We start from the raw sequence: 72,089 nt of genomic DNA, 5'->3' as shown, positions 1-72,089 counted from the left end.
GAGAACACTAATACTTTTGAATGCTATGCCGTTTGATGTTGATCAAGTTCAACTCGGTTGACAGGGCTGAGAAGACTGTGGGGAGCACAGGGACCGTACTAGAGAACCTACTCAGACAGGTGAAAGAGGAGAGGGACAATACCACTCAGACACACTCACGTACGCAGGCAGTCACACATACAAACACACACCAAACCACACATACACACACATGCCAAGGACCAGTTCACAGAGTTATTTAAACATTTTACCTTTAAATGAAGGAGCACTTTGCTTGTATGCTCAAAGGTATTTTATTCAAATTTTAAACCCACTTTTTTGATAATTAGCTGGGCGAAATTCTTAAGAAAGACACATTAAATGATACACTGCCCTACCAATTTGTGTCTATAGACATTCATGACATGCCACTGTTCCTCCATTGCTCGGGGCATGGGTCATTTTGAAAGTGTCACCATTTAACCGGGGGGAGGGTTGGGTCTCCATACCTCCAGCATTAGCCCATGTGGGCAGAGTTCGGGTGTGTGGAGAGCGTGGCCTCATTATGAAGGAGATAAAGACCATTAAGGCTGTTTGGTCTTGGGCCGGCTCCAGCCCCTATGGTGAAACACACCTGCTCCCCTCTTTAAAAAGCCCTGCTCCAGTTTAGCTCTTGGCCACGGACGAGTAATGACCTATCCAGGGGGCCGTAACGCCCGCTTCGTTTAGCCTGTCGTTAAGACCCAGAGTCAGCAGCATACTGCGGCACAGTACCGTGCCAAAACTCAGTACAGGGTGTCCTTGCCAAAGATCTAACATCAAGCCTACTCTGTTAGAATATGGATAACTAACTAGCTAACCACATTAATGAAATGGCAGAATAAATTTGGCAGCATTTCTCTCCACTTGAAGAATTTCTTTTAGACATATTGTCAGTTGGGTTTGATACTTTGATAATTCAACTGAATCACCAACATGAATATAAATCAAAAAATAAGCCCTTGTATCTCAGCCAATAGGAGCACACTCAAGAATACAGTATCCACTTAGTAATTAGAGAACATAAAGTTGCAGCTTGACACTGCTTGGTTTCCCATTGTTGTCCTGTCTTTGTTGTTACACACACACAAGCGTTCACTGACATGCACAGACACACTCGGTACAGACGCATGAACGTAACATGCATGTGCGCACACAAACACACGTGAAGGCACACGCACGCGCATTCACACACACAAATGTGCTCACACACATATAAAGATTTCCCAGTTTCCCAGTTATGTTTTCATCAAAGCTTTTCTTTGGCACTACAGAGCAGCGTCAGTATGGTAATGTGTTGTGCTGCCTGGAAAGCTGTCAAAAAGCTCCCACCTTGGATGAGAGACCACGGTAATTCAACTGGGCTCCTGTCTTCTGTGTGTTCAGGTCTCCTCATTATTCCGCTTTGCAGGGTAATGGCGTCTTGCGCTGTTTTATCTGTCAGCTCACAGCAAACTATAGTTTTTTAGCCCTGTATATTAGATGCTAACATCAAAGGCAGCTGTCTTGACACAGGAGAGAAAGAAAAAAATTTTGTTGCGTAAAAAAATGGAAACACTCCCGGTAGGCGAAAATTGAATCTCTTTACGTCTGGGGTGATGTGTGTATTGAGAATAGATTTGCTGGTTGGCATCTATGTGTTTGTTCTCGAGTAAACAGCAAGGCTTGTTTGGGTGTAACTGTCAGGTATATGCGTGTGCCCCGTGTGAAAATGGGTTTGTTCGCAAAGTGGGAGTTAGAAAAAAAACAGCAACACAAATTCACTCTAGCTGTCTGATCAATGGGGATTTAAGTTACCAGTGACAACTGCATAGCAGATGTCAGGAGACATAGACCCCTCACATACCGTAGCAATGCTAGCCGCATATTCTATCAGCAGGTTTTGTGACTTGTCTCTTTTTACCCAGCTGAACGCCTCTGAGAAGTGATTTGTACATGCACCAGTTAGATCATTTGAGCATTTGTTTGGAGTTTTATTCAAGTTTCAAGAAAAGTGTGCTTCCACAGCTGAAGTTTGGCACCATCCTGTTCCCCCCTCCCCCCTCCCCCCTCCCTGCACTCACCTCTATTTGGGCATGTGGGGCTTTTGCCCCCTTGGGTGGTGGCAGATTTGTATACAGTGTGTGTGTGTGTGTGTGTTTATTGCAAGTATGGTGAGGTAAGATCTGTGTTTATAGGAGTAGATGAATGTGTATGTGTGTGTGCACGTTGGGGGGAGGTAGGGTTCTTCAGAAGACGCGGGTAGAGCAAATTAAAACTCACCGCAGGAAATGAGCGCCCTTGGCACTCCTCTTCCCAAGCAGCTGCACACACCCCAACCATCATCTGCCATTTTGACACATCCACGGGGCGTAGCAGGCAGCGACAAGGGGGGAGCGAGGGGTGCCAACGCGACACCCACGGCTGCGAGCATCGCCGGGCCGCAGCCTCCAGCCAAACAGGTGTGTGACATCATGCCGCTGGTTCCTCTTCGGGGGCCCGGGGAGCAGGCTGGGGGACCCGAGCAGAGAGGGGGGTGGAGGAGGAAACAAAGGGAGGTTAGGTCTCTACCTGACAAGCTCATTGATAACGTTTGGGACACGAGCCCTGAAGTCGATGGCAAATTGCCTCTAATGTCTCCCGGAGATCACGGGCCAAAGTCAGGTGCTGGGCGCTAAATGGGCTCATTAGTTATGATTTTTTTCTTTCCTTTTTTGGACTTTGCAAGGAGTTTTCCACACACACAAACACACACATGCACACACACACCATGTCAGAGATAGTTGAAGCCAGAGGGCTTTTGCAAACTTGGGACGTCATCATAACTCAAGACAGGGTTATAGTTGAGCCCAAGTGTTGAGACCTTTTCCTCTCAGCTCTTGTAGCACATACAAAACAGGACATCTTTGGTTTAGAGTTTGACTATTTCAACAACCGAGACATTCAGAGTTATCTAGGGAATACACAAGTCAAATCGAGATGATCTGAAATCAATCCCACGCAGGCGACAAACACTGTAAAAATTTTTATTTTTTTTCATCAAATTCTGTAACCAGAACAAAACTTAACAGGGAGACAACAAATGAAATCAGCACGTACATATTTAGAATTCTCGGCACGTCTCCCACATACACCCCTCTTCACACTTCAGTCGAATCCCCCAGCGACAGATCCTGTAACAGAGGAGAGGGAGGCTGTGAGTAGCCTGGGGGGTTCCTAAAGGCACCCGTCTGGGACCTGCTTCATAATCAGTGGACAGAGAGGATAGTGGTGGTACGGCTTCCCAGAGCCACTCTCTCCCCCTGGCTGCCCGAACTCTGGTAAGCACCCCAGGGCTACCTGTTAAGGTGTTCCCCCCGGTCCAGTCTCTCTTCCTGGGCAAAAAACTCACATGCAGTCTGCTGTCTCCACAGCGAACAAGATCTGGCTGCTGATTGGAAGGAGGGGACAAGGTTTGCGTATGGTTTACGTGTATTTGTACACAAATTGGTGTTGATGTACACATGCTTATGCATGTGTGGGCACATTATGCATGTGCGAGCACAGCCACATGTGTGCATACTGTACCTGCTAATGCATGCACATGTTCATGAACAAATGTTGCGCATGATGTCTTGTGTTGGTAAGAGGAGGTATATTATTGTTAGTTGTCAAGGAGACATTGCAAGGGAGCTGGAATTACTCACCCACATGGACATAACTGGATGCCAAGTAACAGCCTGGACAATACAACTCTCTCTGCAGACCTTTTTGGCCCTTATCAACAATAATGCTTGTTAATAATGTGAAATGCCTCTAATTAGTCTGCAGTGAAATTAACTGCTGTAGCCTAATAAGAAATGATCTCCCTGATAATAAAAATTTAAAAAGACAGCAGCATAGAGATAACGGACACTAAAGTTGAAACATGGCTGCTGATGTGTGTTGTTGGATTTTCTTTATAGAAAAACACATTATGACATGTTGTCTTGGATCTGTTTTATCTGTCTGAGTTTTTATTGTAGTTACTGTAGGTATATGTAACATTGGCTGTGTTTCTGTTTCCATAGTCAGGAACAATATTCCCTTGACTGTGCCTCGGGGTATATCTCCTCCTTTCCGCTGTTCTACAGCAGACCTCGACATCACCACTGCTGTTGTAGATGCAGAAAACACTCTGGTAGTAAGCAACCAAGGAGGCAGGTCTGGGGCTGCAGTCGTGGACTTTCTAATTCAGGCCCTGGCCAAGGGATCTGGGAGACATAGTAGATTTTAACAAACACACTGGCCATTTCCAAATCTGCCGTGTGTGCTCAGCCGTCCATGGTTCTCCAAGATATCTGGAGGAGAGGGAGGGTGGGCGGGAGGCTTTGGGGAGGTGGGGTGTACAAGGCAGAGAGAGCCAGGACTGTGCCGTCTCTCCAGTTTGGTTTGGTCCGAGCACAGAGCCAGCTGGCCTCATTAGGACTTGATGGGAGGCGGGCTGGCATGAGACGTGCACATGCATGCACACATCAACAAATGTAGTGTGAAGCGTGGCCTGATGCCCGTGAAAGACCCACACGAAAGTTTTTTTTTTTTCATTTTTTCTCTTTTTTTTTTTATTGAGTGCACTGTGGCTTATGGGCAGAGGGAGGGTATGATGTGGGAAAACATGATCATTAGTTTATGTCTCTCTTTAAGGTGCTGTCTTTACCTGGCTTACCTGAGCTACTCCAGTGCGCTTGAGTGCTTGTGTGAGGGAAGAGCGAACCATGAACAGGGGCAATGAGGGTTGGGGTTGGATGGAGTGGAGTGGGTATAAAGGGACGAGAGAATATGATTCATGGTAGGGTGGGTTCATCACGAGAGACGGCCGCTGACCTACAGTCTGAGGGCCATTGGACCGGAACCAAGGCCTTGTTCCGACAGAGCGAGTGTAGCGTGAGCTGTGACGGATGGCGCCGGTCTGTTTGAGAGCCCCTGAGCAGGTGTGTGTCTCGCTCACATCTGCAGGCAAGCACAGTGAACCGAGACCAAATGGCAGACGCACGGGGCCCATCGGGTACCTGTGCACTGAGACACACTAATGATTATGGATGCAGGCCTATTAACGGTCACATCTGTAAGGGAGAACAACAACCAGCGCGCTGGGAGTGAGTCAGCAGTTTTAACTCCCCTCTGGAACATAGACATGCTGGTGTCAATGTTGGGATTAAAAACTCAAGTCAAAACGCAGCCTTCGCCTCAGCTCAGGTCCGGCTACGGACCTCGGCTCTGCTCAGGCTCCTTCGAAAATGATGCGCTAGCCTCCTTGAGGGAAGACTTTAGGAAGTTTACTTGTTGAACTTGAAAACTGACACATACTTGTTCTGGATTTCAGGACAGAAACTGAAGGACATTTGGAGATTGGAAAAAAAAACCTGCAGTTGCAGCTCAGCACTAAATTATCTAATGAATTCATCAACTTAAAAACAGCGTTAAATATTCATTCTAAGAGTATAGGTAATAAATTAAATATAACTCATTGACTTATTATTTAAAAATGCATAATATGATTTGCATAGTTTTATCCTGATAGGAAATAATAATGGGTAGTTGTCTTGTAGCGTCTTTCATGACGGATGAAGCTTGCGTCTTTTTGTTCCCTCATCATCCCTCTCTCCTACTTGCTTCTCATTAAAGTTTTAACAGAGGCTGTTTTAATTGTCAATCCTTTGACAGGTTGATAAAAGCAACTTGACAATTAAGTTCATTGGCTCTGCTATGCATATTAATTAGGTCTTATTTGGGTTTCTATTGTTATTGGAAGGAGCACTCATGGTGTAGCAAAATGTCATCCATTAACTTCCCTCTTCTCAGAACTTAATGTAATTAAGCTTGCTATTGTATGACTACGAGAGGAGACTCAAGAGAGGGGAACTTTTAGTATTCATTGTATAAATGAGTAATGCCATTCCTGTGACACTGCAACAACGCTATTTCTCCAAAATCAGCCATTCACAACTTTATTATCTGTAACAAGTGCTGCCTGCTCTTGTTTGCTTAACAGACAAAGGGATCTCGCTTTCATGTCATTGTGTGTGTACACATGTGCATGTGCTGCATGTGTGTGCGGGTTTGTTTATGTATGTGTGAAGCAGAGATGAAGCGAGAGAGAGAGAGAGAGGGTGTCAGAGGGGAAAACGAAGCAGGACATAAAAGGTGCAGAGAGGCTCGGCATTGAGAGGGAGGGGAAGGAAAAACGAAGGAGTGGCGGGGTTGGAGGTGGGGTGGGGGGCGTTCTAGCAGATTACCCAGTGCACCTTGCTCAACTCTGCAGGCCCACACACTCACATCAAAGTGGTACCCCCTATCTGCCCGAGGCTTAGTCGGCCCCTGTCCACCCCCCATGTCACTCCATACATCCTCCCGTTCATGTTGAATAATTGACAGTTCTGTTTTACATGCTCAGCATTTGCCAGGACATGGAAGTGTGACTCCAAACAGGGCATGACTCCGAGAGGTGCTGTGCGTTGGGTTGACTTCATTATTGTGCCCGGCTAATGCTCCGTGCACACCCTGAGCTGAATACCATCAAGCATAATCCATGGAGGAATCATCTGTTGAAACAGAGGTGGTTGTGGTAATAAAGATGTTTTTTTTTGTTTTTTTTGCTGCAGTTTTATCAACACTTAATTGTCCACATAGCTTTAAGAGTTTTGCCTTCCCACATGTGAGTTGACAGCAGGTTTCATTTCCTATCCAGGTTTATGAAGGGAGCAACAGCTCCCTTCATTACAATGAGACTGCTTCAGTTCCTTCTTTGAAGACACTATGTACTGTCTGGTGTGCACTTACATTGTGAATCTGCTGAACTTGTTGGATGTCACTCAAGACCGCCAGAATGGCCGTACATAGCAAAGGACAATGGCTGCCATGGGTATGTGAAGGGGCTAGAGTGTTTGTGCCAGGGCGATCTCTGAAGTCAAATAAGCCATTATCAGTCTGTCAAGCCAGGTCTCATTTGAGGTCTCTTAATAACAGTTAGGCAGTTTGGTGAAGTCTCTATCAATGCCCCGGTAATAGCTTTTTACAACTACTGTAGAGAAATTAGACAAAGAACTGAAGTGATAAAGTGAGCTTGCAACAGGGTGCTAAGTTTCTCTCATTATAATACCCTGTTGTATATGAAACAAGAAAAATATAAAAATACGTCTGTCTTTGCATCATATATGGAGATTTTATCCTTACTGTGGTGGTGTAGTATGGTATAGTCCTCAAAGCAAGGAAAGGAAAGGCCTGGCTGTTCATTTGATAGTTTACCTTGACCCCTGAAGTGTGTCGCTCGCACCCTGAGGGCTTGGGCTGGCAAAACCTTTCTCAGTCCCCCCTGGGAATGATAATCTCAACGTGGGCGTTTACTATGGACACCAGACACAACACCATTAGCCACAGCTCCGCTGCTGCTCATTAGGACCCCCGATCGATATAGGCGGCCACAGAAATCGCCAGTGCTGCGGAACCAGCTATCACTCTTCAGAGTTATTATCGTAAACAGCACTGGCCAAGATTTAGGGCAGCACCCCACTTTTGCAGTTTCTGTTTGAAATAGAGGGCTGGGAGGGCAATAACTGACTGACTGACTTCTAAGGACATTATATTGTATCACTTGTTCTGAAACTTTGTGCTGTGTGGAGTCGTTGCCTTGCAATAAAATTAGAAGCAGTCAGGAAGCATTACTGCGTATGCTGCTCTGATCTCTAGGGTTTGGTATTATGACATGGTCGGAGCAGAAAAACACTGACACAGAGGAAGTTCACTCATTACTGCAAAGATATTTGAGCGCTGATGTCTCCCTTATTGAGTGTCAAAAACAAATGAGTAGGTTTAAGCACATCTACAACATTTGCTGAGTTTGCAAAGCAACTCTGCACACGACATAAAATGTGCCATGGAGAGAAAAAAAAAAAGAAATCTACGGGGTTAAATTGAGAGCAACTAAATGCAGAATGACCACAGTGTTTTTAAAACGTTTCAGAGCACCTTGGGACCTCAGCTTGATATCACCGTGACAAGATAATTTAATTATTTTCCAATTCTTTCCCTCCAAAACATGAGGTGTGGAGACATAAGTCACAGGAAATTGTAGATGAAAAGACAAAAAAAAAGAGGATAGTCCATTGGTTTCTGGAAGAGGAGAGAATAATATTGAGGCAAAATTGTGAAAATAAGAAAAAGGGGAGATGTATTGATTTTTGGTGGAGCCAGGGAAAGAAAAGAGAGGGAATAAAGAAGTGCTCTTTGGCCGATGTGTCCAAATGATGTCTCAGGGGAGGTTCTTAATGGTAGGGGGAGGGGTGGAGGGGGGTTAAGGGGGTGAGGTGGGGGTGACGGGGGCAGGTGCCTACCCTGACTAAGGCATGGAACTGCCCTTAGGCTAGGGCTAATGGTATTGGCTGAGCTTACTTTAAGCAGCTCTTTCCTAATGGCCAACTATGAGTGTGCCACAGGATAGACAGGTATTGATTGGTTCAAATGCTCTTGAGTTGACAAGAACTGAAAGTCCCTCAAGCATATACAATCTCGCAGCAAATTATGTCACACGGAAAGGTGATTAAAAACAGAAGCTTGGGGCAGGCACACTCATTAAAAGTGTATATGATATTTTCTCTTGTTGTCCTTGTATTGCTCGCTCTTCTTTGTGTTTACTCCCTTTTTCTACCAAAGCCTTTGTCTCTCTGGTGTTTTTTTTTCTTGAGTGAGAAATGTCTGTTTATACATTGTGAAATTTCAGCAGCAACACAGTCTTCAAACCTTATTTTCCATGATAGAGATCCAGCGCATTGACTGTTGGACCTCCGTTGCATCAGTCAAAGTGGTGCTGTAGTTATGCGCCTCATCAGTGGTGTAGAATTGCTTTTTGAATAGAGTCAAATGGTCTGACATTAAAAAATAAATTAACTCAGGTGGTTATATTATCTTTTTTTTTTTTAAAAAAAAAAAAAAAAAAGGTGCAGCATACGGGTATAGTATACAGAGAACAATGCCATATATTTGCTTTGTTGTCATGCCCCCCTTCCTCATACACACATACAAAAAATGCTGTGTACAAGATTTTCTCTTATTCACATGGGGCGCTTTCTAGACTGCTTGAGGCATCTGCTTTGATTGCATAATTCCCAAGAGACGAACAACACAAAACAAAAATACTGACTGAATTCAGACTTATAATATACCGAACAAATAACATACCAGCTCCACTCTTCAAAACCATAGTTCTCTAAAGAAAAGGAATTGGAGAGTAAATTCAAAGTTGAAAGCTTAGCTCTTTTCGCAGTGAATGCAGGGATGAGGGTGAAAGATGAAACAAACTTTTCTCCTGGCTGAAAATGTGCAACATTACCAAAACAAATAGGCAATAGCGCACGCATTTACGTACACTTTAACTTAAGTGGCACATATCAGAGGCACTAGAAGCCATTTTTTAAGCCGTAAATGCTGTGGATATTTCAGGAGTGACTGGTGAGGAAACATTTTATTATGCAGGGGGTAATACAACAGGTCCCCCACGTCATCTGCTGCTTTGCCAAGTGTAGCATGACAGTTTCAAGCAAAGTTAACAGTGTTGAACAAATGAAAGTTAAATGAAATGACGGGTCCTTTTTTACCTCAGGAAAACAAAAAAAAAGGAAAGAAAGATTTTCTGCATCCAAATGATACGGCTGCACTCAAAGCTCACAGTTTTCTTCTCTTTCGATTAAATGCTCTTTCTCTGGCTGTTTGTGCTTTACAGTGGAGTGTGCTACATCGCTACTTTCTTCTCTACAGGGGCCCCTGGGCTCCCCAAGCAATAGGAGTAAATTAGAGTGCACCTGTTCCAGCTCCAAGATAAGCCATCTCCAGAGGATTTCCTCTGAGTAAAATGAAGTGAGTGAAGAATAAACAGAATATCACAGCATTACTCCGCCAAGGTGAAGTTGCTGCTGCTCTGGGGACACGGTTCGTTTTGCACAACACCCAGCAAAATATCCTCTATAAACCTCTGGATGTAAGACTGTAGGAATGGTCTCTGCTCACAGCGGAGAGAATAGGCGCTGCACTTTTGTGTTCCAACCAAGGCAGCGAGTCTGCTTCTCGACTGTATCTACTCACAACCTTGACTTGGAATGCTCTTATTTGTGGTCTGGGTTTTGTGGTTTGTTTCCAGCATGTTTTGACTCTGTGTCAACACATCTGCGATAGTCAAACATCAAACCACATACTTCCCCTTTTTTCCATTCCTGTACCGCTGCCAAATATTTCTGAAAGTATCTAATTAAGTCAACTAAGAAAATTGTCAGTACATTTCTCTCCCCTCTTCCCATCAGCTTAGCCACATGAGTAACTCCTTGTATGTTGCTTAGCGGAAATAAAAGATGTAACCCCAGTGTGATGCCCAAAGACCACTGACCGTAGATGTCTAGAATGCAAAATTCACTCAGTTGGTTTGCACATAAAAGGCATGGATAATTAGAGGAAAAATATAATTCATCATACGTTTGATAATCAGTCTGATTTGGTCTCCTATCTGCACCAGAGCATTCAAATAACCCCCCTACTATTAGCACCCCACTCTCCCTCACACCAGTAGTCTGTTTTACCCTCTCTTTGTTCCCCTACAACACATTATCATTATTGTAGCTAATTGCATGGTTTGCCTTGAAGTTGTGCTGGAGACTCGTGATCTGGGGTTGAAACGTGGACAGGGATCCAGTCTTCTCCACAGCTTGCTTTACACTGCTAATTGCCGTTACCACAGGATAAGGCATGCTCCTCGCTGTGGCCAGCCGGACGAGGCTGGAACAGGCATGGGGCGGGCTGGGTGGGGGGATACTATCACACAAGGGTGGTAAGATGTGGGAGGGAGAGCCAAGGGTGGCATAACTGAAGTGGGATGGGTAGACCAGATTGGGGAGGGAAAGGATAGTGGTTGGGGGTAAGCGGGGGGGATGGAACCAGCGTTAGATGTAGGTCAGCGGGAGTGGAGTACCCTAAAGATTACAGTTGGTTAGTGCGACCCCTCTCTGACAGGATCTGAGCCCTTACTCCCAACAGAGGTGGACCATGGCATTTGGGAAACCCAGCTATTAGTGAGGCTAATAAAGCCTGGGCAGAAAGTTTTGAACCTCCGGTAGTCCAGAGACATCGTCCTGCCACAGGTCCAAAGGCTGGATCTTAGTTAATATACTCCTAAATGACTGCAGAGAGCCTTTTAATGATTGTTAATAAGACAATGAAGCCGTGATGTGCTGCAAAAGACATCTATAGGCAGCAATTTTCATTTTACAGTCTCTCCTAATAATTGTGTTTTTTATGAGCACATGTTTTTTTTTTTATCTTTGTTTATTAAAGAAGAGTAATGCGAGAGATGAGTTCATCTAACTCCGAAAAATACGAGCTTTTGTGAGCTCTGATAGTTTCTTAATTCAGATGGGAACGTTAGTTTTTACACCACAGTATCAACTTCCAGCTTCAAAATGAGTCACAGCTCCCCGATGGGGTTTTAGAAAAGGAAATGGAATCACAGACATAACTAGTGACAAAGCCTCCATCACCTCATAGAAGATCTCGTTCCATCTGTGAGAACTTTGGGTCTACCCTAGAAAAATAATAAATATCCTCCTCTCATGGCTGCCGCGTGTTTTGTTCAAAAGGTGGTTTCAAGACCAAACAAAGGAAATGGTGTCATTAATGATATATATTATGAACTAGGGCCTCTTAGAACAGTTTCCTACAAATGCACGGATAAAGGGTTGATCTCTTCCCTAACAAAGGATCTCTAAAATATGAAGTGAAAAGCTACCCAAGATGAAGCTGGTAAAGAAACAAGCGAGGAAGAGCCTATTTCCACAACACAAACAGATTTCCTGGCCTTTAGCAGTCTCTTACTGGGATACTTTGAGACATATCCATCAAAACACAGCTGTATTCATTCATATTTCATACCTCCTCCTTCTCCCAGTGCTTTAACACTGTTCTTTGATCAAAGGAGAGAAGTCGGATCACAACAGGAAGGTTCCCTGCCAGCCAAGAAGGAGAAGGAAGGCCATTCCGCTACTGTACTGTACATGCTACCATATAGCTTGCTGTACTTAAACTTCAGTCACCTAAAAAAAAAAGGAATAAAATAAATTAATGCCCTGCAAATGCAAAGCTAAGAACACTTGAGAAATTCATGACTTTCCACAGATGAAATGCTTTTATATGAATTTCCACATTTTATAATGAGCTTGGTTTGAGGCCATGTACGGCTCTGCTGCAAAATCGTACAAAATACTTTTTGTCATAAACACAAACTCCATCAGTCAGCGTGCAGGAGAATTAATTTTTCTTGCAGAGTTCGAGATGATTGATTGAAGTCTTTGTTAGATTTAGAGGAATAACAGTTTCTGCAAACTTAAGTGATGGAATTGCTGAGAGACCCGGCAGCCGGGAGCAGATTCAAAACACGGCAGCTCAAGAGTGTCACCATGTGGGGACATGTGGATATGACAAAACAGTAACTGAGCAGAGAGCAAACGCTTTACCTCAGAGCTCAATAAGAGCAGTCGTATTTTTTATTTCTTCCCTGACCCTTCCTTAGTTTTTTTTTCTGACATATTTTGTCCAATTAAATTTCATGTCAACTGCTTTACATTAAGCCTTCTGCGTCCCTCTTTACCTCACCTCCACCATATCAATTCCAAGACATAGCACTTCCAAAGAGCCTTTTCAGTAAGGCTCAGGGAGAAAAAGTGTTTGAAGACCTCCCTGACATTTAGACTCTCTCTGAAGATGACTTTGCCTTCTACTATAGCCTGCGGGAACATAGTAAGACCCACACTAAACTTCAATTGATATGCAGGGCCAGATTCCTCGAGGGAAAATTATCATTCTGTTCATAATAAGAGCCACAACAAGCACCTGGAAAATGACTTTATTATACACTCCGCTTCAATAAAAGTTTCCTATGACCCATCGGAAACACACACATGGTGCACGGAGCATAATCGTGATGAAATGAAAACTATATTATGCATATGATAGAATGCTTATTTGATGGTGGGCTGTGCGAGGATGCACATCTGCTCGGGCGCGCTTGATTGGCAGGTGTGTTAATGCAGCGCTGTAGCCTTGGATGGAGGTGCTCCGAGACCCCTTTTTCCTGAAGCCATTATCCAAATATGTTCTGTTTTTCAAACAAATGAATGGCACAAAAATCAAAGTATCAAAAATGTATTGCCCTTCATAATGGAATTCCCTCTGAGCAAGGACATGTAACAATGGGCCATTCTCGCCTTCCTGTGCTTTCCCTCTCTATATGCCAATGGACGTGACCTCCACAGCTTTAACAATGGGGCATCCAGCAGCATAAGCACTTGGCTTCACGCCACAGCCACTACGTGCAGTAAGGTTGCTTTCATCCTTGTTGTTATATTTAAGGATGACATCCTAGCCTGTCGGCCTCTACTATTGTCTTCACCGTGATTATTTTCTACCGTTGTTTAGCCCCAGTTGTGGCTCTTTGATGAAAAGGTCGCCACTCAATTGGAAAACAGTCATTAAAATGCGGTGGGTACTATTCACCAGTGTGCATGGGGGAACCAACTCAACTGAGCTGGTTAATCAAAAGTTAATTATATAATTTTCATGCAGATGAGGGAAACATTCAAATGAATCCCAACTCTACAATCATTACAAAAAATAAATAAAGAAATAATTCTAAAATGCTATAAAATGTTCAGGGACCAGGAGGCTGTAAACAATATGAAGTTTAATTTGAGGTAAACAAAGTGAATATCCACCAGGGGGTCTGGGAAGGAGAAAGTGAGGTTAAATCAAATTTGGAAACATAGATACCAGCAGGTTTTGTTGTCCTGATATACGTGCAATTAGGCAGGTCCTTGATGAGGACACTGGGAGGGAGAAAGTTGGCTTTCACTGCAAATGCTTTGGGATTATTTAAAGGGAATTTATGGGATTTTATGCTTTATCTGTAAACATTCATTATTCTCACACAAGTATACCAAATTGAATTAAAACCATATTTTAGGAAATGTTATAAAAGCATAATTATCCTTTATGAGGATGCTGCAAAATTATTGAAAACTCCATAAAGATAAGAATAAATCAGTTGCAGGAAGTCTTGCAGTGACTTTCAGAAGAAAATACCCTGGACAACATTTTCTTCTGTAACTTTGTCAAAGAAGGTAAAGTAGAATATAGCACTTTTCAAAAAAAAAAAAAAAAATCTTAGGTCTTTCCTCATCAAAGAGAATGATTGTGTTATGCAAATTACAACCATGAATATTAAACCAACGATGTGAAGTATCACAAATGAACAAGCATTGTTCTGGAAGTGCAATGGAATGTGGTTTAATTTCTTTTTAATTCTATGTGCTTTTATAATGTTCACCTTTTCCCAGTTGTGCCAGCGGGTTTGGGTTCATTGGCGTGCATTACAACCACGCTCTAACAATGCAGGGCCTCCACGGTGTCAGCACAGTTCATGAATCCTAGCCCCTTATGCACCAGGCGATTAGTATGGTGCTCTGTCTGTGGGGCTTTGCCAGAAAATGAGTTCTCTTTAAAACATATGCCCCCTGCTGATTCTTTTCCTTTCCTGATATGAAATTCCAATTTTTATAATGAACACCAATTTCCTGTACAGAGGGGAGGGGGGTACAAAAAAAAAAAAGTTTTACACTCTTTCTGTTTTGGATGGCTGCGGTTATCCTTAATTAGCGGAAAGCTGTTGTGGACATCACAAGTGTCTTTCAGTTTGGGGGTGCTAATTAACATTCAGGTAGGAACACAAAAATCAGCTGGTGTAATTTTCCACATCACATATGCACATGACCGGTGTGGCAGAAAATGGAATTACCAAAACTGTAACAAATTCAATTAAGTCATTGATTTCTAATAAATTGGCTTAATCACCAGCTGTTGTCATGCTAAGATTGTTGTGTCACAAGTTTGTCATGCTTGTCGGTCGTGGCTGCTTTACAAAGGCAATTTTATGTATTTAAAGGTTTCAAAACCACATTTTTTTTATTTAAATAGCATTATTTCAATTATAATGACCAGATCTACAAAGTGAAATTACAATGTAATAATCTGACTAAACTAAAGATTCCATCATTTCATCAGATTTCAAAAACTTTATTACAATTTAAATGGATTTAAATTACAGACATGCATATAATTGACAACTGTGCGATAAATGTGATGATTTGTTGAAGTATGCACTCAGATGGTCCATCACTGGTGTTGATGATGATTTTTGTTGCTCTTCAGTTATTGGGGAACCTTCTCTTTCGCTCAAAATGACTGTAATTGTCATTAATCTGAAGGGATTTAAATTAAAAATCTCAGTTAACGGTGTGATCTGAAGCTTGAATTTTTAATCTAACAAATGTTTCAGTCTTAATTTAAATATACTTATATATAAACACAGTATGACACCAAACAAGTCTGAGCAAATTAGCATTACATCTGCCAACATTCAAAAAGATACAATTATGCATTCACATATTCACTCATGCAAAAAGGGAAAAATAAAAACAGCCATTGAGCAGTTTGTATATTGTCATTGCTGCTTTGGAACACAATGGCACACAGTGGTGTAGTGTACATTAATATTGTACAATTGAAGTAGACATTGGTGATAAATTATGTATAATAAGCACTTACTACATTGTATGGTCTAAGTCTCTCTTGGGTCTGGGCACTCGGCTCTTCAGGAAGAGACACCACTCCTCCTGTACCCATCATCTAAGTACAATAAAATAGATATTTTAGGAGATGGAACCAGGGTCTGTATGAAATCTGAACCCCAAAGAATATTTACAGTATGGAAAAAAACAAGAAACTGACCATTTTATGGAAGTCTTTTGGTTAAATTTCACTTTAAATTTCATAAAGTGGCCACATTTCCTGAAACTGTACACTCGCCCACATAAAAAATAAAATCACTCACCCTGATGGTTGCCTCCAGCTCTCCCACACTTCTCTTTCCACCTGGTAGCCATCCATAGGACCAGTGCTGGGACAGGGTGACCTGAACCACCATCGCCAACAACAACACCTGCACCATCACTCTGCTGCTCGATTCCATTAGAGCTGCAGAGGAAGCCAAATTTGTAATAAAAACAATAATGTCACGGCCTCCTCTCTCACAGCTCGCAGATCAGGGGTTATAAAGCATCGCCTAACATTAGCAAACAGCATTTTAGACAGTAATTAACAAGAGGAGCACTATTCTAACTTAATGAACATTGAGCAAACTTCATTGAGGACTGACTCACCTCTGTATTTGCCTTGTTTGCATGTGGTGCATTAGCCAGAGGGGGATTTTATAGGTGTTGCAGGAGACTGCTGTCAGGATTATAATCCCCTCTCTGCAGGTGTGACACATTTACTGACTAATGGAACACAAAATACGACTAATGGAGCTAGCTAAGTGCTCCGATATGCTGGCATCACCACCAGGGTTCATACAGCATGAAATATATATCACAAACATCATTGTGTTTGTATCGAACGCATGGGGCAGACAAAAAGACGACATTAAGGATGAAATCTGGCATTTCTCTCCATCTATAATTTATTAGAATCAGCTTTTAGCAAACAAATAGTAGTTCAAATCCGTACAGATTCAAAAAGGCAGAAACATCATTGAAACAAGATGCTTGTGCATTTATGTTACATCAGCTGCAAGGCCTCACTGTCATTGCCCAGGACTTCCTGTTCTTTCAGCATGGCAATACATTAAAATGAATGCAGTTGGTGAATTTATGTACAGGAAATAAACAAAATGATCAGTGTGTGTAATGTAAAAACCCATCTTATGATTTAGTGAAAGTACAAACACAGTAAGAAAGTATCTTTACCCAAATGTAAGACCTCAGAGCTCACTGTTCTACAAAGACGCAAGCAGAAGCCTAGCAAAAATATAAGCTTTTGATTTTAGAGCAGTGTTGGGGGTTCCTTGTTTAAATATGAAACTAAGATGAACTATCATAGTCAAAATATGTCAAAATGGCTGTGTATGCATATTCCATATTTTGGCTGGTTCATGCGTTTTAATGTTCAACTGCATTTCTTCATTAAAACACACATCTGCAGTGTTTGCCTTACACACTAATTTGCAACAACTAAAATTATGGAACAGAGAAGTGTTTGTACAAACAATGAATTGTTGATTCATACAGTTCAAAAGCAATACACTTTCAAAAATGTTTCTATTATATTAAATTAAACATAAACATCTGGCTTCTATTAAAACTGTGTCACTTGGTGACAAGATTTTCATGATCAGAACTGTCTGTCTAATCAATATGGCACTGCTTTATGCAAACATGCAAGTGTAAAGTTGGATTTTTAATGTATATAAAAATGGATGTGATGCTTGGCTGTAAAACATCGTGGTCGGTTTGGATTCATGTACAGTAATACAATATTTTCTGCCTGTTCCAATGTGGGCTAATTGCATTTTGCAGCGTCAGGCACCAATCCACTAAGTAATATTGCCACAGGCAACACAAGAAAGTTGGGTGAACTTGAATAAAATTGCAACAGGCAGCAGCTGTTAAGTTATTCACAGACAGAAGTGAGATAATTTGCAGCGTCTAACAGGAATGAAATGTAACTTGAGTTTTATGTTTTCCTTTGAGCTAAAAGTTGATCATAGATATTATTCACACATGTCAGGCAGGACATCGTTTTAGCAAAAGCGTTAATCATTTTAACCTACTTATCAAACACACAATTTATTCTCCTCGTAGCGATCAAACATGTTCAGATGGCAGCATAAAATACACATCTAATGTAAGCCACAGGCATTGTGGTCAAAATAAAGCAGAAATAAAAGAGAATGCATGTACAACACATTAGTTATGCATTTTGGGTAGTGAGCAATACATACTACAATATATATACATTATTTGTATGGATAAAGTTGGACTACAGTCTTAGAATATTTCCTTTATTGATCCTTAAAATGTTGCACTTGTGCAACTTAAAACTATTTTCTCTTATATATTCCAGAACCCACTGATAAACCACTCCCATTTCTATATTTTACAATGCCAAAGAACAAGCATTCCTGAAAGAGACCGACTCTCCTGGAGCAGTATGTTACAATATTTTTTTTAGATCTGTTATCAAGTGCAAAATGTAAAAAGAGCTCGCTTTAGAAAACAACATTCAGAGAAAAATGCATAAATTAATCGGACAGAAGTATTTGACAGGTATTATTTAAAATTGGCGTAGTCTGAGAAAATGTCAACAAAATCCTGAACCACTCTGTAGCAGAAGTCATATTGCTCCTGGAAGGAAAAAAAGAGAAGGAAAATAGTTATATATGTGCAGAAATGACTCCAAACAACACAAACGTGCACAAGCTGACAGATTCTGCACAGCGGGTTTGATTTTATCTCATTTTGCACCTACCACAGTCTGAACCATGTGTGGTCTCTGCATGCGTAAACTCTTGACTGTCTGAAAAACGTCCAGGAGGCCTTCAGCTTTCACCCGCTCAAGAATGTTACTGAGAGCAATGAAGGTACCAGTCCGACCTGCACCGGCGCTGAAACATGAAGGACATCAGCAGCCACGTCACATATTGCACACACTGGACAACCTTGGGAAATATAGAGACTTGTTGCAGAAGAACTACAAATGATTTAGAAATAAATTAAAACTTGAATTTCTAACTACCAACTACCATTTGGCAATGAAACTCTAATCTTTGCAGCACATCCTTTTTCCATTTGAATGAAAAAGTTTGCAAGAGAAAAGGTGACCTTTGTGTAATAGTGCTAATAATCATCCTCACTTAAAGAGCGGCTAATCCAAACGCTAACACTAATCAGTTTGGAAGCTCAGTGTTTGACTGAGTCAATGTTTACAATGATGGTGGGATGGAGAGAGAAAGACAGAGCAAGGGAGATGGGGAGCGAGTGCGAGAGTGATGTGCGATTCGGAAGAGAAGTGTAGAGAGACGTTGGGGATTGCAACGGGTTAGCCCCATTTCCCAGGGGCAGAGAAAAAGCTTTAAAAAGCCCTTCTTAGACAAGTGGTGATGAAGGAATAGAAGAGAGTGATGACACCATTTCCTGTCGTTAGCTCATCTTATCAGATTAATCATAGTGGGAGTCAGAGGAGATTTCACTTTGAGAGGTTTTAATTGACTGTGAATCAGTGGATTGGATCAATCCCACAGGGGCATGCTGCTTTAGAATCACTTCACCTGAAGCTGGGTTCTGATCAAAGCTTTCACAGCTAAGTCTTTATAAGGGATCACATAAGTGGTTTAGGCAGAGAACACCAGGTCTACTGAGGAAAAATGTAGAATTTATTGTAACAGACGTTTGTCAGGAAGAAAAATCCGTAAAAATAAAAATTCCTTTTAATAACACTCTGAGAGATTTAGGTTATCAGGCGATAAAAGTGCAGTTAAAATGAAATTGGTTGGATTAAAAGCATGAGCGGACAGAAACTTTTTTGGATATGGTGTGCGTGGTTTTTCTCTGAAGGTGCACATTATGCTGCAGAATTGCCAAAGTGAAGTTCCTCACCTGCAGTGCACAATTATGGGACGGTTTCCAGACTGCTGCTGCTGCCTCTGCACAGCGGCAATAATGTCAATCATGCCTCTTCCCTCGGCTGGTATTCCAATCTCAGGCCATCCGTGGAAGTGGAAGTGTCGGACGTGTTGTGACTGCTTTTCCTGGTGAGAATGAAAGCCTACTGTTATTTTCATAAAGCTAAAATGGTCAATATAATGACATTTCATGAATTTACAGCATGAAAAACTGGGAGGCAAATTGAATTTTATATTTAGAAAATTAAAATTGTTATGATAAAATATTACGCACTGGTCTGTAGGTGAGCACCATGTCTTTGAGGGTGAAGGTTTCACACTGTGTATCTCCAGTCAGCTCCACGTTATAATCTCCAAATGTTACACTGCCCTCTGATGGCCAATACTGGAAACACTTTTCCTGTTTGGAAAGGTCAGATGGAAATACAATTAGGCTTCATTTGGCTGATTTATGTCCTAGTTATGTTTTCGTACTTAAAGTGTGCACCACAAATACAATATAAATCTATTAAATACATATACAGACTGTCAAGAATAAGAAGTAAAATCAAATAAATGAAATAACGCAACAAAAAAGATTTAAGTGTGCAACTTCAGCCTGTGCTTTTGCAAGAGCACCATACTGTACCTGCTCCCTCTCTTTGAGTTCGGTGAGCATAACGATTGAATGACACCTCCACTCCCACACCATCCTCCAGAAGTCCTCCACTGTGTGAGACAGTGGGCCCTGGGTTGCGATAAAATAGTCCTTCTGCCTGTAGCCCTGGAGGGCAGATCATCCGGTAAACAACACTTGAGAGTGCAGCAAACATAATATTTTGCATTGTTTGTAAAGGAAACAATGAGCTTTATATATACTTCTATGGGAAATCTATACAGGAGGTCGTGAGGGAGTGCTTACATCAATAAAGGAGGCATTGATGTAGTCGGTGAACTCCTGTCCTCTTTTCACTGAGAGGATTACTCGGTTGAAATCATCTGCAAAAGAAAAAAGAGAAAAATGAAACTTTCCGCAAGTGATTCCTAATAAAATAAAAGTTTGAAGAGGCTCATGGAAAAAAAAGAAAAAAAAAAAAAACAGCTAAGTAAAACTTTAGCTGTGTTATTAAGGCCAAACACGCCAGAGCTTATATCAGTTTTCACTGTAAAAAGTTGTACCAGGCTTTCCTCCTCCAACTCTGAGTCAAGATACAAGCCCCATTCAAATGCCATTGATCACACAGACATGGACTGATTAGCTGGATATCTGTGTATGGCATCTATAAAATCAGCAGCAGCATGATACTTTGATGTTACTCGGATGTGATGTATTATGAAAGTGTTCGGAGTATTGGAGCAGTCCTTACACGGAATGATCTGAAGCACACGGTTCTTCTTCATGTTGGCTGGAAGGTTCCCAGTTCTCATGTTCTCCTTCATTATACGAACGTTGGTCAGCTTCTAAAAGCGATAAAACACGAGCGGATTGACATGACGGAAAAGTTTGTTTTTTTATCTGTGCTGATAAAGATGGTGAGATGCATAATATTTTAGAAAATGCAACAAGAAGCTGGACAAAAACATTACCTATTTGTAGAGAAAAAGATAAGACAAAGAAGAGGCAATGGGGAATAATTCCATTTAGTGCATAGGGAACTGTGAGGGACTCTTTGCAGCAAAAATGAGAATTTTTCACCAAGCTGTAGTAAATCCTGTGTGGCAGATCATGGCGCCTTATAAAGTTTTAGTTGATTCAAAGCATTGTTATTTATGTTACTACTGCCAAGAGTGGCACCCTGGGCAAGTTTTCCATGAAAACATATCCATGCAGGGCGCAGGGTGATGGGGACGATTCATTACTGACTGAAATGTTCAAGAGTGAGCTTCTCTCTTCCTACCCTGAACTCCTCCTCCAGGCCCAGCCTGTCGTGGGGAGCCCTGGTGTTGTGAAGCCTCTGCAGATGGCCCTCCAGAGAGCACACATCTAGCTCTGTGTCTCCATACAGATAGTACTCCAACAGAGCCTGGTAGATGAAGGAGTACTGCATCTGAGGAGGAAGACAGAGGAAGTCAAGGAGACGAAGAGGTAGAAGTAGCAGCTTTACTTTGCACAACTATTTTCCCACTATTTTCGTATATCATAGGCGAGGTTGTTTTCCATGTCTTCGCTTGTTTATGTCGAGACGAGACTAGAGCAGTGAGTTGAGCTGTCAGTCCAAGGTACAACAGGTCGGAGAGGGTCAACACTTACATCTGTCTGGATGAGCTGACAGCGCTGCTCTCGTATTCTGCTCACAGAGCCGAAGACATCCACCCTCTGTTCCATGTGCATCATGTCGATCATGCTGTCAATGACAATGAATGTCCCAGTCCTCCCCACCCCGGCACTGTGGAAACACAAACAAGAAGAAGGCACAAGGTCTCTGTAACAAAGTGTAGCAACTGACGAAATGTGTCAGGTAAGAACTTTATATGACATTGAAGCTATATAGAACAAATAAAACCGGAGCAAGAAACATAGTATTTCTCTCACTGAAAAACAGAAAATGTTCATTCTTGTTATATAGTATATTGCTATGATGCAGGACTCAACAATAAGGACTGCCTGACTTGTGCGAAGTGAGTAAAATTCCACATCAGGCGAATAAATCTTGCAGCTCACTTTACCGATCAAGACGGAACTGATTATCTAAGTATTTATCATCTCACTTCCTTTATATCTCTGTTGAGAGCTGAGCATGTGCTGTACCAACCAGGCACTCATGAGAAAACAAGGGCAGATAAAGAAAAGTTTATGAGCTGAAACACAGAAATTTCATTTATTCTTGAAACCAGGTCTGGGTGTTAGTACTTTTAATGTATCAACTAAAATAACCTAGTGCCAAGTAGTATCAAAACGTCTCCAGTGAAACGATACCTGCATTCAGACTGTTTTGACTCCACACTGCATCAGCAAACTTTCTGTTGCTGCTGACTCAGGAGCTGCTATCCTCCTGGCAATCGTCAGTTCAATGTCTTCCCAGTTAACGAGCTAACAGCAGCAGCAGCAACTTACATTCAACACTAAGCTGTTTAACGGTCGCAAAAAACTCACCCGGAGACCAAAACGACTCGATTCTGTTGTTGAACCCTTCAATAACCGTTAGATAATGTTACCCTTGTGATGGCAACAGTTAGCCCAGTTACTTTGTGTGTTTGCAAGCAGATTTGAGCTCACACTCCTGCAGCAGCAGCTACAACCTGTAATAGTCTGTGATATGGTGAAGTTGAGTGCAGTGTATTTGACAAGTTGGCCACTCAGCATGCTGAGATGCCACAAAAACGCTAAAAAATATGGGTAAAAGCCTACTACACGCCACTCCATTCACATATGGTTATCTAATGAAATACTATATTGATATCAGTATCACTTCAATGATACTGGTATTGTATAGTTTTAAATGATATTCAACCCTACTGGAAACAGAGGTTTAGTTGTGTGACATTAGAGGATGTGGACAAAGCTCTTACATAAAGACTAAACATCAAAATTAACATTGTCATTGTTGTTATTTGATAACGGCTAATAAATAAACCAATTTGTAAAGGGGCAAGAAAAAACTGACTCCAGGCAAGCAGAAAAAAACCCCCACTGATGTTTAACCCCATGCTATCCCTGTCTTCTTAACACAGACATCAATTGTAGACAGCCTCAGCATGTGTAAAAGTGCTTCACCTCTGAAGCCCAAACACACTCCTAATAGATTTACAAGGGTCATTTCAGCAACGGCACCTCAGGGAGCAGAGAGCTGGGATTCCACAGCGGGGTGTTGAAGCCTCCTCAATGGGCCCCATTCAAAAACAACAGTCTGTCTCCCCGAGCACCTGTTGCTGCAGTTGCTACAATTGGCTGCTGATTTCCTTTGGTGAGGCTTTACACTGATTGGCCAGACAATCATGTGCACATACCATATTTTTTGCTCAGATTTATTGCAAAACATTATCGTTTGAAAAGTATTTTCTCACTCTTAATAGTGAATGGAATCATCTCTGACTCTATTAAATCTTGTCTTTTGGCCTCTGTCATGCCGCTAATTTTACCTGCAGTGCACAACAATGGGTCCAGCATAAGATGGATTGACAGCCTTGACCTTCTTGAGGAATTTCAGCATGCCGATGGGTGAGAACGGCACCCCGAAGTCTGGCCAGCTGGTGAAGTGGAGCTGGGTGACCAGCCGTGGAGCTCGGGGACCGTCACTGCCCTGCTGTGAAGCAAAGACACACACAGTTTATTCCTGTGTATGAATAATGTTCACTGTGCAGACACAAATCTGCTACCTTCTGTTAGAGTAACCTCAAATTAACTGGAACATTTGTATTTTTTTGTCATTTTGCTACTTGTGACAGAATCCACTTATTAAACATGTGTACTGGTTTGCCTCCGCCTCGCTCTCCCGTCTCATGAATGTGCTCTCAGGAGAACGTAATTTCGTACTCTTGAACACTTGGTTGCTCTGTGTTCTAGGAGGTGAATGTAAAAGCGCTCAGTCTGTGAGCCTCTACTGCAGCACAGTCACAGTTTTCACAGAGTCAAGGAGGATATCTGCACTTTTCTGGCTTCAAATAAAAAAGGAACAAAGTGAATTTTGCAATCCGAAGGCTTCCCGGTACACTGCGATGGCACCCAACCCGGCAAGAAGAAAAACACAGATACTAGGCATGCATGAACCTCTAAAGATGAGACGTTTGTAGAGTGTATGCTACCTGTTAAATACACCTACATATTGACAATATCATGCTGCATCTGTTATGTATATCCTTTAATATTCTTTTATGTGTTTCCATACTGGTTTTCATTTATTTATTATATTTTGCACCCTATTATAGTTTACTAAAATTTCTCCATGGGGAGCATTACTTTTTTACACCATCTCAATGCAGCTTTGTTTCATGGTTAATTTTTAATAAGAATCTGGCTATTATGATTATAGATTTTTATAGCAATTAAGAAGTATATTAAGAACAATATTGAAAAAGGACACAATTATTTTCAGAGCATGGGTATGTCTAAATAAAAGCAATTAAAAGCAACATTTATCTTCATCTTAGGGCATTTTTTGGATAAATGTGTCCATTATTCTTCAGTATAATTATATTTTTGCTGAAGTGCTGTGAGAGACATTGAACTCAGTGCTGCCGGATGAGACACAGCTGTGTGTTTAAAAATGATATACACTTTGTAAAAAAGGATTCAACGCTGATAATGAGCCTTTAAGAACGCATCTCCTTTTAATATCATTAATATTCAGATATATAGTCAGCACATTTTACTTACATATTGAACACAAAATTTTCTAATGGTGTAGTCCACCAGTACGGTGAAGTCCTCCATTGCCACCCTGACATTTCCGTACATCCAGCAGCCTTTTTCTGGCCAGTACTGATAACATTTGTCCTGGTAAGAGAACAATAAAGACGTTATTCTTCCTGAACTAGAAGACACATGTATACCTGTAGAGAACACACAATGATGTTATCAGTGTAACTTACATATCAAACAGTTGCAGAGCAGCATGTGTTGTGTGTATTGTATGTGTACATACAGAAACGTGTATTTGATGTGTGCATTTCACAATCCAATCCAAAGGCAATCACAGGGACTTTGTGCGACTCTGTCAGTCAATAAGATCTTCACGGTGACGTTTCAACTCATTAACTAGATTCTCAGACTAATTATCATGAAGCCTCTTAGGATCTTATCAACAATTATTCCGTCATTGATCCCCAATGCCTCTATTCTGCCCTATCAAATCGGCTGTTGAGCTCTCAATTGATCATCCCTTTGAGGTTAAATTTAATGTGATGCTAAGTAATCTGCTGGGTGACACTTTGTATAGATTCTCAGTTGGAAAAGAGGTCAAATAAATTATGCCCATGACTTTGGGTCATGAGAATACAAAAGGGTTTTGCTAATGGTGCAGCGGAGGCATACAGATTGTGTAAGTTCATTCTATAACACGCCCTACTTGGTGGCAATAGATTAATCTCCCACTGCAGAGGGAGAGTTCTCTTTGACTAACCTCTTTCCTTTCTTTTAGATTCGTCAGCATTACTATAGTGGCTGTTTTCTGTTCCCAAATCATCCGCCAGAAGTCAGCCACTGTCTCGAGCTTTGGGCCTGAAGCAGAATCACGAAAAGGACGAAAGATACAGTGCAAATGGTCATAAACTTGCTTGTGTTAAATTACTTAAAAAACAAAAAGAGCTAAAATGCACATTTACCTTGAGCTGCAATGAATTTGTTCTTCTCTTTATAACCCTGTGTGAAAAAAAAATAGTATTAATGATAAAAAAAGGAGCACTATATGATATTCACAGCTTATCTATGATTCAGAGTTTGTCTGCACACGGCTCTCAACGTGGAGGTGGCTAAACCTGCGGCATAGCCTGTATACAAGTAATGGATATAGCCACTATGACTACACTCATTGTGGCCAGACCGGCTAAGATGTAGTATGACTCCATCCTCTGTTTAGGTATAGATCTCTATTTGCAACCAAGACTCACATCAATGTAAGATGCATTAATGTAGTCTGAACACGGGTGTCCATCAAGATGGCTTAAGACGACTCTTGAATGATCGTCTGTGGAAGAGAGAAAGAAAAAAAAGCCTGTGAATAAAGTTGGTTCGTGTTTTTCATTCAGCTCACATCACCTTTCCTTACGATTCAGAGATCAATAAAACTGCAAGTGTAAAGGTTACATTAATATTGCCTGCTGCAGAATATAGATCCTCACTCACATGGTAAAATGTTTGGGTATCTGTTTTTCTCTCTGTTGTGCTCTCTGCTCGCCTCCTCAAAAGACCCGTGGTGGTAGTAACACGGCAGCGACTATAAAGAAAGAACCCCCAATTCTCATGAGATAGAAATAAAGCCACGGGTACACAGCCTACTAACATAACATTTTTATTACTATTTTCTGTACTTGTTCTGTGCTTGCAGGACAAAGATCTTAGTCAGTGCATAGTCCACACCACACAAACCCATGCTTACATTGAACTCCTCTCTGAAGAGCTTGCCATCATCTGCAGAGCGTATCCGGTACTCCTCCTCCAGCGAGTCCAGAGGGATGGGGAAGTACCTCTTGGATGGCGAGGGAGATCTGGGGAGGAGGACCACTGTCTGCTCTCCTGTGTTTAAAGGAATATACAACAGTCAGACTGCTAATGTTTCCCAAAAGAGAACATTACAAGCTCTCATAGCACCTGCAAAAACAAGCCTGACGGCCATTAAGATTTCCTACTTTTGTGGGTACATGACAGAAATGATTTCTTGAGTCGTAAACATGGTACTGCTGCACAGAACTGTCTTAACTCAGAATTTGGCCTTTCCATTAATATCTTTATTTTCTACTTGAAGTGAAAGTTTATGTGGCTCCCTACGTGCTAAGAAAGCCAATAGCCTTCCAAAACCTTTCCAGCTACCTTGGACTTCAGATCATGAAATGTTCCTAGTCTATAAAGAATGTAAACCTGCACTTAAAATAAAAAAGAAATAAAAAGTAAAAGGCTGTATTATATTTTCATGCACTGATGGTTATATTGAGTGCAGCACAACAGTACCTTGTTCCTCCAAGAAGCCATTGGGAATCTTTTTATCCACCGAGGTAACGAGAGCTTTCCTGTGGTTTTTGAACCTACACAAATGACAGAGAGAGAAGCTGTCAGAGAAGAGAAAGGGCAGATTTCTGTATTGAGAAAGCAAAAATAAGCTAGCCTGATGTCTAGAGCAGAGCTGTTAAGCACATGAGCAAACAACAAATACTAAAACCAATATCAACCATCCGAGAGAGGCAAAGCTGCTCCTCCTCATCTCGTTGTCGGTAAAAGGAGGTCTGAGCTGGCCGGTCAGCGAATGAGTGTCTGTGACCTGACCTGACCTAGCTGTTTATGTTTGCTGTCTTACTTGAGGTGCAGCTGTTTACCCATAAGCCACTGCTCACCGCCTGTTTCCAAACCACCCCCACCCAGATGCCCCCGATGCCCTGACCCAACACAATCTCTCTCATGCTCACGCACATGCTGAAAGGGAGAGAAAAAAAGAGAAAGCAGACATTCACTCAAAAACAGCACGTTGTGAATGTGTGTGTGCAGGTTTGTTCACCTCAGACAGTAAATCGTCAGCAGGACAACGATGATAAGAAGCAGTGAGATGACCAGTGTTGAGGGTAACACATGAGCACCCTGATGGGTGGGGTTTTCTGGGGAGGACACACAGTTATGATAGTTTAAATCCCAAAATAAATCCAAACTAAAAGGACAGTTCACTCTGAAATAGAAAAAGACATATTCTTCCTCTCACCTGTAGTTCTATTCATAAATCTGGATTGTTTTGGTGTGAGTTTCTGAGTGTTGGAGATATTGGCCATAGAGATGTTTGCTTTCGCTCCTAATATAATAGAATTTAATAGAACTCTGCCTGCGGTCATCAAAGCGTGGAAAATTGCATTTAAAACACTCAACAGCAATGTCTCTGTCCAGAAATCATGACCCGGTTACTCAAGATAATCCACAGACCTTGTTGTGAGCAGTTTCATGTAGGAACTATTTTCTTTTTACAAAACTACATCCGCCAACTGTATCACCATGCAGAAGGATGTGAACTAGCTAACACTGTCACTGTCAATGTCCCGATGCCGTCAGAATTTTTGGGAAGACTGGACTTTGTACTGATAAAAGACTATTTAAATTGTTTACATGTGTAAGTATTAAAACCCATTCACGCTGTTTTTAAGATTATGACATTTGTTCTCAGGCAAGAATAGAATCTACGCACAAGAGTATTCTTATGTACATTTTGTACTGACATGTTTGTGTGGAATAAAGGGTTATTGTGTTTTCTTCAACTCTCCAGTGGCATATAGGATTTCTATTATTATTTTTGTTATATTAAAAACCTTCATTGCCTTTTAAAATAAACACTACACGAACACTTCAGTTCACATCAGTAATGTTAATGAGAACCATGCCATCTAATAATCAGAGATTGATCACACTTGAAAATTATTGGATGTGCAGTATTGGTGAATGAGGCCCAATTACACAGCTGCCCTGCATCAGCCTCGTTAGTCCTTCCTGCTCCTGAGTCTCTTCTCAGTTAATCAGCTCCCTGCCTGTTCTTCTGCATCATTTCCCTCACCGAAGCTTCAGTTTGCTGATTTCCTGCTCCAACCTGGAATAAAGAGTGATCTATTTGAGTTCCTGTTGCCTGCAGTATCCTGCATTTGGGTCCACATGCTGAAAACCACATAACAAACTGAGGAGGACACTATCAAAGTTTACATCTCGAGCTGTCATGAGCATGAGACTGTGGTCCATAGATGCACGCGTCCTTCTTTGTGGTGGCACAGTTGATGGGTGTAGTCAACTGTTCCTACATGAAACTGCTCACAACAAGGTCTGTGGATTATCGTGAGTAACTTTGTCATTATTTCTGGAACGAGACACTGCTGTTGAGTTTTTTTAAATGTATTCTTTGACCACCACAAACTGTGCCATCTCAATACCTTACAGCGGAGAGAAGGCAGAAATTTCTCTAATACTCCACACCAAAACAACCAAGACTGAAAAACTGCACTGTAGGTAAGTGTAAAAATATGTATTTTTGATTTTTGGGGTGGCTTAAAAGGAATAGTTTGACATTTGGGAAAATACACATATTTGTTTTATTGCAATGAAACATAAATGTCAACTTTTCTTTGAAAGCAAGATTATGTAACTTTCCCTGAATGACCACTGTAGCCAAAAGTGATGGGATAATAGGAAATGGTAAATTATAGAGTAACAACAGCACAAGTGGAGAGGAATCATGAATTCATTTGCAAAGTAATATCTGTAACATTAGCTAACATTAGCTACTGTACCATGAGGTACGGGTCATGCCAGGCCAAGTAAGGCGCTAGCAGCAAAAGTTTGTATATAGTATAGTATAATAGTAGTATAGTCTTGTACAGTATAGTTTGATTTGATGTTAATAAATGCAACTTTTCATGTGTGTGCTTTAAAAAACAAAACATTTTCTTATGTTTCAGTTGCCACACTGCTGAAAAAACAGCATATGCTGGTAGCTGGTTTTAGTTGGTTTTAGCAGGTCTTAGATGGTCCTAACCCACTTCTTGCTGGTCTTTGAATGGTTTGACATGCTGGTGTGACCTGCCTATCAGGTTGTGCACATTTATCTTTATGCATAGCACACGGCAGAGGACTTATCTTATTTATGCCCTTAGCTTTTCATACTTCCCCCTCATTACACTGTTATTTCTCTGTACTCAAGGACATTGATTTGGTTTCAGTTTCACAGGAACTTCAATTGATAAACCAGTTAGTGACCATAACAAGCTGGTATGACCAGCAAAACCAGCAAAAATGCAAGAACATATCTTAAGCTGGTCAAAAAGCTTGACCATCTTAAACTGGCCAAGCAGTCATTTAAAAAATCAATTTAAAGAATTACCTGCAGTTTGGTTCTCATGAGATGAATTATTCACAGCAATAGAGATCCCAATCAGAAACAACACCATTGTCACTGTGGATAAAAGAAACACACAACAGTCAATTAAAACATAATAAATGCTGTAATTCTCCACATATTCCACTAGAAGGCGCCAAATCAATATGAAATGCATATGTGCAGCCTGGTGATGCATGCAGAGGACAGAGAGAGGAGAGCTCGGCTTTGATGGGGCTTGAGAGTGATGTCTGTCTCTCTGCTGAGCAGTTTAAGTCCTTGTGGGAAATCTGCTCGCAGTCTTGTCCTGCCAGGCTGACTTGAAAGAGCAGCCGCATATCAAATAACCTAATATTCAGACATCAAACCTAGAGAGGAGGCTTTAACCCTCAGGTGACAGTAACCATATCCCCTGTGGACCCTGTGGATTTGACACTTGAGTTGAGCTCAACGCAGTATTTGTTAGAAGCCGTCTCATTTTGCTGTGTTGTCTTTGATGTACAGAATTGTGCAGCCTGGCAAAGCATATCGCGCGCTGACAATAAGACATGCATGCTGTTTCTCAATGTTGAAGCTGTTTTTAAATACAGTGGACATACTGGAAGTGTGATATTTTTTTATTTCCTTCCCCAGCGGCATAGTGATGTTGATAAACAGGCTTAAAGAGTGTAAAAATTAGCATATTATATTGGTGTTTTCCCTTTTACTGCAGCTTCTCCAACCTTTTTTTTCTAAACCACATTCTCACTTCTCCCTTTTACTCTATAGCTTGGAGCTATTAGTGATTTATTTGGGGCAGGGCACCGCCAGTGTCTTACCAAAAGAAAAAGGAGGATATGTCAAGTTCCTCACAACTACACCCGAGTTAAATTGATTCTGACACATTATCTTTGCGTCTTATTATCTCCAAAATGTGGCATCCAATTTCTCCAAACTCACATTCATTTTCCTCTTTTCTCTCCCGTCCTCCAAACGAGAGGGTAAGAAATCACCAAATAAATTGGGCAAACGGGGCAAATCTGCCTAAATGGCTTTGATGGAATAAATGAGAGAAGCTAGAATTGAGTGTCCTAATTTATCCTCTGTTCCGAGTCCCCTTCTCGTTATAGAGGCCACAAGACTGGATGGAATAATTCATTGTGTCAATTTAGTTCTTCTAGAAATGGGTCATCTAGGGGCCTAATTTGTGATGTTTGAGAGAATTTCTTGCACATAACCCTAGGGGGCTTCGTATAACTGTATCTCCCAAAGCTTTTGTAGAAAACGGAGCCACATAATAACGCTCTAACAATGTGCTCACATCTAAATTTATGTCGAAACTTATAAAGGATTATTGGACAACAAATTAGGGGTGCTGTGTTTTGCACATTACACAGTCTCTATCTCTGCAGTAGTTCAACAGCCAGGATGCTGACAAGCATGCACACACAGAGGGGTGCAATCAGGGTGACACCAGCTCAACAAAACTCCTTTTATTTAATGTATTTAACATTCACAGCACAGTCAGACGTCTGTTTTTTTAAGGCTAATAATCATTGGGAGCAAATAAAAAATTCCAGTTAAACCCATTTAATGTCCCAGAATCATAACTGCAAATCACACACACACTCGCTTCTCACATGCATGCATGCCTGCACATACGTCCCCCAGCCAAAGGCTATGTGTTGCATATGTGCTGTAGTCAGTCGGAGGAGCCAATTCTCTCCTCAGTGTTAACAAGCTGACAGTGTCGGCACCTGTTCCCCACTCTACCCCACTGGGCACAGTCACATCCACTCACACAGAGCCATCCTACAGCCCTATGCTGCAAGGCATGCTGTGCGTATGGGTCACTGCACGGGTCGCTGCATATCTGTCATCTCCTGGCAGCTACACTACATACAGCATATAGCCAGGAAATGAAGGAACAGAAGGGAAATGTGAAAATATGTCAAAACGCGTCTGTCACTTTAAGTGACTCGATTAAATGGAGAAATGATAACTCAGACCTAAATGAAATGATTTCCTGTGCTGCTAGAGAAAAAAAGGAAATATAACCGAAATGAGTCTTATGTGTTGATGCAGTGTGTACTGCAGTGTGGCCCTCTGGCCGACAGAGGGAATTGATAACACAACTGACAAGTATGCTAAGCAAAGGAAGAAGCACTGCATATCTAATTGCATGTTAAGGCAGTACGCTGTACTGTGACAATTACCAGTGTAGTCATGGGGATTCAATGCACTTCTTGAAAGACACTTAATAACTGTATATGGTCTATGACCTAGTGGGTGTGCACAGGAGATCCTTCACTAATGAAGAGGGAAAGTCAATGATATCTGCAAAAAAATAATAAATATATTTTTTGCTGCTGTCAGATAAAAAAGTGTAAGATTCTGGTGAAATTAGAAATCAAAGGATTCAATAGAAGCAGCTTTGTGTGATGCACTTTTTCAACCTATCACCTGGTGATAGTGAAAATGTCTTTGTGGCGATGCACAGTGTGTAGCACTGTCACAATATTGAAATTTCTAACTTCAATATAAAACCGTTAAAACTGTAGATGTTCAATATTACTTAGGTTTCTTGTCATTTTGATTATTATTTATCCTTCCAATTTTATCTTAACTATGTGCTATATGTTTTACTAGGTTTGATAAATTGTCCTTGAGTCTTGAAAGCTGCCTATAAATAAAAGGTAATATTATTATTATTATTAACAATAATAATATTATTATTATTGTCATTATTAGTGACATCCTACATACAATGCCTTAAATTCTTTGATTATAGATGCAATTATCTATTTTATTATTATTATTATTGTCATTGTTATTGTTACTATATTGAAACAGTTGCAGTGTGTTTTCTTGTTTTAAGTCAGAAATAAGCCATAATGACTCTGACAGGACATCACTCGACCTGTTGTTTTTTATTAAAATGTAATTAAAACAAATGTAGGCTAAGTCCTTGACAGCAGTCTGGGTTTCAATCTGACCTGTGGCCTTTTGTTGCATGTCATTCCCTCTCCCTCCTCCCTTTCCTGTCACTCTCCAGCTGCTCTGTCATAAAGGCAATATATATATGCAATTTCTGTGAAAATGTAGGTTATACATTTCATTTTTGGAAAAAGAATATTTTATCATTAAATCATTTATCCTCGTGAAACTTGCCATGACTCACTATGACACATATGTCTCATGGCATTTACTATAAGCTATTTATATATCTTAATTAGCATATGACATCATCTGACCCTCATATGAAACGGGATTGCTGCAGAGACCCATTTTAAACAAGGAAAAAAATGCTTCAGTATTATTGGTGTCACCATTCCCACTAGCTATTTCATCATTTATTCCAGATCCCTGCTTTTCTGTCTGTTTAATGAAACACTGACAACAAGGTGATAGCTTCAACCTCCTGCACCTGCTTGACATCAATGTTCGCAGGGAATTAAATTATACTGCATCACTTGAGTTGGGAGTGCAGAAGCAAATCATCCCATCCATGCATGACGCAATGCTAACATTCAGAATGCATCACATGCTGGTTGAACCTTGAGGGTAATATTTTGAGTACAAATATGCATTATTCAACATCGATCCGCTTTGCTTCTGTGAACAGAGACGAGATGAAGATCAGCACATGACTGTGCATTAAATGTGAGACAGCTACAGGAAGTTAAAAAACCCCTGAGTGAGAAAAGAAACCACTGATATATATACTGTACATCTCTCAAATTCCAAGAGTCACAGCAGCCTAAAATGATTCTGTTCTGCTTTACTTCAACATCTCCCTTACCTCGGCTCGCACATGAAAACCTGAAAGCAAGACTCCCAGAAAATAGACATCAGAAATAGAAACACCAACCACAGAAATGTGTCTTTTCCTTCTGCCAGACCTGCAGCTTTTCCACTCCAGTTTATCATTAATTCAAACCAAGCTGTGCAGAGGAAGGTGATCTATTATCCATTTCCACCCAGAAGCATAAAAATAGGACTAACCCAGGTGAGAGTTTTTCCCCATGCTGTTTGTAAAATGACTGTATTTACAGATTTAAGCTCAAATATGTGACCAGAAGACAGATTTCTTTTTGTTATAGCCCCCAAATCAGACTGAGATAAATGAAGTAACAACACATTTAATTTCATTCTGTGTGAAGGTGCTATTTTTTCATGATATGTGCCATGCTGTTAACTCTCTGGCCAATTAGAGAGATCCCTCAATGTTAGGAATCATCCGATTGGGCAATCTATGATTGAAATTCATTAGACTATAGTGCCACTGTACTGCTCAGCATGGTTGAGGGAGAAAAGTGTGACCAGATAAAAGTGCGAATAACAGAGAGAACTGGTCTGTTTTCTGGTAATATTTTGGATATTGGAAACGTGGCACAAGCATGGGCACTGTGCAAGTCTGAGTCGAGAACTGAGTTCACTTCATTATCTGTTTATTTATGGCAAGTAATATTTAGCAACGTTATCGCATATTCTTCTCAAATCATACAGCTTGACTATCATAGTTAAAACTTAGATGGATTTTTGTGTGTATCCTGCTCCTGAAATTGTACAACTCATGGTCTTTATACTACTCCTTTGGTGGTTTCTAATCTTCCACCGTGTTTCTGCTTCATGTTCTTTTAATATGTGCTGTCAAAGTGCACTGGTTTAATACAACACAATAAATTGCAGCCATGTATTTGTGGGCAATCTATTTTAGTTTCACAGCCAGGAATTTCAATGAGTAGCTTGCTCAGCAATCCTTCCTTACATCTTTTCCCTAAAAGCATATGGATGAAACATGGAAAACACAATGTTTACAGGTTTACTGAGGCGCTGCAGTGAGGCGCCAATGGGAACCAGCTGGCAATTACTGTGGTCATTTTTAAAGGTAGTCTTAAAATCTGCAAATTAGAGAAAAAAAAAGTAAAAACACTGCCAATCGTGCATGTTTTACATCACTACTTGGCACTATTAAATGACACCAGCACTAACCCAGTCTGTTGCTTTTATAACTAACATGTATACACTTGCTCTATTGATGTGTCATTTCATTTAAATATCTAACTCAACCTTAAATCCTTTTCTCCTTAATTCTAATTTTACGTAACAGTCTATCCATTTCCCTGCTGCTAAGGGTTATGGGTGCATGCCTATCCCAGCATGCACTGGGCAAGAGGTTAGCTGCACCCTGGACAGCTCTCAAGTCAGTTCTCTGCAAAAGCATCAGTTTATTATGTCATCTAATCACTATTAATGCATACTGTCTGTCATAAACACAGCTAAATATGATCTTCTGTGCACTTCCATTTACTACACAGTTTAACATGATGTTACGCACACTGTAATAAAACAAGTCTTCAGCCTCGCTGAGGCATCCAGGCACAGCAGTGATTTCATTTGAGCTGAATGCTAACATCAGCATGCTAACATGCTCACAGTGAATGTAATATCGTGTTGATGTTTAGCAGATATAATGCTTAGCGTGCTCCCTGTTAGTTGAGCAGCATTTGGTAATTAGCACAAAGCACAAGGCACAGCTACGGTTGATAGGACTGTTGTGGATTTTTAAAGATGGAGTGCAGGACTTTTACATATAAATTAAGGTCTGTTACATGGAGTTTTGTGTCAGGTATCTGTGAAAAAGTGATGCATTTTACCAGCCAGCCAGAGATAAAGGGGGCAGGAAGGGGGAGAGCATAATTTATTTATTTATTTAATGTTCAATAGATTTTCTTCATTTCATTTTGTTTTTGTTTTCTTTCTCTGTTTGGCATTGCGTTTCATCTGTATGTGAGTGATTCTGATGTTTTCTTTTGATAATATCTATGTTGACAGTTTGATGTTTAGATCTAAAATGAAAGGAAGGGGGGGAAACACGATAGTGAAGGAGCAGCAGGAGTATGATGGAAAATCCTACGAAGCGTCAAAGAAAAGTTTCTGAAGTGAATACTCCAGATTTTAAAAAAAAAAAAAGAAAAGAAAGTTGTTATTAGGAGCCAGACTGTATTTAGCCTGTGTTTATTTGTTTCGGCTACACATGTTTTTTTGGTGGCTTACTCTTTTGTGACTATAATTGGTACAGGGGTGTGGTTTCACATTTTTTCACCTGTTCATTAACTGTTGTTGCTGCACTTAGAAAAATAGGAGGACTTTGGCTGATATTTTCTGTTGACCGTCTTGTCACATCATGTCACATCACGTGTCATTACAACTCGTCACGATATCTTGTTACGTCTCGTCACGTCTTGTCATGTTTTGTCATGTCTTGTCGTGTCTTGTTTTGCTTTAGTTGAGTTGTCAGTCTTTTTTTTTGTTCTAATAAACTCCTTAAAATGCATATAAACTTAAAGCCTACTTAGCCTCTTAGCCACTTTTTTAATTGATTGTAGCTGGTCTTATGAGGAAGAAGTAAAGCCAAAATATCTGACTTGAAGAGAGCTTTCCTGGGGGCGGGGAGGTGCAGCAAGCTCACCTGCATGTGTCATATGCACACGTCAACAGAGTTTGCTTAATAACTCTAACTGCCAGAGGAGGGAGAATAAAGTTTCACACTCCATCTGTACTGAACTAATTAAAATGTTGATCTGATGATGGAGCTAGATAAAATGTCAGAAAATATCCCAACTACTATGAGATGTATTGCAATAAAGTTTGGTACAGGCATTTGTACCAAACTTCACTGCAATACAGTCTCGACCAAAATGTGGAATCAAGTGACAGACACAACCTCTCTAACACCTCAATAAATGATGCACCATTGCAAACCCAATCCAACATTACATGGTGATTGGTTGGTGTTTACCACAGTCCTGTAGGTTCTGGAATATGCTGCATGGTATATAATCTCACTGACCTGACCCTGCTAAAAGCTTACAGCAATTGAATGTCCATTGATTTAAAAAATGCATGATTTCTAAATTATTCAACATGTTCCATCACTGTGTGGAGGACATCGAAGGATATTTGCCCGACATAATGCTTATTGAACTGTGGTTTCTGATCTGAAACAAGTGGAGCAATAATATTGCTAAGTATGCATGACTACAAACTTCAAGTGAGATATGAAGAAGTGTTAAAAAAGTACGGCTCGTGTTTGTGCTGCAGGGTAGTAGTTTGCATTATAATAAAGGTAAAGAATGTTCTGCTCACAGGGGTATGTCAAACAATAACAAAATATATCAAATAGATAGCCGCATCCAATCATGTCTCAGTTTCTTTACAAATCAATACAGCCTCAAAGACAGATCCACATTTTGTGCTTGGCACAGAATAGATGCCATGTCTTGTACACAGAAAGATGAAAGACTTTTTTTTTGTTTCCAGGGAGAGGAGGAACAAAGGAAGAGCAAAAAAAAAAAAAAAAAGAATACCAGAAACAGCCACCACTTCCATTGTCAAGTGCCAAGGAAAGGATGGGACGAGAACACAAACACATGTCAGTAAAGTGTGGCAGCAGAGAGGAGAGGAGAGATGAGAGAGGAGATGAGACGAGGAGGAGAGGGGAGAGGAGTTGGAGCTGGAGGAGATAAATGTCTAGATTCTGGGTTCAGAGAGATAACAGCCATAATGGTAGACACCCTCAGTACACAGAGGCAGTAAAAAGGATGAAGCTGTGCAGTCTGGTAAGCTGCTGCTATATCTTCAAATGCAGCGCGCTGTATTTAATATGAGAGGGAGGCTTTGGAGGTAGACTGCTTTTGAAAATACACTGAAGAAATCTCATATACAACATACACTGACATACATGTCTACAGGTACCAGACACTTAAATGCGATGCTAGACTGTTCTCAAACTTACTTTGAACTGCTTAAAAACAGATTTTTGAACAATCATCTTTTTTTCTTATTCAAGTATTGCAGGTAAATATAAAGATAAGTAGTATATCCTGTGTGTAGTCAAACGCAGAGGTAGGTTACATGTAGGAATGTGGTTATTAGAGTGAGTTAGGTTCATCTACACTTTGCATACAGGTAAGTGCAAGTATGATGTAAAAAGACTATTGGATTTAGTGTTAGGTTTTAAACAATTTGTAAATTCAGAAATGTGGATTTTCAGGAGCTTGGCTTATTTTGACAAAAACAAATTAAGAGATGGATAAATGCAATTAGATGAAATGTATGTTGCAATGTAATAATAATAATAATAATAATAACATTACATTTTATTCATAGAGCACTTTACATGGTACTCAAAGACACTTTACATAAGAAAAAACTATCATAAAATAAAATTAAGACCTTAGAAATTCAAATTTAAGACTATTTGATGCCCTAAAACAAGACATTTTAAGGCTTTATAAGGACCTGCAAACACAAGGCATTCTACCTAACACTGGAAATGCTATTGTATCTTTATCTTGTCTTCTCAGTACTGCTTACATGTCTCAGATTACTGACTCCTGCATGGTTAAGGTCAAAAGAATCAATCTAGAAAGGAGACACTGTAATTATTAGATTATTTCCCATTAACGGATTGAATTACCATTGATTTCTTACAACATAATTGACCTGGTCTGTGGTCAGATGGATTAATAAAAGACTTACACTTCCAAGCAAAGCCAGTGTGATCTGGTATCAGTTGACCCGTCAGTCCATAGCAGCCATGTGATCCCTGTTCCTTTCTTGGTTGGACTTACTGGGTTTTTTTTTACCCTCAGTCCTTCTTTTACTCACATCCTCTTTGAGACATCGATAACAGCACTGGATGAAGGGATGACTGAGGTCAGTGGTGAAGCCTGAGGTCGTTTTTGGAGCTTTAGATTCGGATCAAGGCACAGGGGATCATGGGAACCTGGAAAATAAGCAAAAGGTGATAGTTAGGGACTGTTTGGTATTTTGGGGGGTTGGGGCAAAACAGGGGAGGCATGTCAAATATTTTTTTAAGCACTGGTGAGGGACTTTTTTATTTTGACTACAGGGAGGGACAAACAACTGTACATAGTTCTTTTTGAATTTACTTTAAGTATCCTCTTAGCCCCCAAACCCTCTGGTGGAATTTAAAAGGCATGTTTACTTTTAAAATTGCAAAAATTACACTATTTATCATTGCTGGAAATTGCTCCATTCCTACATTTGATGTATGAATATAAAACAAATATACCTAGTTATGGTGGGGAAAGAGTCATGCATTTCCCCCCAGTCTCTTAGGGAGGCTCAAGGAAGAATATTTGTAGCTTGAGGAGGGTCAAGATTTAAAAAAAAAAAAGAAGTAACACACCAGCCACCTCCTTCCTCTGATAAGTAAAGTACAGTCCCTTAGAAATGTATAAAAGTTCAGCCAAAGCTATTCAACAAATTATATTGTTAAGCAGAGGCAGATTTCCCCTGACTCACTACTGAGGCCGACTCAAAGAAAAAAGAACCTTGAAATGCATGAATACGGAGAGAAGTGGAATGAGTGGGAGTTTGCATCTGCGTCCCAGAGATATGCAACCATTTGTGCTGCACATGCCCAATGCTTGTGTACCGCTATCGCAGCAACCTCTGCCGCAATTTGTAGAACCCACTGCTACAAAGCAAAAACATTACAGTAACAATCTATTTATCTCCAGCCATGCAAAACTAATACTCTCCAAATTAGTCTTCCAGTGTTTGTGGTACACATGAGGAGTTTGCACACATTCGCCGCTTGCTTACATCAGTATAATTGTAAGAATCACCTTCAAATCTAATAACAGTAAACAGGAGGCTGGTGTTAGCAAACAGTGTAGTCCAATTAAACCACGCACAGCCGCAAATTTGTCCGTGAATGTGACTATACAAGGAAAGCTGTGCATAAAGTATGCTGGAATTAATTCTGCCCTATCTACACAAAGACTTGACTGTGATGTTATTCTATCGCCCTGCTTGAGTCTGAAAAAGAAAGCATGTCCCTCTTGCCCCCTCACTCCTACGCTCCCAGAGTCCCACTGCCCACAGGTGTGAGACACAAAGCCATATTGTTAACACTTGGCCACTTTAACGCAGCTGAGCAGAAAGCAGACGAGAGGAGGTGAATTAGTCACTAGACTCAGCTGAACGGGCCCACTCAGTCTGAGCCGGGATGAGAGGAATTAATGAACAAGGTATGGAAAACACCTCATTTTCTCACGTTCTGTAGGAGCTGTGCTCAACTTTTCCAAATGTTGCAAAGTCTTTGGCATTTGAACAGAAACATGTTTGCCATTAAGGACACCTAACCTGAAGACTGTAAACCTGATCAAAAGATCCTTCATAAATGAGGCTTTAGAAATAAGCTCTTTGACTTCCATTTAAGTGGGGGACTCGTGAGAAACATGTTACAAATTTCTTCCATTGTTAGATACAAAAACCAGGCTGTGAATGAGGTAACAGCCTGTGAAATGGTATACCATGGTATGAAAACTGACAGTTATCATACCGTGTTGCTTATCTACTTTATTTTTATTAAAATGCAACCATCTCTCACCTGCACATCCCCCACACTCTCCTTTCCTGCTCCTAACTGCCTGTCAGAGGTTTTACACATACCTCCATTGAAAATGGTTTTAATTTCAATAATAATGGTGTCAGTTCAACCAAAAAAAAACCCTTTTTTCATTCCTTGGGTTATTGTGACTGATAAAACAGATATTGTCTGTGATATTTTCTGCCATGGTTACTGTACTGTAAAAACCTCATACCATTCAAACCCTAGTTGTAAGAATAGCTGACACAAATATCAAAATGGTCCATGAGCCAGGCATAATTTTGATACCACTCTAGGTGGAAAAATCTTCTTAACAATTCTGAACAAGTGTATTTCATCACAAATCTCAGAAACCACCAGCTATTGGTCTGAAGACATTTTAGCTTCTGGGGGTAACGGACACTATTTTGGAGTTTCCAGTGAAGCCATCTGATTTCAGGATAACAGATATTCGGGCCAAGACTTCCTCTTCCAGGCACATAGTGTACAGTCCAATTAACAAAGCTAAACGCTAAGTCATCACCAGACAGTAATTGATGGGTTCAGAGAATCCATTTTGGCTAATGCATTACGTCTCATTTCTTTCCACACACTGTTTACCTGCATGCAACCAAAACTCACTCAAACCTGATCAGTCAATACTACTTGGACTACAAACAGAAACCAGAATGCTTCTTATACTATTATTTTGTCCCGTTGCCAACAGATTCTGATTTCATATGCAGAATCTGTTTAAAGAGATTTTGTCTATAGTTAATATTTTGATGTGATAATAACCAGTGGAGTGACAGCTTTGTCTCTGTAATCAGCTCGTAAATTTATCCGCCCACTGAAAAAAAACTGGACTTTAAATGCTGATGCATTTCCTCTTTTAGACTTATTTAATGATGTTTCCCTGAACTACAGTTTGTATCATTTTAGATGGTGAATTCTTAGCTTACATTAAAGTCCAGTTGTGTCAAATAATAGAGCACAACTGGTTTTAAAAAGTTTCATTTACATACTTTCCCCACAGTTATTTTCTAAATTGTGGTGTTTGAGCACTGTGAAAGCAACGCACATCATAGGCATAACATTTTCGGAAAAATCTGCATACTCACTAAACTGCCAAGAAATTTATAATTTCATACTATACAACTGTGTGAGGGTTATTATGGTCCTTACATTACAAGAACATTCTCTGGAAAACTTTAAATCTCTATTTTCATTGCCTTCAAATTGGCAGTTTAATCCTGCAGTCAGTCAGTGGTGATAAGCAACGCTAAAAAACAAAATTAACAGTCTGTTTATCCTGCCTTTGATTTACAGATCATAGAAATCCATTCACATCACACCAAGTATACAATACAGAAAAATCCAAATTGATGCAGCAGTTATCCTCACTTGTAGTCTTTAGTATGAGACAAAAAAGGCCTAAATCACTGGCTCATGCACCTACCGTAATTTAACTCAATAACATCTTTTATAGAGAGTTACTGCCTGGTTAACACCCATGTCTTTTAAACTCCACGCCCGAGCAAAGCTTACTCAAGTGATGTAATGTCAGTAATTTTCCCAGACGCTCCTCCTAAACCACCGAAGACATTATACAACTGTTTACAGAGGCAGTGTAGCTCTTCCTGTGAGTAGTAAATTGACACTGAAATGTCAAATAGTTTGTTTTCTTTAAGGTAGCATGCCTTCAACATGGTAACATGGCTCTAATTTCTCTCATTCAAACAGCAACAAATTACTCACCGCTCCATTTATTCTATATGTGGAACTTATATGTGAATGTACAGATGTTACAAGAAGGTCAAGCTAAAAAAAGGAAAAACTGTCACGACACAGCTCATGCAACCTTTGACCTGGCCCGCAAGGATAATTCTTGTTACTGAATCTGTCAGTCAAAGATGAATCAAAGAGTAACCAGGCAGAAACGGCGCTCTTCTGTGGATCTGAGCACATTTCAGGTTGAACAAATTGTTACAGAGCTGGTTTAAGAAAACTTTAGTTACCATGCAGCGGTTCAGTGATGTTAATAATAGATTAAATAGGTAATGTGCTACACTGAAGTAATAAAATGCTTCCAAGAATTAGGCTAGACTTTTTTTGCAATGGCAATATATTATCATTTATGTTAAAAAGACTGGGTTAAATGATAATAGGTATAAAAAATGTATTAAATATGCTAAGTTATTCATACTGTATTTCACTTGCGTAAAAGTAATTCAGGAGACTTTAATGAAGCCATCATCATCTTTTCACACAGAGTATTGTTCTCCTTTCAGCTGCACACATTCAGACCAAAGAAGAAGGAGACATGCTCACGGCATATGATTACTGCAGGCACAAGCGCTTCCTTTCTGTGCCACTCTGCCCATTGACTAAGAGGGGAAACATGCAGCCCATTAAAGTTTTATGGGAGTGCAGTCATCACCCAGCACTCTGTGGTTCAATCTTTAATTCATACCAAAACAGGCAACACTAAGTACTGTAGCTAAGTGTCGCAGTGAGTTATTTCTTTTGTTACATAGTAAAGAATTAAATGTCTCTATTGTTGTCTTTTTTATTATTCTAATGCTATCATGCTATGCATGATCAAAATATTTGAAATTCATACCCCCTTTTTTATAAGATTATTTTTTTTTGCTTTTATTGCGTTAAATTGACAGGACAGTGTGAGTGTAAAAGGGGGAGAGAGAGAGGGGGAGACATGCAGCAAAGGGCCGAGGCTGGATTCAAACCTGTGGCCGCTGCGACGAACACAGCCTCTGTACATGGGGCGCTGCTCTATCCACTGAGCCACCAGGCATCCCAATCCAGACCCAAATTTGATGGTTGCTATTCAGTCACCACACATATTCAGTGAATTCGGTGAATCTAGCTATTCATGCTATTCACATGCTGCCTTCCTGCGGCATAAATCCAATATTGATGGCTTCTACCCCAGAGGCGCACGTGGCTTCCTGAGATGATGAATCCACGGTTTCATATGTAATGGGGTAAACTAATGGAGGTCTTCAGAGAGCACAGATGCATGCAGTAACCTTCATTCATGATGCTCAATGTGGAGAGCAAGCGGAGACTGTCAGTGCTGGTCAAATTCAAGGAAGGATCCTTAATCGCCAGCAATTTAAGGATGCCACGTCATCAAATGTTGCCTTAGCATCCTTCACATTCTACCAAGGGCTGAGTCCTTCATTAACAGAATGTTAAAGGATCCCTGTGTGTATCCTTAGCTCTCTTAAAGCACCAACAATCCTATGCGTATGATGCATTGTCTTGCCCCGAGATTTAAAAAAAACATGGCAAATATGCTAGTAAACTCTCAGATATTTTGCCTCAGCAATCCCCCAAAATCATTTTTTACGGCCAGAAATAGGCAATCCAACTGATGTGTCTTCGCTCATATTAGATCCACAAGGACACTGATGCATTGCTGTTTTTTGGCCGTGCTTGTCCTTGGAAAATGGTGCAGAACACGAGTGAAGCAACAGCAATACTGATGGTGAAATGTGCATTTAAATGTTAGGTATATCCAGTGTTCTTGTAAATTTCTTGTTACCATTAATGTGTTCCATCAAAGTAAAGCAAAACGTGGTAATGCCAGTTTAAATTTCTATTAACAATCAGCTAGATACCTGTTGAAGTAGGCTTACTGAAGTTGTCACTGCATTGGTTAGCTGGCTTGCTGGTTCATTATGTGTCCTTTGAATGCTAAGGAGTCTTGCCTGGCCTCTGTAGGACCTGACCTGCAAGGACTTGGAAGGTCTTATCAAGGAAGCATCCTTGACTCTGAGAAGCACTGTGTGTTTTGTCAGTCAGGCTGGAACCTTTTATTTTATACTTGTGCACAAGTTCAGACTGTGATGAGTAGGTTTGTAAATTTGATTCAATCTGTGAGATTGCCTGTTGAGTACATGTGTGGACAAGACAAACTACTGCTTTTAGAAGCACGAGACAAAGACAATTCTTTTGCAAATGACATTAAGAGACACTTTTAAGTGTTCAAGTGAAAATCTGCCACGTTGAGACTTTGTATAACTCCTACTCACAAGAGTCCTGCACCTAAAGTGGCTGGTTTACTGAGCATGTCACAGCCTGAGCCTGGAACACCCACACTTTAAAATAAGTGGCTATTGCCGAGGGAAATAGCTGAGAAATATTATTTTTATGCCTTCATATCAGAGAATGAGTAGAATAATCTCCAGCTTCAAGTTTGAGGACTCTGAAAATGACACTTCTGGGGCACAGTATAGGTGAAGCTAGGGACAAGAGATAATAATCATTGCAATTACAATTTCACCACTCATCTACTCTTCTACTGCAGCTCAACCAAGTTTGTTCCTTTCACTAGAGTCCTGTGTAAGTGGATTAAACTTTAGAACTGTGAAACACAGCTACAGCAGTCCCATCATGTCTGTTACATACTTGAATATATGATCTAAAGACATTGTTGGGAATAATATTCTAAACTATTTTGCGGCTTCAGTCTGACCTTGCAGCTGCATTTTGTGAGTCTTTCGTACCTAATGGAACAGCTCTTTGTGTTTAAGTGCAGTAGCACTTTTATTAAAATGAACAGTCAGTTTCTTCCCTCTTTATTAGAGCTCCAGCTGTCAGCAGATTGACAGCACAAGCACTTCCTGTTCTCACAGTAAGTTACACCATAAGTCAGGGTTTACTTATGAAACACTGACCTGGCAGAGCGAGCAGCTGCGCTTCAAATAGATGCTGCGTATTAATGAAACATGATAAACAAGACTTGAATCAGAGGGTAAATGCAAAAAAAGAAACTTTTTAAAATTTGGGCCGTGATGATGCAGAGGGCGGTTCTTTAACAAAATGTGTATGGATGAATGTTGTGCCTGAAGACTGAAACAGAACAGAGCCTTCCTGGCCTACATCCAGTTGCATATATGAGGAACACAGTCATTTTCATTCAAGGCTGCACCATTGCAGTGTTTCACAAGGCTATGAGGTCACATATACACACAGTAAAATCCTGTGGACAAATTCATTCGATGACCATATCTCTTATTTCGATGATAATCAGTAGAAATCAGACAGGAAACGAAGAAGCCAACAGTCACAAAAGTCATCACAGTTGAGATCTGCAGATTATGAAGGATGATTACACAGGCACCTAATGAAACATTTATACCTCTAAATTAACCGCTGATTATCTGACATGACTGGATGTGCCAGCCACAATAAAAGAGTATAATTAAGACAATAAAAGGTGAAAATATAGTTCAGGTTAGATAAAGGCTTTAACACACTGTACAAATCCTCTCTGGCTTGAAGGGGACCTCTTTTTCATGTTATCATATGTATAATGATACAGTGCTGGATGTTTATTTTAAACGTAGCCAAAGTTTTAAATAATGAGGTAAACATATGTAAAAGTAATCCCAGTGAGCAAAACCCTCATGCTTTAGGCTGTTCTGTATACTCTGATATCAATGTTTTTTTTTTATTTCAAGCTGTTGTAGCTTGTGACTTATTTCTGACTATATGGTCATCTGCTTCAGGCATGGTGCCTACACTTCTACAGTAAGGGAAATGCAATCTTGGTTGCTGAAGTTATTTCTCTCTGATTTTGGACCATGTTACTGCAGAAACATGTCTGGTTGTGAAGGTTTTAGTTTCGATGATTTTATTGATGATTTTTCAAAGAAAGTACCATTTTACACAGCTTCAAGTACACTGATATACATGTAGCCACATTTTAACGACAAGAAAACACATAATCTTGGTTCAGATCATGTGTGTAGAGATGCTGAGATATGAAAGAATCTGAAACGCTAACCAATCAGGGCAGACTGGGCTTTTTTGGGGGGGAAGTCTTAAAGAGACAGGTGCTAAAACAGAGCGTTTCAGACAGAGGTTAGATAGAGGTAGACACAGTATGAGGAAAATGTTTCTGACCATTAAATCAGGTGAACATGTTCCAGTAGAAGCCAAAAGTACAAGTATGAATTTGAAAATGAGCATAATAGGTCTCCTTTAAATATTTCAGCATGAAGGATAAACTCTCAAAAACAGCTTCACCATGAGTGCACTCAAACATGATTAAAAAAGAGAAGTGTTACTCATCTTTTTAAATACAAAACTCTAGGACAGAATAATGGATTCCAATGCCTTCCTGTGGTTTTGTATTTGAAATTAAGATACTGCATTTCACAGGTCATTATTAGACTTACACCTAATTATATGTAAAATTCCTCAACTTTTATAGCGGTCACATAGACACCGATATTAGTTGTTGGTTATCTTCCACCTCCACACCCTCATCTATCCCCATCTGCTCTTTCTCCATTTTTCTTTCAGTCCAAGTGTTAACTGAATATTAATGTCATACCTGAAGCACTGAATTAAGTTTTTTATCACCTTTATCTGATAGAGCTTTATGGCAACCTCTGAATTATCCCTCAAGCAGATGGACATCATTTTAAGAGAGAGGCAGATCATGCTGACTCAACAGTGACTCATGTCTTTCTGCACAGGCTGTTGTCATATCAATGTCATGCATTCATGTGTCAAAGTTTATATAAACCTCCCATTCATACTACTCACAGCTAAGCTTTAAAACAGGCCAATGTTTCAAGCATTTCAAGCATCAGCATCACTCTCACCTTAGGATACTTAAAAGTCATCATCAAGAAATTAATCTTTAAATTAGTATGTGTCTAACTATAGTTCGTGTATTCCCAAGGTGAAAAAGATGTGGGCGATGGAGCCCAATATTCAGACCACAGACGAGGAGTTTGAGGTAATTCTAAAATTAGCATCCGCTTTTATTAGGCCATTTAATCAGGGATGGAGCTGAAGGTGAAGTTATTGTGAATGAGGTTGTGGTGAGTGAGGGGCATTTATAATTCACATTGGAACACATGGCATTTCCAACAGTTTCCCATACTGCAACAATAATGACATCTCATTGTCACATTATTAGCATATTGAGATTAGAGTCTGCACTAACCAATTAAAGCCATGGAAATGGCGGTTATTGTAATTAGTGCCATCATGGAAATGCTGCAAATGTGGGGAAACTGTAACAATGTGTGAAATGGTAAATATCTTATTTTGAAACAAAAAAATGACCTAAATATACCTTTGCATCAAAATAAAAGGAACTAACATTGTTCTTCTCTTGAGCAGGGGTGTCAATCATACGGCATACAAGCCAGAATCAGCCCGCCAAAGGGTCCAATCCTGTACTTTGGATGACTTTGCATAGTTTGAAATTTTAAATAAGTCATTAATGGTAGAGCCCCAACAATTTTATCTCCAGTAAATTAAAAAGTGAGAAAATTGTCTTAATTGTTTGATTTTTTGGGTGGCTGGAAATAAAAATTAAATGGATAATTCCTGACATTAACAGATTTTTTTTTCAGTTGAGGACATCTCTGACTATATACAGACACAAAATCAAGCATTTTAATGGTATGAATTTAGAAATATTCCTGAGTGAAAGCTCTGCATTTCTATCTTGAAATGACTTCAAATCTGATGTATTATAAAAATCTATGCTCCACAATTCCAGACAATAACCCAAATATCCGAGTTCAGCACAACGCAAACCCATACTGTAAATCAAGCATTTTTACTGTATCAAAGTTTGTCACACTGTAAAATATCTAATGGTTTTACTGGTGCGGCCCACTTGACATCAAATTGGGCTGTATGTGGCCCCTGAACTAAAAATGAGTTTGACACCCCTGCTCTGGAGTAATATCAGAAAACAGCACATGTTGTGCAAGCTCCAGCTCCCAGTATGATGAATGCACAGGCCTGCTACATGTGTACTACGTGTACTCGCCCCTTTGCATATTACTGTCTAGACCAGTGAGAATGCATCATATCCAGTGCGCCCCTTCCCCATAACATCTAATCGCATTTTCGATATGAAATCAACAATCTCCGAGATTATTCTATTATTATTATTAATATTGCTAGTGGAGAAAACCATCACATGGGACATGCTGGTGGTCGCAGGGTGTGTGGATTTGCTCCACTAACCCATATTCACTGTATTGCATGATGTCTACAGGAATGGCAGACGAAATATCACGTCCAGTCCCTGTGGCCTGCATGCTGTTTTTCTCTGGAGATGTGTTGTTGCTAAAGCATTTTCAGCTCTGAATGCAGTGTGGTCTAATAATATGAGAGATACACGGAGGCTAATACATAGACCGCCTGGGAGAGCTTTCAGAAACGAGACAGGGTGCACAAAACAGAAAACAGTTGGTGTTTACGCATAAATACGCAGATGGAAAAGTAGCCCGGCTGGTTTTCACTGCTGTTTTTTCCCCCTCTTACCTTGGTTACTCGCGATGACCTCGCCTCACACGGCGGCGCAGTGGCTGATGATGTCGGCTTGTTTTTCCCCGCACGGACGCCTGCCTCTTGTGCGCTATGTCCTTTGGAGGATCACACAAAACACATGGAGTTGTGAAATCATGTGATCGGAGATGAATTTATGTCTCTCTGTTGATCATGTTTCCTGCAGATCTCTCTGAGGATGCGCTTCCCCCCGCCAGCCTGCCTGCCTGAGCTGCGCCGTGTTATGGCAGCCAGAGTGGAGACTGGAGACCCTCCCCCGGGCGTAAAGCAGTGTATCAGGTGGACACTCAGCATCCCCTCACATTCCTGCATCACTGGACGATAAAGGGCAATCCTGTACATAAAAAAGGGCTCTTGTTTTTCCTCCCTTGTGATAGTTTTACGGCTGACATTTTAGCATGTGACATTTATTCAATACATTAGGAGATGCTTTTAGCTGTATTGTTACTGCAGTGTTCCTTTGGGGGTTTACATTATACATTCACACTGACCTTATCAAACTCTATGATATTGTACCATCACATGTCTTGTGATGGTACAAACCTACATGTCTTGTGGCATATTTTCTGACAAACAGACTTTTGTCTCTGTGTTTTTTTTAGCCTTAGTCAACTAGGAGCTCCGTAGATCATTTCATTGTAATTTATATAAATGAAAGATACACGCTGTGGTTCAGAGTGCCTTGGGTCAGGACATCACAAAATCACATGGATATTTACAGTAAAATAAAAAGAAATGGCCAATTTTCTTTTAAACACTTTTAGACTATTTATGTGAGTAGGGCCATCTACTGGCAATGATGGACCTGTCATGCTGCCTTCGTGTACTCACAAAAAGTTGGAAATAGGATGAGCAAAAGGTAAAATAAGGTCACAATTTTATACATTAAGGCCATGGTGACAATTTAAAGAAAGAATATATATGTATATATATATATATATATATATATAATATATATATATATATATATATATATATATATATATATATAATATATATATATATATATATAAGGTCTGGGTTGTAAGTTTGGCATTATTGGAGAGTATGTAAAACATTTTCTTTATAGATTTGTTGAATTTTTAAAATGTCCATGCCATTTGCATGTATGTCTTTATTCTGCTGCATTACAGCTAGTGTCTGAAATCACATTTGTAAACAGTAAATGCTTGTGCGCAAGTGGCATTTACATGTGTGACTCATGAGTCAGAAATATGACCTCCGGAGGAAAAACTTGAGTGCTTTTTTTTGTGAAAGGGCAGCTGTGTTTAAGCTCCTCAGTTCCAGGATGTGCAGCCACACAGGCAAATTTCAAATCTGCAAAGGTTGTTGAATAGCCTAAAAATACATTTCGGGGGCATTGTTTTACTAAAGTTGGAAAATGTGATAAACAAATGTGCTTCGAATGCAGTAGGCTATATTGAAAAATCCTTTGTGGTTTTTATTGACCTCACAGAGACATGCAAACAAATCATTAAGTAACTGGGCTGTTTTTGCTGACCTCTTGTGGAAGCTACATTGAGCTAATGGAGTAAATCAATTTTTTGTGTTTGTGTGTGCGTGTGACATTCAAAATTCAAACCAACATGAAAAAAATAGCTTTATTAAGAAATTGTATTAATCATCTACAATGATTTGTTGTTAAATGAATAGTGAAAATAGGTGCAACAGATTCATCCACAACCTTGATGGAAGTCATGTCATAAGGAACTTTATTTTTTCTTCTTTATTTTTTATTATTATTTTCTTGAGTTCTGATCTGTTGAAATTCCCACAGTCACTGACTGTGTCAAAATGAAGTAACTTTAGGCTTACTCAAGTACTGTACTTACATATGCCACCAATTTGAGGCTTGAGGCTTCTTGTACTTTACTTGAGTCTTGTACTTTACTTGAGTCTACTCTTTTAATGCCATTTTATACTTCTACACAACTACACAACTTTTCAGAGGGAAATAGTGTACATTTTTACTTCTTTTCATTTATCTGAAAACTTCAGTTACTTTTCTGCATATAAAACCATAAGAAGAGTTAAGAAAATAGGCTATGATGCTTCATTATAAATTTAACTAACAGATTAAACAAGTAAAGCTGAAATAATTAGCCACTTAATCAATTTATCAATTGTCAAAATTTAATTGTCTTTTTTTGATGGACATATAAGTCTTTTCTAATTCTTTTTGAATATTTTTGGATTTTTTTGTCAAATTTTCTACACTGAGTAGCTTACTTTTACTTTTGATACATTAAGTGCATGCTGTAAAAAAATTCTGTTGTTTTTTACGGAAAAGAAGTGGCAGCTGCGGTTGCCACAATAACTTTAACCAAAAATTATACAGTGAAGATGTAAACAACTTTACAGAACAACCCGTAAGTTTAACAATTTGAAAATGACATTTTTAAACTGTACACTGGACACTGTCCATTTGGTCAACAAAAATAAAACTTAAACTTAAACTCTTATTGAATTAATACTTGGAAATATACACATTAGAAAATCATTATTATTTTTCCTCCAATTTCAAAAACCTAGCTTTTATTGCAGGTAAAATAACATTTTGTTATTCATTTTTTAGCATGAACATCAATAGAAAGTTCAAGTTTTAAGGAACATTCGAGTGTAACACTCCGATGTTTTAAAATCCATTGTAAAATCCACATTTATCTGTAAAACAAAACATGAATTTGTAAAATGTAATATGCTGTCTTTCTGTAAAAAACTACAGTAATCTGTAAATTCTACAAAGAAATATTATTTCATCATATTCTTACTTTAAAATTAACAGTTTTGTTTGTTCAGTGCTTTACAAAATATGACTGGAAGTTGAACACTGTTTCATTGTTTTTATTTTTACAGTTTTTATGATGTCATGATTTTACAGCGCTTCACTGTTAATTTTATAGCCTTAGGCCTATTTCCAATACTGGACTTTTACTAGTAACAGAGTATTTTCACAGTATGGTAATAGTACTTTTACGTATGAAAAGGATCTGGATAATTCCTCCAACACTCAAAACACCTGGAAATGGTAACAGGTCCTTTAAACAAACAAACAAACAAACAAACAAACAAACAAACAAACAAACAAACAACTGTTTTTCCAGTTTGTATCATAACCTGCTACCTGCCTGTCAGACTGGACCAATCTACTTTAAAATTGAGGGGGGATACGAGCCTCCCCTTTCCAAATTGGACCAGTCCTCGTCTTTGTTGAAATCTGATTGGCTCTGCTGTTTTCATCTTTAAGAGTTTTAAACCTGTCGGAAGTTTTTGGGCTAATACGCAAAAGTGGCGAGAAGACAGAAGAGAGGAGCTGAAACGAAACGTGTGTTGCGGAAAAGTTACGAGCTAAAACGCGAAATATTGTTAGTGCAAGTTGCTAAAAGCGTCAGATTGTGTGAACTTTTCGGTGCTGAAAGGCCAAAGGCTGCTGTGGATACTGATATCCAGCCTGCTGAGCTGCTGCCTGGCTTCATGCGGATGTGAGGTAGGACAGTCTCCACTTGTTTGGGTGGGTTGAGAAGGTATAGGCCTGTATACCTGGTTGGTTTTTCTGTCTTTGCTGTGATTTTGCTGCTTGTTTTTATTTCGAATGACACACACAAACAAACAAAGGCCTGCTTCTTGTTTGCTGTATTTTTATGGGACTGCATTGTAGTTTTTGAGTATGTGTTGAAAAATATTGAGTCTAAGTGTGCATATAGCCTGTGTTTAAATATTTGTAACTGTTTTGGCATCCAGTGGTCTGACTGTTAATGTTTTGGTACTGACGTTTGCTGTAGCTGCAGCATAGTAGCCTATAGGCCTACTGTGACTTAGTACTATAGCTGGGCTTGGGGAAAAAAATATATACTGCATTAGAATCACAATATTTTTTGCATGGCAATGTTGTATTGATACCAATTCTTGATTTTCTGTTATTAATATTAATAATATAAATTTAACTCTTGATAGATACACATAAAATCGATTTGCCTTTTCAGCCCACTAGATACATTTGCTGCAAATCAAATGATTGAATTGAGATTAACAGACTGCAAATTGTCTTATTTTATTAGGTAAACCAAATCTTTACCATTGGAGACATAACTTGCAGTTGAACAAAGTTAAAAACAATATATGTCCATCACAATACTCAGGATATAGCAAAATGCTCGTGATTAATAGAAAACTGTGAGGAGTTATACAATTATTATTCATAAACATGTGTTAACAATAACATAGCAACATGCATTACTGAAAACAAAATGTGCTTGGACTCTATTCGCCTTAATTTTGCACACATTTCATCAACTTTTCAACAGACTATTAACATCTGTGGAAAATACACAATATATTTTTTGGTGAACTGAGTGTACATATATATATATATATATATATATATATATATATATATATATATATTCAGACCATAAGATTTTTTTCTTGTAGAACTTAGACCACAGATGACTAAGATAGTGATAATAAATCATGTGTCAGTTATACAGGTTCAGCAAGAAAAAATCTCTTTTATCATGTCTGTGAATACGAGTATGCTTGTATTGGATTCTGATGACTATGTTATGTTGTAAAGGTTACGCAGTGTTTTGTGATGACAAACATGATTCAAGAGACATAACTTCATCATCATTGTGGTGTAGTCGGCTGTAGTTTGCACTGAAGCAATGAAATGCTTGTGCTGTCAGACACAAAAAAACTAAATTGCAGCCATTTATTGTGACTCCAAAACATGCAGCATTGAAGGTGATTGGAAAAATTATACTTCTTCACAATCAGTGAACATGATTTCTGTGTCTTTCTAGTCCATTTATTGCATTTCTGTATCGTTGGTTGTAAGTTATCAGCTGAAACTCAGACACCACTTCAGTGTTTTGGCATGTTTTCAGTTTCAAAACTGAAAGAGTCCAGTCATCTGCGCTTTACCTTTGAATTATTTAAAACTGACATTTTTTGGACCATGTTGCTGCATAAATCTGAATTTTAAAGTTTTGTCGTTTGGTCTGTTATGCACAGCTTGTTTTTGTGTTCTTGTTTCTGCAGCATGCACTCCATGTTGCACCAGTAGCACTTACCACATTTCAGCTGGGGGCAGTGTTGCTCTATAAATACGCATAAACATGTACGAATGCTGCACACTGCTTGTGGTTCGTGAAGTTCACTGTAAGAGTGTGTGTGGGCAACAACGACATAATTATTTACCTAATTCACCTTATCATATAATTGAATTATTTCACTCCATATTGAAGTCAGAAAGGGCTCCAGCCATCATGCTCAGCTCTAGTAAACCAAAATGCATTGTGAGTGAATCATGTGATTTGCTCGCCCAGCTGAAGTTAAGAAACTCTTAGAAAATATCTTTAAATGCAGCATACTCTTAGAGCATCTTTGTCCAAATCAGTGTTACAACAATTATTGTATTGTTGTCATTTGTGTTTAAATCGTAAATGCTTTGTGCAATATTCAAACATCAATTCAAACTGACAAGAGGCCTTGGTGTATCAATACTGTACCTGATTGCTTTGGTCTGCGGTAACTCAATACTTTTTTTTCGAGATAGTATTAAAACTTCACAGTGTTTTCACAGTGGGAAAAAAAAGCACTGAGGCTTTTAGCTAAGGGCATTTCATGGATGGACAATGACGCACTATGTTTTGGGTACATTCACTTCCTCAAGGCCCTAGAGACCTTTAGTGGGGAAAATGTTTTCTACCTGCATGTCAAATAGACTTCTGTGCTGAAAAACAACCCAATCTGACCTTCATCACTTCATTTTATCACACCTGAGAGTGAGATTTTCTCAAGTGGATTTTGGCATTTAATAAGACAGTTTCTATGTTTTTCATTTCTTCTACAATGCGTTGATTGATTACGCTGATTTATTAATGCTCACCGAGCAGAGGTATCCTGCCTGCAACTAATGATAAACCCACACTACACATCTTAAGCTGTGCCCTTGTACTTGAAGCATCCACAGTTTGGCACTAGCGGGTATATCGTTCCGAAATAGGCCATGATGACAAGTTGTTCACTAGTGACCGCTGGCTGCAATATAAATTTTTTCTGTCCTGCCTGTTGGCTCTAATTCCAGAGCGAGAGAAAAGGTGCTGCTGTGTGCTTTATGACAAAATGCTTTATCCCCCATTAACCTTCACAGAGTGGGTATCAGGAGGGGATTTCAGGTGGAATAAAGCACCGGTGTCAATAAGCAGGTGTGTCACTGAGCTCAAAAGAGACAACAGGATTTTAGCATGAGGTGCCCTCCGTCCTTCATTTCTCCTCTTTCTTTTGGGGTCATTCCTTAGCGGGGCTCTGACAGCAGCCACTGATAAGAAAATGATTAAGTATCACGGACTCAACCACAATCCAATTCATGTTTGTTGGTTGCGCCGCAGACTGCAAAAAAAAAGCTGTGTCAGAAGATTTTTTTTCTAATCAGGAAGTGCTAACAGCCTTTTGATTACTCTTCATATAAGCCATATGTGTGCAAGGCCGCCTGAATTACATCCTGAAATCCATTTACAGTATATTGTGTTTCTGAATGTTTAAAGATGTGGAGGAGTGTGAAAACTCAGGCGCAAAGATCTCAATGAGACAAATCAGGCTTAACTCTCAACTGTATCTGAAATGGATCAGTCTAAGCTGCCTGTAAAACACCAAATCTGTGGAAACATTTATACCAGGGGCGTAGCAGGGGGTGGCTTTTTGGGGCTCAAGTCACAGATGTTTCCTCACATCTATGCAATCCCTAAAAAAATGTTTATAGTTGTTGACTTTATTTTCAAACATTAAAAAAGGAATATATATATATATAATATATATATTATATATTATATATATACACACACACACACACACACACACACACACACACACATAATATATATTTATATATATATATATATTATATATATGATCCCAGATTGTTATGAAATGGTTTTAAGGGCCCAGTGTTTGGGATTTAGTTGCTTTGAGACTGCAAATTTTGTGTATAGGTGTGTATTCTGTGTATATTTTTTTTGGTGGCAGGATTAGCAGGTTATATAAAAATTCACTGTCTGTACAGTTATGGATGTTATAGATTACATAAAATACAGAGACCAAAACTGCTTTTTTGTACCAGGCAGAAAGCATATTTATTTCTGCTAAAAATTAGGGCGTTTTAACATGGGTATCTATGGGGATTTGCTCTGTTTTGGAGGCAGCCTCAAGTGGTTGTTAGAGGAACTACAGTTTTTGGCACTTTTTGGCATTCAGTTCATTTTTCAGCCTCGGAGGTTGCCACTTACTAGCTGGTGAAAAATCTCTGGCAAGCCCCCAGACCCCCTAAGGTTTAAGCCAAGCCCTGAATGTTTACAACATCTGGACCTGCCCTCGTGATATAAAAACCATACACACACATATATATACTGTATATGCAAAGGCATTCAGTCCACAGAGATCAGCAATCAGCCATGAAATTTCACCCGTGATGCATCTGTGCACCCATGAAAATGGAAATGGCAGCAGCTGATCTGTCGATGGGGACCAATCTGTCTCCTCATCAGGGCTCTTCATTAAAGTCGAGCACTGTCCATTAGAGCCTGTAATCCTCCTCACCCAGTGCCACACACGACCTTGAGGTGTAACAGTACACAGCGTTTTAACAGCTCTTGAGTTCTCACAGAGGTATAGTTACTATTAGTGGCACTTTGTCTACTGGCTTTTTTGGGGGGTGAAAATAACTGTTTTGAAACTGGATTTAAAGAGTTCTCATGACTCTCCAATTCCTTACAGAGTCATCAGCTGCATTACAACCAATCATAACCAGTAATTTAACTTGTGCTCATGACGCTGTCATCGCACAGTGTGACTTTTCTCACTGTCTACTACAGAGATGTGATCATTCCTTGCTCACCATAGTAGCTGCTTAATTGAGCTGGATGCGCGTCAATGATTTCACTTAGAGGGGATCATCAAGATTCAGACAAGCACCTGGTCTTTTATGTGCCTGTAGAAGCCTGGCAGGAAAAACGATTACCGGCCTCATTTGTTCTCTATAGACAGTTGTGACCTTTCCAATTGGCACATCCTCTTACGAATATGACAGCTTTTCTTTCCCAAAACCAGGAGTGATCTTGCATTTAATATGCACATAAATTGCTTATTCGCTTATTGGGGAGCTCGGAGCGAGAACATACTGTACAGTCAGTATGGCGCTGCTTTTTGACAGTGGTTGTGTCAGTTGTTAGTGGAAGTTTATGGAGGTCCCATTGTGCTCGTCTTTCAGCTCCATTCTCACCATTCTCTGGAAAAACAGCTCCCTCTAGCAAATTATTTTCTTAGATGCCTGCTCGTATGCTGAAATATGGCTTCATCTAATGGCCAGTGTGGTGAATAAATAATGATCACGGTCATGTATATTTACACTAGAATGTGGGTTCAGTTTGAACATGGATGCAAGTAGGAAAATGAATAAACTGAAGCCAAACAAAGCAGTTAAACAGATGTCATATCATGGATGACTGACATATAAGCCTTACAAGATGCAAAAAGAAAAAAAGGATTTCTCTAGAGTTCTCTTAACACTTTGAAACCCAATGAGAACTATTGGCCTGTATGATTTGGTTGCTGGACCGTTAACTCGTACTGTAAGAAACACAAGACAAAATACACACATGGGAAATACACAGCTTTTATAGCACATACCAATAAAATCCCCAGTCTCCGTTTGTACAATGTGGTTAGATTGTATCATAAAATGAATTTCTGCTGAGAGGTTGGGGATGGAGGCACGGGGAGGGAGTGATTGGCAAAATCATTGTTTACTTGAATGGATTACCTTCCGCTGGAACTGTTCGGATGTGCAATCACCGGGAAATATCAGTGCAGAATGAACTGGCAGGACTATCAAAACAAAGAGCTCAAATATCAAGTGGATGTTTTGATTTGGAACTGGTATCCTCACCAGGAGCCACAGGATTTACAGTACAATGATCTTTTTGTACTTGCTAAACGAGGTTTTAAGTCCGATCCACTTCTATCATGTTTATCAAATAAATAACAATACAACTGTTTTAAATCATGTATTTTCTAGTGTGTTGTCTCAGAATCACTATAAAATACACTTCACTTTGATTCGTTCCTGTTTATAGTCTTGCATTGTGCTTGAATTTCATTGCTCAGACCTTTTCAGTATTAAAGGAATTGGATAATTATTGGAGAACTGCAAATGAAACTGAGAAAAGAAACATTTCAAATGTTAGCTGCTTTAATAACCTTGATATTTCTCTTAACATAGTGAATGGGGGGGGGTAACTATGAATTGCAGTGCTACAGACAGAAAACTGTGACGTGGTGTTGACCCATGGAGCACAGCTGACAACTCAAATTACAGGCAAGATGCAAAAGCAAAGACTTGATAAAATGTTTTCTCGTTTCTGCATGACACAAAAGGGAAGAATTCAATTTGAGCAGGTTATAGAGACGGATTCGTCTTTTGACTGCGGAGAGACAGAGAGGGAAAAGGCATAGAGGAATATATTTCAGGCACTTCTGTCTCCCTCTATGGGAGTGTTAATGCTTTTTGTTGTTGCCTGTTTGTTGTGCAGTGCCTGGGTCAATCAGTATCTGCTGCCTCACTGTCTGTGGAGGCCATCTCCAGTGATGAGATCGTACAGACTGTGTCTCAGATGCTAACACATACTCTCACACACGAATACAGAAATACCCACACAGCACAAACACAGAGAAATGAGTTCATGGACTGCAGAAGGACACTCTAAAAAAAACACATACACACACACACACACACACACACACACACACAGTGTTTCCGCACCTCTTTCTCTTGCTCCCTCTGCTTCTCACACTTTTGCATCACCGCTTCTGTTTCAAGCTTGGAGCCAAAGGCCTTTTAAGTCATTTTTATGTGGGGCTCTTCTTGTCCATCATGGCTTTCATATCTCCAACACGATTGGAGGCCAGTCCAAACCTGGGCCCTAGTAATGATGACCACAGGCACAACAACCATCTGTAATGTGTCTGCTCCTCCCTTCAGGGAGCTGGAGAAGGATCTGCTGTCACTCTAGCAGGGGAAACATCTGTTCCCATTAAATTACTGCGGCCCTGCCATGCAAGTTATCTCTACTGCACTCCATTTTACCGCCTGAGTCCTGCGCCTGTCGACAAGGGGATAAAACAAGATTAGTTAAATGACTGGGAACTGGGGAAGTAGTGAGGAAGGGGGAGGGAGGGGGAGGGAAGAGGAGAGAAAGAGAGGGAGATGTCTCTTCCCTTGTCGTCTGCTCTCTTACCAATTAGGAACTGGGGACTGTCCTCGAGTGAAGCAAAAGAGCGATATAATCACCTCATCCATCAGCTAAGTTGTCACCAGACGGCCTAAACCCATTATGAGTAACATTGTGAGTGGCCTGTGAGAAGAAGCTTGTCCATACTGAAGCTCTGTCAGCTTTTCAGATTTTGTGTGCGTGTAGACGTTTTGACATTTACTTTTCAAATGCTTCAATATTAGTCAGAACTTTGTGTTGTACTTGAATACTTAAATCTGCTTTAAAGGAGCAGTGTGTTGGATTTAGTGGCATCTAGCGGTGAGGATTTCAGACTGCAACCACCTGAAACTTCTTTCATGAGCCAAGCATGAACTCAGGGTTTGGTTTCCTTCAGTGTTTAAGGAGTTTGAAATAATGAGCGGAATTTGATGTGAGATTTACCCGGGCTTACAATTTTTACAACCGAAAGGTGCTTGTAGATAATTTATGGTTCACTAGCACAAGCACAAATAACACTGCCTGATTAAAGTATATGAAAAATGTGTTCCATTAATAATGCGTAATATGAGGCAAAATTAAATTTGTGAAAGACATCGTTATATTTTAACATGTTCTCATCCTAAATCATCACATATTGCAGCTCTGCAGTGGATTTAAGTGTCTAAATATTATGTTTTAGGTATCCTTCTGCGTCTGCTCTTTACGTTCTCTTTACATATGTGTCAACAACTGCATGTGGTAAGATAACACTGCACGTGGTTATATTTAGGCAATAACAGAACATGGCAACCAACAGTGGGAAGTCAACACATGCTGGTTCGGGATTAGGCGACAAAGTCAAATAGTTTAGGATTTAGGGGAAGGAGGCACATGAGTAGGTGTAGAAAAAAACCACATTCAAATTGGAGGCGAACACCAGACTCCCGCATCAAAGTCCAGGTTTGTTCGACCCATCCACCTTATCTGCTGCCAGCCCTATAGGCACCTTTGAGGTCCTTAAATTGTGTCGTTACCAGCAGCGTTTCAACCTGACCCCATCTTGCTGTGTTTCATGCACACCCAACAGGTTCCATCCGGCCTTGTTCTCAAGTTATGCAGACTGTGCGAGCATCGGCCGATTGTGGCAGGTTCTGTCCGACCAAGTTTTTACATGATGCCGTTCAACAGCGTTTCATGAGCATGTGAAAGATGCCTTTTGGTGTCCTACTCTTATCCCAAAAGCACTGACAAAGCAGTGCTATTTTACATGTTTGGAATGAGAACAGGCTGTACATGTAAATGCCTTTTACACTTAATTTCTATTATCTGGCTTCAGTTCACCACCTCACCATCTGCGTCAACAATGTCCTCTATTTCCAAAAAGTTTGTGTGTATGGGTCAGAGTTTCCCGACAAATGTACACAGTGTTGCGTTTGTTTTATCAATAACAACTTTTGTGTGGGAAGTGGCGTAAGGATCTCAGGTGATTAAAACCGATAAAAAATGGACAGTAATGGCTAGTCATATAGGAATTGTTATCTCAGACGGCTGGCATGAAAAGGCCCTCTCTAAAGCCGGTATTTGGTTTGTCCAATCAGGGTTACTGTGAAAATATGACAGTGCAACATGGTAAACTCTGTTGAAGAGAATCCGCTCAGTATGTAGATATAAACAGTTCATTCTGAGGTAACAAGAACACAACAGTTCTTATTTTCAGGTAACTTAACACTCAAGAAAACATAGCTATTATATGAAATTCAATGTCTGCAAATATATCCCCTCAATCTTAAACACTGAACCTTAAAGTAGCAACCCGAATGCGACTGCTGCATTGTGGTAGAATTGTAGAGGGAATGCATTATGGACAAGGTAGAGAAGATAAAAACTTGCAGTTGGACATATGGCGCATAACCACAACCTGCAACATCTGGTATTATCTGACTGTAGATGAAAGAGCTGCAACTGTGTCACATCCAGTTTTGTTCTTTTTCTGTCAAAGGACACATAAATAAACAAAGTGCAGCATCATTTGGACAGTCTGTTCAGTCAGCATGAATTAAATATAGCAGAGGAATGTTTGTGTGTCTGTGTGTGTTTGTGTGTGTGTGTGTGTGTGCGTGTTTTCATGTGTGGCTAAGTGCTTTCTGTGACTCTAACCTTTGTAGCGCATTTCATTGCAGTTTTGACATTCTCCTCTGACAACTAGAGAAAAGGCAGAACAATCTTGATATTTATGCATCTATAACAGATGCTGCTTGAACCGAAAGCAAAGCGGAATTTTTTCTTTAGATATGCTTCTTTTGTTACGTAAACCTGCATCTTGATTCTTCACACAAAATGCATTCATTTGGTATTCAACAAATACAGATGTAAGCACAATGAAAGGCTGCTGTAGGCTCCAAATGTCTGCTCAGAACGCTTAACAAACATTTCTTATGTCATGAAAGATCACTATGCTTTCTGCTGCAGGAAAAGTGCCACTGCGTTTTTAACACATCCGTAACAGCGTGAAGTATGACCATATGTGCAGACATTTGCTGCTGAAATGCATTGCAAACACAAGTCACAGCATCAACGATAACTGAGGTTTATTTAATATTTTTTCTTAAGTCACTTGGTGCACAGCTTGGCTTTGTTGTTTTTTTCTCATGTGACTGAAAAGTAGAACACTTTTCATTTTTCCCCACACCATGTTGCAGTAATGACACTGTCCAATTACAGCCCTAAATTATAGGAAATTACATGTTTCTAAAAAAATTAAAGTTGGTGACAGATGATTTGATTTTCGGTTTGTGAGGAGTTTCAGTTGTAAATGACATGCATGTTAAGTCGCTCTGTTGTATGAGTGCAGGTTTGGGATACAAGGGAGTGGCAGGTAAGAAGAAAAAGAGATATCTGGAGGGTAAAAACAGCAGGAGGAGAAGAGAGGTAATGAAGAATATTGGCTGAGAGAAAACCCCTGCTGAGTGTCATGACAAAGTAAGGAGGCAAAGACATGGACTAAAAATAGAGAACCTCAAATGGAGGGACTTAAACAATAAGAAAGCAATCAAGTGACTTTTGCATAGCTCTTCTACACACACACACACACACACACACATCAGATGACATATGTGTCCTTGACAAAAGAGAGCTAGACCAAGTACGCCTCAAGTCAGAGTTTTACATAAAGATCTAGGGTACACTGATAAGTTTGGAAAGAGCAAAAGACAAAAAAAACAAAAAACAAAACCCAAAACACACACACAAAATAATATAAAAGGCGACATTGTTAATCATTACAGAATATTTGGGTCAAACAGTGTGAAAGCTAATGCAATAGTTTTTTTATATATTATATTTTAGCTGATTTGATATATTAGGCACTCTCATATCTGTCTTTTCAATATAAGCAGTCAGGAGCTTATTAGCCGAACTTAGTATAGAGACTGGAGGCAGGAAAACAGCCTGGTTTTCCTAACAGTTACAAAATGTGCCACCTCTAACACTGATTAATTAACATGTTTTATCTCATTTGTTAAATATGTACAAAACAAAACTAAAGTGCCACTGTTGCAGTTTTTACACAACAGTCTCTCATACCTTAATGACAAAGTAGGCTTATTTACGCAGATTTTTCCGAAATGTCTTGGATGAGTTGCCTCAAAACGAAATATTACTGTTGCTTACAATTTTAAACACGCCCTTAACGTCATGAAGCGCCTGCAGTTCTGCTCTAAAACTTTGTGGTTATGTTTAGGGCCATGACGCTATATAGTTAGGTTGAAAAAAACATGGTTTGGCTTAAAATAAGTACTTTTGTTTTTGTGTTACACATTGTAGAGGTACGTCACATATGACACATCAGGTCAGTCATGTCACAAACCTCACTAGCTTAGCATGCTAAACATATAAACATACTAGGCTACACTGTTATCAGTCAGTGTCAACATAGTGACTTAAACACCTCTCCCAGGTAAAAGTCTCGTTTGTTTGACCCATTTCTTCTTCTAATATTTGTACAACATTACGCAGACACTGGCTTTTTATGCTATACCAAGTCACTTCCTTCTTTCCTCCTGTAATAATTATTGTAGCATCTGGAGGGTACTGCCTTACAATAAACATAAATATGGGTAGTAATAAGCTGCTTGCACAGCTGAACAATTTGGTTGTTTTTTTTGGTGAGAGTGATCTATATTTCAAAGGGTTATGAGACAGACTATTTATTGGAGTTTGTTCTCCTTAGACACAGCCAGGTGAGCTGTTTTGGCTCGCTTTCTGTCTTTATACTAAGCCGGGCTAACCAGCTCTTACCCATGTATCTGAGGATTATATACAAGGCTATCAATTTACTCTTTAAACACTTCTTCCAGAAAGCAAAACTGTTGCACCATTCCTTTAACTTTTTAAATTTAATGCGCCTTACACCTTCACTGTACACACTCTTTGAACATAAAAAAGCATAGGCTCTCAAAATCACTGAGCTTTCTTTGTCATCTTCTGTTGATGTCTGTGACCCGAATCATCCTAAATAACATCATCGGTGAAATCTTTCCCATAAGGTTGATGGAATGAACTGTTTCAAAGTAATTAATAAAGCTTTTAATTATTCAGTGGGGCACAGCGGGTGTCATAAAGCTAATAGTAAAAAGCAGCTATCATCTTTCACCCGGATGCTTTAATTCTTAGTACTGCCTAAGTCTGATTAAAGCTCTGCAGCTCATTGCTATGCTTTTCAATACAATGACTGGGGGCTGTGATAAACAACTTTTTAATTGCAAATGCCTGAAGTGTGACCAGTGTCAGAAGTTTGCATTTTACATCAGCGTACTGTTTCCATTGCTGCATGGCTCACCTCGCCTAACAGATGGTGAAATGCATATCCAGGCTAAAAACAGTAAATGCTGCTTTATGAATTTACATATTTTATTTCTTTTTTTGTTTTTTTACTTCCTTCCCATTTCTCCTATTTTTTTCATATGATTTTATTTAAGAGAGGTGTTTTCCTATTCCTCTACTGAGGGGAGATGGTCTGTGCATTTCTCTCTGGTATATCACAAATTAGATAGCAAATTGATATGGGACACACTTCGACACAACACTGACAAAGAAACCTGAAACCTCTCGCAGAGCGGACTTGTCATTTTTGGATGTAAATCGGAAGAATATAAACTCACTGTAACCTTGTAGCAAATATTAATGCATGTTTCATAACCACTTAAGCTGTCAGCTGCTGCCAGTTAGCCTACAAAGTAACAAACAACATGAACAAAGAAAAGACGATAACTATACTTACTATTCTGATATGTCTGGTATTGCTGCTTTTTGTGCACAACGGACTCCTCATCTGAGTCTGGGTCTGACTAATGCTCAGACATATATCTGATGTTTCCAGTAGCATTAACACTCGCCATCTTGATGCTAACTGCTCTTTCATCTGCCTCACATAGCCAGACCTATCTCCACACTTTATTTACCGCTGTGCCAGCGCCACAGAAAGCAGCCTACTGCAGATATCTGTGATGGATGGGGCGGAGGCCAAATAGCCTACAGAATTTCTTATTAAGGGATAAAGAGTAGATATGTTTTGCTCCGATATTCATTTTTTTTTTTTTTTTAATCTTATTCTTTTTAGCCAAGGCTAGAGTTATAATGCTCAAAGGTTGTCTGTCCGTCTGTCCATCCATCTGTACATCCCTCTCTCGTGAACGTGATATTCCATGAACGTGTTCAGGGAATTTCTTTAAATTTGGCACTAATGTCCACTTGCACTTCTCTATCGCAGCTGTATGATGCGTTTTTCTGTCGCCTTTTGGGGCGTGCATAAAAGTTTAAATAATTTCAACTTTTCCCCTTAAGGCATGAAGTCGCATCGCTCATCAGTGTCACGTTTGGTCACATGCATGCAGTATGCGCATGCAGCCCTGCTCCAGACGCTCCCAGCTGTTTTTCTACATTCATTTCCAAGGCGTTTTTGGAGCAGTCGTGCCTGACGCGATGCGTCTCGGTGTGATCGCCCCTTAAGTGCAACTTGACTGGACTGAGGAGGCATACAACCAGTAGTTGGTAATTCTAGTTATGTGGGACAACAATGTAAACAAAACATCAATATATTGATTTGTAGTTTTACATACTTTAAAATGAGTCCAGTTGGGAACTTTAAAGGTCCAGTGTGTAGGATATTGGGGCATATAAATTTCAGTTGGCTACAATCTGAAACCTCACTGCTAGATGCCACTAAATTCTACACACCGGACTTTTAAAAGCTTTCCTATGTGGAAAGTGAATCTAACAATTAATCATCACTGAATATTAATTAGAAAATCATCATTACCATCTTCAACATGTAATGAATCACAAACCATCGTGTCGTGATAAGGACACAATTGTCTTTCGGGGTCTGTGGATACCACAGAGTGCATCCAGAGATTTCCCCTTTTCTTTCACAAAGTAACGATTAGCCCTTGGTGCTGGACATGGATAATCAATGTGTAATTATTCTTTCAACGTGAAACAAAATGAATATGCAAAGACTAGGACACAGGGGCTCAATCTTCCTCTTGAGTTTTAATCATTCTGATGAAATACTGTTTTGCCCTCATTTCCATGTGTGAATAAATCAATGACATAAAATAAGAGATTAGGGAATCTTTCTCTCTTTCCTGTGTCTCTGTCTCCCGCTCTCATAAATCTACCAGCCCATGACTTCCTCCATCATTTGTTTTACAGTAAACTTTAACAAGCAACATATCTTGGCTTGTAATGAGACAAATATAGATTTTACGAGTTAGCAGTGTCTATCTGGCAGAGCATCCCCCCTGCCGTTATAAACAATATTTTCTAATATGCATTTCACCTTGAAAAACATTTTTGCTGCATCATCACTGTATCATAAACAACGACTGCCCCGTTTGAAGCAGTCTTATCGTCCCACTTCATAAGAAATACAAAAACTGAAAATGAAACATAAAAAAAGCAGTACCAGGCTTTCAGCTTTCATCAATATTTATTCATAAACAAAATGTCCTATCACTGTTGTGTAATACAGGCACATTATGACATTGCCTTCACAGCAAACAGCAATGCCTTTGTGCCCTTGATGCCCCATGGGACACTATAAGACATTTTTTTGCACACATGCATATGTATAAGTATATATTTTTAAGCGTGTCCGCAGACAATTTCACATGAGCACCCTTGCACACCTGCTGCCCCGCTGTCTTTCTCACTTTCATATCACAGGGATGCTATCATAACCTCTGCTGTGGCTAGTCTTTGTAAATTGTTCCCTCTTAAATTATTCATCACTAACATATTTGTCAGCCAAATCCTGGTGTGCTGTAGAGGGTTTTTAAATATTGAATAGATTTCACATCTAATAACCCCAGAGTACGCGCTAAACTCCATAAAGTAACTATCAGGCAATGCATGACTCATATACAGGATGTGTCAGCGAAGCTCTAAAAGCAGACGAGAATCCCGCTGCATATGTCAGCATCACTCCCAGTCTGCCGCTGTGCTCTATGAAAAATGGTAAACAGCGTGAGAGCATCCCATTGAATCTGCCTCCCACTCAGTTTCTCTCGGCTTGGTTTTCTGACACTCTGCTGGTGGGAAACAGGGGGGCGAGGGTCAGTGGCACAATGCCCTGCTACTCAGGGGACCTCATAGTTCAGGACTAGCTCTAATTGTGGTTCTGGAGTGGAGGAGTTTTTGACCTTTACTGATTTATTTACACACAAACAGTTCTATCATCTTAGACGTGGCTAGTCATCTTCCCTCAGAGAAATCCTTGGATCCGGCTCTAAAATACCTCTTATAAATAAAAGCCTCTTTTATAAGACAACACATACACACAAGCAGTGAGACACGCACACTGACATTTGCATGCCCTGGCATACACACACTCTAACTCAAGCTCACAAACACACACACTCACTGAGGCAGAAACTGAGCAGAGTCATTTTTTGTTTGTGTGGGGCAGAGTTAAGATGAATTAATTAAGCTTACTAGTTTGGGGGTTACATTTAAATTAGAATTTTTCTTGAAGGGACATCTTCTGCAGTAATGTTTGCATTTTATTCTGGGCTAAAGATAACATTGTTCCACATGTAAGCTCGAGTGAATATAGTCAAGTTTGTAGAGAGGTCATTAAGTAACATTCAATGTCTCTTGGTCTGATTTAAACCCCCAAATAGAAACTTCAGTTTTTTTTACTTTTTGTCCTCTTTTGCTTGTTGTTAACCTTCACTTTAACCCATGTTTGCTGTTGGCATTTGCCCAATTCAAAACATTGATTTGGAGCCATTTATCATGTAACCTCATATACACATATACAGACGCTTGGTCAATGGCCCGGGCAACAAAATATGCTGTGCAAGGTACGCCTACTGTGTCTGTTTTGGACATTCAGAGATAGTGTATGTCAACGATGGTAAGATGCATTGTTTTTTTTAATAAACCTTAGCTGCATACTTTTTTTTCTAGTAGAAAGTAGGTAAAAAAAACCATTGCTTTTAATTGTACTTCCTGAGTTTTAGGCAGCAAAGCTAGTTTTTTATTTTTTATTTTTTACATTGAAACAAAAACATGGTTTGGCTTAAATTAAGTGCATTTGTTACTAATGTAATATAACATCACTAGGATAGTCTGCTACACATACTAGCTCGCTATGCCATTATGAAAGTAACTTATCGAACTTAAGGTTTCACACGGGACATGAACAGGGAGTGCCCGGGTGAAAGTCCAGAGTTTGTGTTTCCCATCCACCTCCACCTCTACCTGCCTTATGCAGACTTTGTTGTTCTTTATACTACAGTACTTACAGCAGCTACTGCCCGGTGTATCTCATACAGCCTCTAAAGGTTGACTCTGCGTTGGTGTCTAATGCAGAGGTCCACTGACCAGACATCGGTATTTGACGAGTTGGGAGTGAGAGTGAGTTGACACCAGTGGTAATCATTTACAGCACGTGGGCCAAATCTTGCCTGCAATAGGGTGCCTAGAGGCATATAATTATAGTATATAAAAATATGGTTTTGTTTTTATCATTATAAATTATTATCATTATTTTTATTATTAGTATTAGTAGTAGTATTTGTAGTAGTTCTTTTAGTTGTAGTAGTTGTTTGTACTTTGAATGTAAATTGGGTTCCAGAGTGCATAAAAAAGCATAATAATAGTGCTTCTTTATTAAAAGAAATAGTGCCAGCGGAGAATCTCCCAGACACCCAGGTCTAGGCTGACCTCCAAATGTCCTCAAATCCTGGAAAAACTCCTGCATACACCTGATCTGTGTGGAGTTGCCTGTTGGTTAAGATTACTAAGGGCAGTAAACATCTAAAAAGTTGAAAACAGGTAATTCATTTATTATATATTCTGATAAAACATTATTAATGCTTGTTTATTAACTGGCCCCTGGTCTCCTGTCATTTTGCAAAAGTGGCCCCCAGGTAAAGCAAGTTAAGTATCCTTGACCTCCAGTATTATGATGACATATATAGGAATTTACCAATAAAAAAGGAACCCATTTTTGCCACTTGCGGTATTGCTAACATTACAGCAGCGCATTGCTTTATTTTTTGAATGTCATTAAGAGTGAAACATTCTTTATTTACTCCTCTACTACTACAGCGCAGCGCAGTATCTGTTATTTCTGATGATGAGGTCAACATTTTGAACCTTTAACACATTACATGATGGACTGGTGTTAGCCATTGACTGGAACCCAACTGTAATCAACTAGCCACCAAATAATCAAACAGCTCAATATGACACCATGTATAGCTTTTTTTCTCATAAAACAAATCAAAACATGTCTCTGCAGATATAGAATAAGTTTTCTAACATGCCATAAAATAATGTATGAAATTATCTCAAATGCATAATAAGTCACAATGTCAAACATGTCTAACAATCATATCAGCATGTTCATTTAATGTTTGCTGTCTCGTGGAAACGTGGACCAGTTGTACTTTTCAGAAGGCAAAAATCTATTACTGAAGCAGCTTGTGTGTAAAGGTCAAGTGTTCTTTCCAAGTTTTTTCATTATACATTTTTGAAAAATTACATTACATTAAAAGCATGTATTTGCATGCAATAATTTACCCTAAAGGTGGGAGTGCAATCCTGAGAAATCTGATTAATATTATAAAGGTATTGCAATTATCCTCTATTTAGCTGCTGAATTGCCATTAAACATCATGCAGTTTATTTATGGAAAAGTTGAGTAAGAGATATGTCATGATGAAAAATTGAACACTGGTCATGCAAAGAACACTGTAATTGGATGCGGCAGATATGTTGCAAAAATGATTAATTCATGAAATTACAGCATATAATGAGATACAAAGAAACACCATCTCATGCTGATAAATGCCTGCAAAAGTCTAATTACACAAACATAACAATCAGGCTCAGAACATTAGCTATGTCTATGTCTTTGTCATCTCAAACCATTTGCCATCAGCAAAATGAATGTTTAATCTTTGGGGATCTGACTTGCAGTTGCCCATTAAAGGAGGCCACACATTGTCAGATTTAAGGGCCCACCACAGTTCAGCAGAATGGAGCAATGGAGACAAGAATTACACCTGTTGCACCCCTGTTACTAGAAATTGCTTGTCATGTGTGTTGGCGTATTACTTTGTAATGCGAACATGCGAAAGCAATTTGCTTTTCCAGTTATGTTTTGTTGGCAAGTGTAATACTGTAGCTGCCTCAATTATGTTCACAGGCAAAGGAAGTGCTATACAGAAGGCACAGGAATGATTGGTATTAAAGGGGGCCTATTATGCTTATTTTCAGGTTAATACTTGTTTTTTGGCTTCTGCTACATTATCTTTTACATGCTTTATTGTAAAAAAAAAAAAAAACCACAAAAAATGCTAGATAACCAGCATTCACCCTTTCTGTGAAACGCTCCACTTTTGCTCCATCTGTCAAAGCCGCCTCCTGAAAAAGCCAAGTCTGCTCTGATTTGTGAGCGTTTCCATGTCTTCCATGTCTCTGTGTCTCTGCGTGGTCATTGCGACTGGGGGAATAACCATTTTTTAGATTGAAAAATCACTTACAGCAGCTTTTAAACCAACTTCCTCACAAACAGACATGTTCAGCATGAAAATGATCCAAACAGGGCTTTATAAAAAGATAGAGACCAGGTGCCAGACTGTAAGTGGCAAGCATCCAAAAGACAACTGCAAAAAAAAATGCCAATAAAGCGAGGTGAAATGCCAAATGAGAGGGAATCTGGGGTGAGCTTTTACTTTAACTTTCACTGGCGATCCTATTTACAAATATTAACCAACAACCCTGCATTGTATACCTTCAACCATGTGGCTACTTCTGAGTTAATATTGTAGGGTGTAACAAAGTACCGTTTTCAAAAAGATCTTACAGAGTTATATCAACATTTTAATTATTTGTTTCCTCAGTATGTTAATAAAAAAATAAAGGCAAATATTAAGTGTCCTTCAAAACATACTTCTTGCAGTACTTTACATAAATATAGTTTCCTCTAATACCTTCTTATGTTCCTTACAAGGCTGATTGTTTAACTATGAATGAGTGAATGCCCTTCACATGCTATAACCTGAAATATCTCATAAGAGACTTCTATTCATCAACTTTTGGTTTTTATCAAACTTGCACTCAAGATGAGCACACACAAAAATGTGTTCCTGATAACCACCTGTCTTTCCCCGTGAGACGTAACCTGAGCAGATCAAATTAACAAGCAGTACACGGAGGATTTCTCCAGCATTGCTCACCCACCATGAGTGGAGCGGCCACAGGGGACAAAGTGAGCAGCAATAAAGGAAGATGAGTGAGGGATTTGGATAAGTCACCCAGGATCACCCCATTATATGAGCTTTTCCTTTTAAAACCCTCATAAGCATAGCACAGATTTCCAGTGAGGCTTTACTATAGCTGAAGCAAGAATACAGTCTCCTAAAAGAATATATATATATATATATATATATATATATATATATATATATATATGTTGTGTGTGGGTGTGTATATATATATATATATATATATGTGTGTGTGTGTGTGTGATGTGTGTGTGTAACTATATGTATTATGTATATATATGTGTGTGTGTGTGTATCGTATATATAGTATATATATATATATATAAAATCAAAATTTGCTCTTTTGTTCTGCTGCATGGTGCAACTCTCATTTATCAACTGTTGCTTCATTTGTAAAATGTAACAAATTTCTGATGCAACACTTAACATTAAGGTGATATCATTAAAAAAAATCAAACAGGACAGGGAATACTCCATTATTTTAATGTGCCATCCGGGCAGGTAGAGGTGTTGTATTTTAAAGTAATTTGCAGCCAACTGTTTATCTGCAAAAAATAAATTCAATAGGTCACCCTGGAACATTCATCAAATAGCGCTCTGTGATCAAAACTAGGAAACACAACCAAGAGGGCAAATGTCAAGTGCTTGTGTCAGACAGTGTCAAGTGAACATGCTGGGAGGTCAGAAGGTGACACAGTTACTGTGATATCGGTGGACATAAAAGGACTCAGCAGAAAAAACATAATCCTGTTTAAATGCTCCGTTGAGGAAGAAAAATATTAAAAAGTTTTAGGTTCACAGGAATCAGTTGTACATTTCCTTTCTGGTCTGGGCAAGAAAAGGTTTTTCAGGACCAGTGACCATTGCAGTGAAAGTGATCCCCCACCCCCCTTCAGCTACAATATGTGCTTTATTGATCACAAGGCTGTTATTTGGATTGCTGTTGTAGTTGGATGTCATTGCTTTGGTCAACTGGAACAGTCTTAGAAACAGTTTGTTTGGAAGCAGCTTTGTAAAAAAACACACTAGTGGTACAGACAATTTCATTTTGCAGGTTTTCTAAAATGCAACATTCAGGAAGGATATTTTAGCTTACTACATCTTTTTACCTCTTGATTAGTATGTTCTGTATCCACTTATGTAAATTGGCTGTCCTAATGAGGAGATATTTTATTATAATGAGGTACTGTTTGACTTAAATATTTTAGGACCTCACTTTGGAGAGAGGATAGCTTATGTCCAGACAAAAATCCTCGCCATGTACTTGAGGTGAACTTA

At 39.6% G+C, this 72,089-nt stretch overlaps 2 protein-coding genes across 3 annotated transcripts; both read right to left on the bottom strand.

Annotated features, from left to right (window-relative positions):
- Positions 1-15,248: 15,248 nt before the first annotated feature.
- On the bottom strand, positions 15,249-16,072 carry LOC121954719 (progonadoliberin-3). The gene is made up of 3 exons (XM_042502401.1): positions 15,935-16,072; positions 15,649-15,729; positions 15,249-15,302 (listed from the first exon to the last, which is right to left on the bottom strand). Exons 1-3 carry the CDS (start codon positions 16,070-16,072, stop codon positions 15,249-15,251), a joined length of 273 nt encoding a protein of 90 aa, XP_042358335.1.
- A 527-nt stretch (positions 16,073-16,599) lies between these two features.
- LOC121954751 (receptor-type tyrosine-protein phosphatase epsilon-like) lies at positions 16,600-48,995 on the bottom strand. Of its 2 annotated transcripts, none has more exons than XM_042502444.1 (21): positions 48,743-48,995; positions 38,554-38,800; positions 30,034-30,105; positions 27,685-27,781; positions 27,144-27,217; positions 26,575-26,711; positions 26,322-26,412; positions 26,087-26,163; positions 25,802-25,838; positions 25,600-25,697; positions 24,855-24,974; positions 23,621-23,784; positions 21,792-21,927; positions 21,439-21,588; positions 20,908-21,001; positions 20,463-20,539; positions 20,190-20,324; positions 19,836-19,961; positions 19,536-19,687; positions 18,409-18,544; positions 16,600-18,284 (listed from the first exon to the last, which is right to left on the bottom strand). In XM_042502444.1, the coding sequence occupies exons 3-21, from the start codon at positions 30,098-30,100 to the stop codon at positions 18,210-18,212; spliced, it is 2,043 nt and encodes a 680-aa protein (XP_042358378.1). In that variant the 5' UTR covers positions 30,101-30,105; positions 38,554-38,800; positions 48,743-48,995; the 3' UTR covers positions 16,600-18,209. The 2 variants fall into 2 exon arrangements, with proteins under 2 accessions (XP_042358378.1, XP_042358380.1); XM_042502446.1 differs by having other exon boundaries at positions 23,621-23,781.
- Between the last annotated feature and the right edge of the window lie 23,094 nt (positions 48,996-72,089).

The sequence above is a fragment of the Plectropomus leopardus genome, chromosome 15 (assembly GCF_008729295.1).
Source record: "Plectropomus leopardus isolate mb chromosome 15, YSFRI_Pleo_2.0, whole genome shotgun sequence".
NCBI classification, from domain to species: domain Eukaryota; kingdom Metazoa; phylum Chordata; class Actinopteri; order Perciformes; family Serranidae; genus Plectropomus; species Plectropomus leopardus.
This window is presented reverse-complemented; position numbering and strand designations above follow the sequence as displayed.

Bases quoted from the DNA above. Each gene is read 5' to 3' on its own strand.
- LOC121954719 (XM_042502401.1), bottom strand. From the start codon at position 16,072: ATGGAATCGAGCAGCAGAGTGATGGTGCAGGTGTTGTTGTTGGCGATG. The intron at 15,730-15,934 runs GTGAGTGATTTT...TATTGTACTTAG, and splicing joins AGCTGGAGGCAACCATCAGG to ATGATGGGTACAGGAGGAGT. The intron at 15,303-15,648 runs GTAAGTGCTTAT...AAATCCCTTCAG, and splicing joins GACTTAGACCATACAATGTA to ATTAATGACAATTACAGTCA.
- LOC121954751 (XM_042502444.1), bottom strand. From the start codon at position 30,100: ATGGTGTTGTTTCTGATTGGGATCTCTATTGCTGTGAATAATTCATCT. The intron at 27,218-27,684 runs GTGAACAAACCT...TCATTTGTGTAG, and splicing joins CTGACGATTTACTGTCTGAG to GTTCAAAAACCACAGGAAAG. The intron at 26,413-26,574 runs GTAAGCATGGGT...CTTTCTTTATAG, and splicing joins TCTTCAGAGAGGAGTTCAAT to TCGCTGCCGTGTTACTACCA.